This window comes from Juglans microcarpa x Juglans regia, chromosome 6D, assembly GCF_004785595.1.
Source record: "Juglans microcarpa x Juglans regia isolate MS1-56 chromosome 6D, Jm3101_v1.0, whole genome shotgun sequence".
Taxonomy (NCBI): Eukaryota; Viridiplantae; Streptophyta; class Magnoliopsida; order Fagales; family Juglandaceae; genus Juglans; species Juglans microcarpa x Juglans regia.
The window spans coordinates 7,269,725-7,330,672 of NC_054604.1; the positions used below are offsets into that span (position 1 = coordinate 7,269,725).

Below are 60,948 nucleotides of genomic sequence, written 5' to 3' on the forward strand. Positions count from 1 at the left end.
GGGATCTAAGCATTGGTTGGGTATCAATACATAGGGATAGTCAATTTACGAGTGTCAACACTGTATGTAAATGATACAAAGATGATCCATTTGTATTGGCTTATCAAGCAACCAAAGACTATTACTTGATTAATACAATGAAAGGAGCCGATGAAGTTAGTGGAGAGATAACTTGGCGAGTCATACAAAAGTTTGTTCCTCAGAATATTTATGATGTAGATTGCTAATGGATCATGATTATAGTGGAGAGGAAGATGACACTCCGATTATAGAGGCCTACCAGAAAATGGACAGGGTATTAATTTATTTGTTGACCTTGGTAAACTCAAACTAATTCCCTTATATAGAGATGACTTCCCACCTGTAGATCTCGACACATTTATATTAAATGATCATTCAGTTTAAGATCTTGATGAAAAAGAATAAGAAGATGATGATGATGAGGAAGGACATCACGAAGATGTTATTGATGAAAATTATGAAACAAGTATGGAAAATACATCTAAAGATGAAGAATAAAAGTACTAAATGTTTTATTTACATAGATTAGGCTATTAGATTTTTCATAATTATTTCTAAGCTAATTCATTGAAAATAATAATTCTTTTCAAGAATGCCACCAAAACGACAACAAAGGCATGTGCCTCCCCCGCCAAGTCTCCAACCGATTGAGGACTCTCCAACTGAGGACTCCGCTCCTGATCAAATTGATACACAAGAGGCAGACAACTAATCCACACCTACGAGTGATTAAATTGTTGTTGATAATTAATTATATTTGAATACTTGGGGAGAAACTGTTTTTAATAATTTTAAACATATTAGCTGATGCCTTATCATTTCGCGGTCGTGGCTTAACACGTGGCCTAACTTTGGAAAAAAAATAGCAGGAAAAAATCAAGGTCAACATCTCAAATAACTCCACTGGGAGAGTGGATGATTGTGTGGCATCGCTTACCTTCTATGTCGGAACACTAGTCCGACCCTATGCGCCATTTTATGTGCGGTCTTCGTGAGATGTTCTGAATGAGGTTAAGGACCACATTCGAAGTCATGTACTGGTGAATTTATATACCCTAGTTTTTTTAGAGATATTTTAATTTCATGTTTTTGGCGCAATTCACTTCTCAAGATAAATTCAACCTAAATTTTAGCCATAGCAAGGAAGTACGAATTGTGAATGAGTTTATGGCTACATTATCTCGGCGTCATAAGAGACGATATCATGACCACTTCAAAAAATTCGAGATGTTGGAAGAGACTGCTCAATCCCCTTTTCAAAAAATAAAGTTAGACGATTGGAGGAAGTGTTGTGATCTTTTTGCAAGCCTAGATTATCAGGTATTCTAGATTTTTTCCCTACAACTTATTTACATCTATATTAGTTTCATAGATTATATTTAACATTGTTAATTTCTCGTACAGCACTTAAGTTCAGATAATTACTTATTAAAACTCAGTCATTTTTATCATATTCTTTATCTAAGTACTAACATTATTTTTTAAATTTACTATTGTGGCTTTGTTAGAAATGTGATGATCCTGAAATTTATCTCTCATTCATGTCTATACTGCTACTCACACTAATACACATAGCAAGTGAATTGATCATGTCGCCAAAGATAATTATATAAGTAGCATTCATTGTATGTGAATAAATTATGCCAATATGTGAATAGATATTATGTTTTCTTACTATTTCTTTTAGTATGTTACTCATTGTATGGTTTTCTTCCTAATTCTTGTAGAAAAAAATTATTGAGATGCAGTCTGCCTCTGAGGAATCTTCTCCCAATGACATCGACATATTTACGCAGGTCCTCAAGACCAAGGCTGGTTTGGTCAAAGGTTTGGGACGTTCTTTCAAGTGTGTCGATTTATCCTCCATGGCCTTAACTTTAGAAGTTAATAATCTTACCAAGGATTTGGACACACGACAATAAAGTAAGCAAATGAAGTCGAGATAGCAGAAGTTTGAGGCTCTTTTATCGCAGCAGTCCAATTTAGAGACACGTTTGCAAGAGCGACAAAGAGATCAAGAGGAAAAAATGCGTATTGAAGTTCAAGAATAAGTATAGAAGAAGATGTTGGTCCAGAGAACAATTTATGTCATTAAAGCAGGATCATGGTGGGCAAGGAAAGAAGAAGAAATAAATTATATCATTGTTCAAAATTTTTATCGTCTAATTTCACAACTCTCTAAAATATTTTCATGAGATGATATTGTTTGTGGTGTAATATGATACAATTTGAATGATATTTAATTTTATGAAATTAATAGTTCTGGTTAGTACATTTGAATGTAAATAAAAAGCGTTCGAACTTGTCTTTACGTTCGAAACAACATTCGAACATAGCGATACATATGTTCGAACGTATATGCTCCACCAACGTTTGAACTTATTCTGTTATGTTCAAACGTATATTTCTTAATTCACCAATGATTGAAGAAAATGTGTTCGAACGTATTTACTAACCATCCGAACGTTTAGGTTGTGTTTGAGTAATGAGGTGATTTCAGATATTCTGTGAACAATAGTAAAAAAGTAGTAAAAAAGTAATGATAGAATATTAAATAGTAGTAAATAGTAGTGAATAGTAATAAAAAAATATGTAAAAAGTAGTAATATAATAATAAATAGCAGTGGAGTATTCTACCCAAACTAGCCCTTAATCTTTGATGTTCAAACAATTATCCATTGACGTTCAAATGTAAAATTCAAACGTCACATCACAAACGTTTGAACGTGGGTTCGAACGTTAAATTTAACTGTGCAAATGAACATGATCGAACATTAGAGATTTATCATTCAAACGCTAATCGGTCAGGTAAACGTTCAAACGTTATTATCGACATTCGAACATACTTTTAGTGACAGATTTCGACTATCACAAAATCTCTTCACGTTCGAATGTTGCAACTCAAGGCAAACATCCAATTGTCACAAAAAATAAAACTTTTAGTGATGACTCTACAATAAATAGTCACTAAATACTTTCTATTACGCCTTTTTCGTGACAGTGTTTTGACAATTCCAAACCATCACAAAATATTTTCTATGAAAATTTTCTTATTTTTTGTGAGGGTTTCGTCCGTCACAAAAATGAAATTTGATTTAGTGAATAAATCTAACTTCTTTCTTGACAATTATACGAGGAGCTTGGAGTAGTGATCCTCACAACAAGAAGATGTACCAATAGGATTTTTCAATCGGGTTTTGACTCGGGTATAACCGGCCTAGAAACCGAGTTTCAAACCCAAACCAGATTAGCCTGGGATTTGACCCGGGCCAAAAACCAAGTTTTCGAAACCTGAAAATCTGATTTTTGGGCAGTACTTGTTTTTTTTTTAAAGCCTATATGTTATTAAACTTTTTACAAAAAAGGAATAATGTTGAGAAGTATATTTTTATATATATATAAAACCCTATATTATATTTTATTATAGTTTTTCAAGAAGTCATGTTGAAAATCATAATACTAATGCAATAAATATTGTCTATAATAATAAAAATATATTAAAATGGAAAATTAAATTTTATTTCAAAAATAAATAAAGCTAGAAACAACTAATTACCTTTTTAACTAAATGCATGTAAAAGAAAAAAAAATCAATATTTTTTTTACTTAAGGCTAAAGATTCTTTTTATATATAAACCCGGAACCCAGGTTTCATACCCAACCTTTACCGGGTAGGTCCAGTTTTTGAAATGTGGATCTGGCCCGAGTTTGACCCTGGCCGGAAACTATAATCGAAACCCAGTTATTCGGGATCTAGATCGAGCCAAGAAAAAATCGGGTCCGAATGAACTGTCTTACGTATCAACATCAACCGCTATATATAGATTGTGAAGTTACATCAATAATGTACACAATTTTGTGCATTAGTTTGGTAATACCTTGAGAAATCTTGTTGAAGGCTAGATTGTGCTTTGCAGTACATTATTTCATACTTCTATTAAGCCTTAACGGACTCAACTCTGCATTGCATTAGCTAGGTGTACATGTCTTCAATGCAGTGTCAATGTTATAATAATCAAAATATGAGTAATGCCAGTCTTCATCTTAGATCTCATCATCCTCAGTCACACTTGGTAATGCGATAGATTTTAAATGGCTTCATATATCAACCATTTAGATAGAAAGCACTTAAAATATGCCACATAATAAATGCAATTAGAAATGAAAAAATTTAGGATGAAGAAAAGTATGTCTTTCAACATGTACATACAAACAGAAATAATCAATAGATATGTAAATATAATATGTGGGTATAGGACTAGAAGATCATACACAACCTTTTACTAAAATTTCGAATGAGACTTTGTATTCAAAATGCAGAAGAACGACCTACATATATACAAAATCATTCGAAACTTGATTGAAAAACCACCATATGTTGAAAGAAACTATAGAATCAATTACAAAAAGTTTTTTTTTTTCTTTAAATTGGGTGAATCTAAGATAGACAAACATTACTTCTTTTTTTTTCCATTTTTTGTACAAGAGGACTTGATTTTCTAAGAAATCAAGTGGAGAGATTTTTGGTTTCATATGGCCTGAAAAGGCATGAGCATGACATGTAAGCTGCCTTGATGATCTACTCACACGAGGACAGTTCATCTAGCTTTGATGACTATGACCCATAAGCTACCCCCAACTGGGGGCCATTTGAGGGCAGTTCCTGGGCCCACTAAAAGAAACTTTGCAAAGGGGGGAAATTATGATTAAGTGGGGTGGGTGTATGGTCCTCTCACCATGGAGAAAAAAGCTTAGGGCAAAATCTCTAGTGGGGGCCAAAACCCAAAATCTTTAGCCCATCATAAGAACCTCAATTGTCTAACTTATAAAGCTAAAAGACAGACTTCGAGTGATGGAATTGGAATAATTGATGAGCATTTGGGCCTTCCACCACCCAATATAATTAAGGAGAAGATGCTATCTGTCTACAATTTCTTTATAGAAATTGCTTTTCATTACTATAAATGTTGACACTAAGCTTTCCCTTCCTTTTTTTCTTTTTTCTCTATTTTTTTATTTTTTTTTTCCCTCTAGGGTCGGCTAAGCTTTCATTTCACTGAGCTGAAATGTGGACCCTAGTTCCTCCAAGAAACAGAAGAGCTTATTATTGGAATTGACGCAGAAAACAGAATAAATGAGAGACGATAATTTTTTTCACTTTATCATCATTCACATGTTACATCTTTTGTGTAATCATTCAAAAAGCTTGCCCTTCTGTACATGCAATGTCCACGAATTTTTGGTTTGGTAATTATATATGTTTGGATTAGTTTCTAACTGCTACTCTCTTATAATTTGTATCTGTATGCATTATGATCTGAATCTGATACATATATATATATATAAAAGTAATTAATCAACATACAACCGTGAAGTACGTAAATGCCGTGTAATAGCTTTAAAAAAGAGTAAGGTCTATTATTGAAAAATTTATTTTTCATGTGGATTCCATGTTTTATTCACTTTTTTTAAAGCAATTACGCGGCGGTTACACAATTTACGATTGCAAATATTTTTTCTCTATATATATATATATATATGTATATATTCTTTTTGTTGCTGTGTATGTGCTAATTATTGTCCTAACTCACTCTTTCTTCCCACCTAGATCTATGTGGGTTTTGACTCATGCATGAAAAGCTGCATAATAATCTTGGCTTTCTTTCCCTGGATAGAGAGGAATCAGGTAAGGTTTGCTGCTCTAAATGATATTCCCAGAAGTAGTAGTAGACTCTTCCATACTTTAATTTTCGGCAAATGAAAAAGAAAAATACTTTTCTTGAAAACTTTTTAAACTCAGTAGTGCATCATCTACCATTCTACTGATGTTTCATGAAGTACTACTCCTAATTGCCACTGAAAATGAAGGAAATGAATCTCTTGTAAAAGGACAAAGCGAAGCATTACTGTACAAAAGTAGATCCTCCAATATGATGGTAACACACCAACCACACTTTTGCTATATTGCACTTGTACTTGATCTATAATACCCTTTACTTTTTGTGGAAAATATACTCTTCACCTTAGTTCCAACTAATAAGTGCTTTAGTTAGTACTGATCTTTAGATACCAAACTACTAAAACTAAAACATTATATATCAAAGTTTTAAAAATCGTTTCGTACTGGCCGGTACGGCTACTGAGCCGATATAGATACTACCTGTATTTCGTACCGGCTTAAATACCAGCCGTACCGGCCGGTACCGGCCGAAATTTAGGCCTTTACTTTTTGTGAAAAATATACTCTTCACCTTAATTCCAACTAATAAGTGCTTTAGTTAGTACTGATCTTTGGATCCCAAACTACTAAAACTAAAACATTATATATCAAAGTTTTAAAAATCATTTCATACTGGCCGGTACGGCCACTGGGCCGGTACAAATACTACCTGTATTTCGTACCGGCTTAAATACCAGCTGTACCAGCCGGTACCGGGCCGTTTCGGCCTAAATTTCGGCCTATACAGGCCTAAATTTTGACCTTCATTTTTTTTTTCCATTTTTTCAAACTACAAGTTCATTTTTTTACCCATAATTTAGACTAGACTATTTATAATTTAAATATATGTATGTATTTATATATAATTTATTCATATATAAACTATTATTTTAGAATATAATTGTTATATATATTTATATATATAATTTATTCATATATCGACTATCCTGAAACGGTACACGAAACGGTACCGGTACCGAAATATTTCGTTCCAGTGCCTTGACCGGTACGCCATCCGATACGGTATTCAAAACATTATTATATATACCTTTAAATTACTAAATAAAAATATTCATGTTAGATGTAGGTAGTACTTTTTATTAAGATTTAATGGTTAATGTTCAATCACGTTGCTCATTTTCGCCTATTTTTCATTTATCGTAGTTGTGAAAATTGAGCGATGATGTTATTTGTGAGTTTTTCTTTTTCTTTTTTCTTTTTTTTTTTTTTTTTTTTTTGCTATAATATATAAGTTTTAGTAGTTTAGGATACAAAATATAAAATACTTATTGATTGAAAGGTGTGTTTTGCCTTATATTATATGCTCTAAATATATATATACATATATATATAAATCTCTTTTGTAATAACACGCATGACATCACAATATATTTCAAATCAATGTTAAAGAAGTCGTAGCTCATTGGTCGTGTATGATGGCCTAAGCGCAGCCACGTTAATTCTTTGTGTTATTTCTTTCTTTATCTTCATTATTAATTTCCACACACACACACACATATATTATCCACTTGAGTTCTTTGTGTTTTTTCTCTCTTTATCTTCATTATTATTTTCATTTTGTTTGACATTGCGGTATGGTATTGGATGAGTAACTATTTGGAAGTTTTAACTATATCTATATCTCTAGTACTCTTATCCTTCTATTTAAAGTTTGAATTCGAAGTGTTAATGAAGATCTATAGATTAAAAGAGACAATATTTAGGTTCATACATTGGGGGATTTTTTTTTAATTCTCATACGGCATCTGCAATCTCATTTTAAGGATGACAATATGTGACACAATCCATGAACCCATCACGAACACGATTAGTTCAACTCATTTACATGAAACGAGTTGAAATGAGTTGTGTCGACACACCAATTTCTAATTAATTATTAACGAGTGACAGAACACGACTCGCTCGTTATTTAAATGGGTTGTGTTAGGATTTAACAATCTGATATATGACCATTTTAGCTTAACCAAACGAATTTGAGTTGATCCATATAGTAAAATGTCAATGACTTAACACAACACGAACATAACCCGCAATCACAAATTCCCACCCCCTATCTCATTTCAGCATGTATTTTCCACTCTTCCACACACTGTCGTCGTAATTCTCTTTTCACCAAGTATTTTATCTTTTCTATTGAATGTTTCTTTCTTAATTTGCAATAATTCTACTGGAAAAACAAAATTGAAATATGATGATATTCATAATTTGATTTTGGCTAAGAAGGTGCACAGGAAGGATTCAATACTAGATTTTGATTCTCGGGAGAGATCACATGATAGGAACTCAAACAAACGCAGATCAAAATCAAATAATAGGGGCAAGAGCAAGTCAAAGTCTGGGCAGTAGGCAACTTGGTGGAATTGTGGCAAGGCTAGTTACATAAAGAAGAACTGTAAAAATTTGAAGAAGATGGAAAATGGCAGTACTAATGTGGTAACTGAAGAAGTACAATATGCACTACTACTTGCAGTTCACAATTAGTTGACTAGATATTGAATTCAGGGGCTTCCTTTTACATATCTTCCCATCTAGAGATAATGTAGAACTATGTTACTGATAATTTTGGGAAGGTGTACCTGGCAGATGGAGAGGCACTAAACATGGTAGGAATGAGAGACATTGGCATTGCACTCCCTAACAAGAACAAGTGAACCTTGCAAAAGGTCAGACACATTCCTGAGTTAAAGAAAAATCTCATCTCTATAAGACAGCTCGATGATTGTGACCATTTAGTAGTGTTCTCAAATAGTACCTGGAAGGTTACTAAAGGGGCATTGGTACTAGCTCAGAGTAAGAAAACTGGTACTCTATATATGACTACTGATTTTAATAATACTATTACTATTACCGTTGCAAAGAGCACCGCAGATTTATGGCATTGTAGGCTTGGCCATATGAGTCAGAAGGGCATGAAAGAACTACTGTTTAATGGCAAGCTACCAGAACTGAAGTCAGTTGATCTCAGCATGTATGAGAGTTGTATATTGGGGAAGCAGAAAACAGTTGATCTCAGCATGTATGAGAGTTGTATATTGGGAAAGCAGAAAAATGTCAGTTTCTTGAAGAGGGCAGAACACTAAAAATAGGAAAGCTAGAGCTTGTGCACACAGACATGTGGGGACTTTCTCTAGTGTCGTCTCTTGGAGGTTCTCAATACTATGTCACGTTCATTGATGACCACAGCAAGAATGTATGGATTTATTTTTTGAAACATAAATCTGATGTATTTCATGTGTTCAAAAAGTAGAAAGCCAATTGAGACAGAGACAGACTTAGGGCTGAAATGCTTGAGGTCTGACAATGGTGGTGAATATATTGATGGAGGGTTCAAGGAGTACTATTTGGCTCACGATATCAGAATGGAGAAGACCATTCTTGGGACACCACAACAAAATGGTGTTGTTGAACGTATGAACAGAACTATTAATGAGCGTGCTAGAAGCATGAGGCTGGACTACCACTTACATTCTGGGTAGGCATAGTCAGCATTTATGTCTACCTGTTAAATAAAGGGTCATCAGTCCAGTTAGATTGTGGACTGCCTGGGGAGGTTTGGAGCGAAAAAGATGTCAAATTTTCTCATCTTAAACTTTTGGTTGTCTTTCTTATGTTCATCTTGATTCTGTTGCTTGTAGAAAACTTGAGGCAAAGTCAAAAAAATGTTCTTTCATTGGCTATGGAGACGAGGCATTTGGCAATCGTTTGGAATGAGCAGGGTCGAAAGATCATAAGAAGCATGAATGTGATATTCAATGAGAAAGTCATGTACAAGGACAAGTCCAGTACAGTTGTTGATACAGTTCCTCTGGAGTCCAAGTTTGTGAGACTGGAGGACCTACCAGAGGTCACTATGCAGTGTAGGGACGTGAGTGACGGAGAGAGTGGGCCCAATGCACCCATTCCTATTATTACGCAGTCAGATCCAGAACCGTCCACACCTACAATTGTAGTTCGCAGGTCAGTCAGAACCATTTGACCCCCACGGTGTTTCTCACCCACTTTGAATTATATTCTGTTGACAGATGATCAAAAACTGCAGAGCTATGAGAAAACCTTGCAAGATAAAAATTCAAACAAGTGGGAGTTGGCCATGAATGATGAGATGGATTCCTTGTTAGGGAATCAGACATGGGAGTTGACAGAACTTCCATTAAGGAAGAAGGCATTGCACAACAAGTGTGTGTACCGAGTGAAGACTGAGCATGATGGCAATAAGAGTACAAGACCAGACTTGTTGTAAAATGCTGTCAGCAAAAAAGGGGTATTGACTACTCTAAGATCCTTTCTCCTGTGGTGAAGATCACCACCATTAAGTTAGTATTGGCAATGGTTGCTATGGAAGATTTGTATCTTGAGCAGTTAGATGTGAAAACATTTTTTCTTCATAGAGACCTCGAAGAAGACATCTACATGCATCAACCTGAGGGATTTGTAGTGTAGGGAAAAGAGAGTTCAGTTTGTAAACTGAAGAAGAGCTTGTATGGCCTGAAGCAAGCTCCTCGACAGTAGTATAAGAAGTTTGACACTTTTATGTGCAGTTCAAGGTACATTAGATGTCAGGCAGATCGTTGTTGCTATGTCAGGCACTTTGACAAGTCTTACATTATTTTACTACTGTATGTTGATGATATGTTTATTGTAGAGTCTAGCATTGATGAGATCAATAATCTGAAGAAGCAGATGTTAAAGCACTTTGCAATGAAGAATTTGGGAGCTGCAAAGCAAATCCTTAGCATGAGAATTGTTAAAGACAAAGTCAAGGGCATGTTGAGACTCTCACAAGCTGAGTATGTGAAAAAGATACTTAGCAGATTCAACATGGACAAGGCCAAACCAGTTGTCACACCCTTGGATAGTCATTTCAGACTTAGCAAGGATTAGTCACCGAAGTCAGAAGAGGAACACAACTACATGAGTAAGGTTCCTTATGCCTCAACTATTGATTCATTTATGTATGCTATGGTTTGCAGAAGACCAAATATATATTGTCCATGCAGTGGGAGTTGTGAGTAGATATATGAGTAGGAAAACAAAATTGGGAATCTATGAAGTGGATTCTGAGGTACTTAAAAGACTCCTCAGAAGCGTGCTTGTGCTTCTCTAGAGAGAGCTTAGAGGTGCAGAGATATGTTGATACTGATTTGGCTGGAGACACTGATAGTAGAAAGAGTACCACATGCTTTGTTTACACTCTGGGTGGTACTACCGTGTCTTGGGGTTCTAATTTGCACAAAATAGTTTCTTTGTCTATTACAGAAGCTGAGTATATTGTTGTGTCAGAAGCATCAAAGGAGATGATTTGGTTACAAGACTTCTTGGAGGAGTTGGGTAAGAAGAATCAGAAGTGCACTCTTTACAGCAATAGTTAGAGTGCCATATTCCTTGCCAAGAATCCAACATTTCATTTCAGGACCAAGCACATTCAGATCAGATATCATTTCATTAGATCATTAGTAGACGAAGGCCAGTTGATACTTGAGAAGATTTGCAGAAGCAAAAACCCTACTGATATGTTGACAAAGGATGTTACACTTGAGAAACTGAAGTTGTGTGCAACTTCAATTGGTCTTCTAGCTTAAAGACAAGGGCAATGAGTTACAGAGGTGGAGGATATCATGTTTTTGAGGCAGAGAGTGATGCAATGGTTGTACCAGTCTTCAAGTGGGAGAATTGTTGAATATTGTGAAGCCTGGCTCAGTCCACTTGAGCGGAGCACTCAGGCTGCTCGAGCGGAGACGTTACACAGAGAGTTCGCGCGTGATCCGCTCAAGTGGCCACACAGTGAATTCACCCAACAAGTTGCTCGAGCAAAGTCCAGATAGAAAGTTGACTCGTGAGCCACTTGATAGATGGCTCGAGCAAACGGCGGCCAGTAAGCAGGTTTACTCGACACGTCGCTCAAGCGAATAATGCAGATTTTGAGTAATTAGGGTTTTCCGATGTGTACCCTATATATATATGTGTGTGTATTTTTCTAATAATGTGGTCTTACAATTGAGCACAGTAATCACCCCATAAACTGTACACTATGATTCCTCAAGAAATAAAATCTTTTGCAGTTCTGTGAACGTAGGTAAGTTGTCGAACCACATAAATAATTTTGTGTCATACGATTGTTTAATTGTTCTTTTCTTGTTTACTTTCAATTTTTGTCATCGTTTTTCACAACATACATGACATGCAAGATTAGCATCTCTCTAAAGTCCTCAAAAGTAACCCCAAGCTAGCTTCCATGCACGATATTATGATAGCTAGAAAAAGCTTTATTAGTGTCGGTTTTCCCCTCATTTTTATATCCTCCATTCTTCCTTAAGAGGCAACTTTACGGCCACTTATGTCAAAGAACAATTTTCCTAGGCATGCAAGCCTCGCGTGCTATTTCAGACGCACATGAGTCTTAATGCCAAATTATAAGTTTAATTAATGTCTTATCGTCTTTTTTTTAAAAGACAATCATGCATGCTGATCATACGTACTATATGTCATTCATATATAAAGAATCCTAGCTAAATGAAAAAATTAACTACAAGATTACGTGCACTCCTCCCCCATTTTGTTCTGAAATTGCATGCAAAGGGAAGACATAGAAGAAACACATGAGAGAGATGTGAAACAAAATATGAATTGAGATCATGCATAAATTAAAGACATACAAATTAACCAATTATACCTCTAAAATTATCAAATGAAATAAATAAAAAAAAAAACAAACAAATCCTTAAATCAGCTTGCAGGAGATCACAACGAAACAAATTAACATGATAACGGAATTGAACATGATTTGTGCACAGATATCAGACTGTTCAAACATTCACATGATATATGCAACAGAAACGTAACAGTACTACTACAAAACTACCAAATTAAATATTACAGCCGGCCCCCTAGCTCCCAAAAGTAGAATGTGGATGTTTAAGAGATCAGCAGTACTCGATCGATCGGTCCAATTATAACATTATTACGCATCCAAGAGCAGTCAACGCTCCCTCTTTAGCTTTAATAAAATGAGGACAAAAATAGCTCAATTATACAATAAAATATGAATAAATTAGCTTAAAAACAAGTATTAATAATGATCAACTAGGTATATATATAAATGTACGGTATAATAGCCATGCATGCACCTTATAAGGAAAGCAATTCAAGTAGACAAATTTACATGAATAGTCGACAAACAGCTTGCAAGAGATCGATGAATATCACTCGTACATCTATCGGAAAATTTGCATGATACTGATGATCATGAACGGAGTAGTGATCCTATATAGCTTGTTTAATTCCTAGATTAGATAGCTATGAATCATGTCCAAGTGAGCGATTATTAATGTTGACTTCATTGTATATATAAAAGACAAAAAGGTCATGTAAATAGGCCATCCATATATCTCTATCAATCAAACTCGATCGATATAATATAGTTGCTTCCCATAAGTACTATCGATCACATGATCATATATTTTACTAATTCTTTCCATAAAGACACACAGTACTATAAACCAAACTAAACCGACAGACTACAGTATAGCAATCATGCACATTATATACGGTGTCATTTATTAATACTATATATATATATATAGAACGTCATATCCAAAGCTTCAAAGCATGAAAACTACTTCTTTTTCTAGAATATTAAAAATTAAGCAAATATATATCTACAAGAAAAACGGGTATTTGTGATTTTTTTTTTTTTTTTACGATGAAAACAGACTCATTTTAGCTTAAAATAATAATTTCGCTAGAAATAACTGGTCGCAAATAGCAGTTTTTTTGTAATTAATCTTAACTCTTGCATAAAACGATCATTTTATATCAAATCATAGGCTGGCATGCATATATGCAGTTCGAATAAAAAGTCTCAAAAGATAAAATGAACGGGACAAAGATCATCTTCAATTGTTTGATCGAATTGTACGATCCAACGCATGCAAAGACATAGATTCAAGTTATGTCATATATCAAGTCTACACTACGGAAAAATCCTTCACGATCATCTGAATGAAGACGTTGCTCTATAATTGGTTTATAGAATATTGTCATGACCAATATTTGCTAGACCTTGTGGATATATACAGCTCAAGTTAATTAAAACCTTAATTATGAGGTCGTATAGACTTAAACGAGCTGCCATTCTACACAGTAAGTACTAGTAAATATAGACGTACGACTGTTATACGTAGATGGATATATGGTCCCTAGCTAATTGACTGGAATATTGGGCTTATTAACGAGGATGGACTATTAAATGATCTTACAGGTGGGGAGTTAATTAGTATTGTGTTCATCATCTACGTACATATATATAGATGTAGACCTGGTATAACATGCCCAATGTCAACTAGATTTGAAAATCCCTTTTAGATTTTAAAATTATATGAATATCAACCAGATTTGAAATTTGTAAATATGCCATCCAAATATAAGAAAATTATAAAATTGTCATTAAAACAGTTCAGAACATTGGATTAATGTAGTTTGAAATTGACCGGAATTTAGAAAAAAAGAAAATGAAGATATATAGTGTACTAGATAGTACTATACCAAAATGGAAAATTCCAGGCAAAACGGAACGAAATTCAAAACTATGGTACGCAGTTTAATTTAGAGAGATAAACATAACAATTATAAGATTAAATTTCAGTGTGAAGTGCACATTTTCTAAATGTCTCACACCAAAAATATTAAATGATACAAGACTCACATATGGTTTATGTCTCTCTGATTTGGACAAGGTGCCATCAATATCTATAAATCCGGTGGGATTTGACTTACATCCTATTAGGTGTGGCAAATCGTGTTAACAGGTCGAGTTTGTATATCAGGTCGTGTATATTATACAATATGAGTCAACCTGAACACAACTCATTAAGCTTAACGGGTCAAATTTTCAAATCCTAACATGACCCATTAAAATAACGGGTTAACACGACACAACCTGTTTTGACCCGTTATGAATTAATTAAAAATATATAGACATGACTCGTTTCAACCCGTTTATATAAATAGGTTGAACTAACCCAAATAATCTATTTAACCTGATTATTGATTAACATAATTTCATATAAAAGTTAAAATCACGATATCTTTCAAAAATATAAAACTAACTACGTAAGTCCAAAATTACAATCCAAACAATAAAACACCAAAATTACAATTTAGAAGAAGTGTGGGAGGCGGTCATAACTCTTGAGAACTGACTCAACTGAGAACTGAGAAAGAGTTAGGAAATACGAAATAGGGTTAGAGTACTTTTGTTTTTAGGTTAAAAATGATATAATTGTAATTTTGAGTAAAAATTATAACAGGTCTAAATAGGTCACTAACGGGTTAAGCGGATTGACCCGTTACTAAATCATTTCTTAACAAGTCAAACCTATTTTGACCCGAACCCGTTAATATTAAACTCAAACCCGCTAATTGGTGTCATGTTCATGTTAGGTTAACAGATCGTGTCACATATTGTCACCCCTACATCCTACTCAAATGTCACTAGAAACAGGATACAATTAAAAAATAAAATTAATGGAGAAGATTTCTTCGAATGAAAAAATTAAGTAAAATTTTATTTATACTAATATTTTAATCTTGAGCATCAATTTTTTAACTGAATGTATCCATGTAAAATTTTAAGAGGATGCATGTTTAATATTTTTAACATAATTTTTTAACATGCATCCTCTTAAAATTTTACATGGATACATTCTGCCAATTGATCATTAGTTTTGTGCAAAAGAATATATGATGATATGGCTTCCATAGTGTACAGAATTTTCTTAACGTACTCTCTCTCTCTCTCTCTGATAGATTACTGGGAATTAGAATATACATAGACGTTGGCTTGATTATTGATTCCTTATACAAACAGCCATATATATATATATATATATATACACTCATTATAACTTCGATATTTGGCCAACCAAAATCAGCGCGCATTATTCCTCAAGAGATTTGTACATTAATTAATATTGCTCTGTGATCATATTATATTTATATATACATATATGTACATGTATACATATATATATATATAATCCTATATATAGCAACTTCTTGATCACATGAAGGAAAGGGAGATCATTTGCAATCCCCCCCCCCCCCAAAAAAAAAAAAAAAGATCAGTTATTTTTAGACTATTACGGAATATTTAGTTTTGTTTGTTTTTTATATATTATTCATTCTACGTACGTACACATCATGATGATGGATCGATTAATATTAAAGCGATTTAATTATATAGTACTCTTAAATCATGAATACAAATATGACAGAAAAGATTAAATATTTTATATTTGATTAGTGACAAATTAAAATTGCACGTTTTCGATATTTGACAACCATGCACATGTGTCTTTGTCCCTCCTCTCAACTTTTATAAGGTGGGAAATATATGCATGCACATGTTACTGCCCCATCTTGTGTTTGTCCCTTGCTTGTTCCTCACTTTGACATGGTGGAGGCTTCTCATGCCTATATTCATGCTTTTGCATCCATTACTTATGGCTCCCTTGAAGAACTCCAAAACTTTCAACATCAGAGGCAGCTTGTAATTAATTTGCATGCAGGGCTAGCTTGCTTTATTAATATTATTATTATATCTTTTTAATTTATATATATAATTTTTAGTTTTCGATTTATTTCTGTTTAATTAATTCATGATCTATCAGGAGTACCATCCACCTCTCGTTTAGTCAGTTATGAGAACAGTAGTTTCTTCTTCTGATGCTGAAACTTCATGACCGATCGATCGAGCACCGTACCGTATGTACGTATATAGACAAACACAAACGTCATCTCGATCGATCGATCGATGAATTAATATCATTGGTTGATCAGTGATCATTTTCTCATTATCTTTTCCTAATCGGCCCGCAACTCGATCGATTTGAAGAGCATCTGAGCAGCTAGCATTTAGTTGAACTTTCTTGCAAGTCTTGACAGACAATATGCTAGCTGATCTTAATTATTATTAGAATCTTAGGTAATTAATAGACAAGAGTTGTTGTCACAGTGCCAAAGGGCCACAGAAACCTGGCTTTTAAGTATCAGTTGGACCCCACAGCAATTTATAATGAGAATCCAGCGAATTACATATATAAATGGTACTCGATCATGATCACTTTGTGCTCATGATCATCATCTCATTTGTTAATATAAATTGATCTTTAATTAAAGTTAATAATTCCATCTAACTTTGAAGAAAAGATTGCACTTTTTTTTTTTTTTTTTTTTTTGTGCTTTATTATTTGAGGTTGCAAGGTATGTGGCCGGGCAGTTGAAATATCACTTCCAAAGACCATTCTGGGAGGGTGTTTTCCTGGTTTGTGTAAGGACAACATTTTTCTCCTAAACTACTCATATTTAAAGGTCTTGTCCCTATTAATGATTAAGCCTTGCCACGTTGCGGTATGGAGTAGAATGGTTTGTTTAGGCTTGTAAAAGAAATGCGTGATATCCTTTATGACCTACTTTCTACTGCTTTGTTCAGAGAATAATGGAGCACCACTCTATTTTAGTGAGGCAGTACTCTCTCATTGGTCGACATAATAAATTTTTGGTCAATCTTTGCCTCTTAGTGAACCATGGGGCTTGATCATCAGATCAAAAAATAGGTAAGATATCCCATCTTCGATCTTGTGGTATATATACTACTCGTCCATATAAATTACATATATATATATATATATATGTATATGTATACGCGTGCTAGAGCTAGCTAGGGTTAGGGTTAGGCAAGAAAAAGAAATACAAAAGAAGAAAGAAGGAATTAAAGCCTTTTTCTCAATTCTTCTACTTTTATAATTTTCTCTCTCGATGATTGTATAGTGGTCAAAAATTTACAGCATCCTGCAAGATTTTCCAATATTGGAATAAAGATATATATCGAGGCTAATCTTCATCTGAATATTTAGGGTTTTTATAATTAGAAGGATCGATGAAGAAACGGCAAGTGGTGGTGAAGAAGGATTCTTCATCAGGGAGAAGCTCGAGTACTACATCATCTTCGGTGGTTAGAACTGTACGGTACGCAGAGTGTCAGAAGAATCATGCGGCAAATATTGGAGGGTATGCGGTGGATGGGTGTAGGGAGTTCATGGCGAGCGGTGAGGATGGCTCAAATGGTGCCCTTTCATGCGCTGCGTGCGGCTGCCACCGGAATTTCCATCGGAGGGAAGTGGAAACTGAGGTAGTTTGTGAGTATTCTCCACCTAATTCCCGTCGTTAAATAGCCTAAAATTGAGTGAACAGAGAGAGAGAGAGAGCGACAAAGAGTGTGTGTGTGAAGGTGTCTTGTGTGAAATTACAGATTGTTAATGTCATGATCATCGATATATAATATAATGGTTGTAAATTTTCATCAACAGATTTGACTCTTTTGCAAAGGGAAAATCGACCTCTAAGTCTTGTGTTATTGATCTTAAAGATGTTGAGAAATCAAACTTCAGGAGACTAGTAGTAGTACTGCTTTCGTTCTTCAAAGGATCAATATTGATGAAGGCCAGAAATCTTCCTCTTGCTCTATATCTTCTCTCTTTTTAACCTTTATTAATCCTCTTGTTATGATCTCAACGCAGTTCCTAGCTAGCTAGATTAATTGAAGAAAAACAAATTCTTCAGTAGTACTAAAATTAGCCAGTTTTATCAGCAACCGCTATGTATAATATATATATATGAGGGGAATTTTGTAGCTGAGGCTTTATGGATAATACTTTTTCTTTTATTGCATCCAGTGCATGAACTCATGAATAAGTACTACTTGTTCACTTTATATATTTTTTTTCTCTTAAATTACACAATAGCCATACTATTGCCCTTCAAATTGAAGTAGAAATGAGGAAAGGATCGAGCAAGTAATTCAGCTGATATAAACTCACCAAATGTTAATGAAAATCTTCTGTACTTGATCAAAGCAAACTATTCCAAACTTGCTGGCCTGCTTACAATATCAGGCATATATAATAGAATGAGTAGTAATTCAAAACTGAAAAGATCATTTCAGTTTGAGTACTAATTCAAAGCAGAAGTATGCAGTGATGAAAGTAGCTAGCTAGGAGACTGATGGTGAGCTATGCTATGCCTCGGCTCGCAAAAACTCAGTTGTTCATGATGAGGTACCTGATGATGATCGAGTTGTTAAATTTGTTTTGCCATGAGGAAGACAGAAATATTAGGAAGATTCATGATAAGATATAGTTTCTCTTGGCGACAATCATTTGGTATTTGGAATATATTATCCAGAAAGGCCCACAATATTACTCAAAGCTGGCAACTAGCTAGCTATGGCTCACGCAGCAAATATTTAATGCCGTACAGAAGTGACCGGCCTAGCTATCTCCTTTTCTATGATTAGTCAGTGGAATTTATCAGAAAATAACAACTGAATATATATTAAAGGAAGCTAGCTATAATTAATTTATTTACATTTTTTCCTTTGACATATATATATATATATATATATATATTTCTAAATGATCAGTACTACTACTATTTCAAATCTGCATGCAGTAAAATTGCTTTGACAGAAACAGACCTTGTAAATATATCATGAGTAGCACTACTCAACCTGCAGGCCTGTTAAAAACTGGGTTTCATGTTTAGATCATTCATGATGTATCATGTATCCAATGCAAATGTTCATCAGATCAGTAAATATTTAAAGACATTTGAGTAGTACTTTCTATATATATATATATATATATCGATGAGTGCAGTTTGGGCAATGAAAAAGCATTTTGTAGCGTCAAGCTGGAATGAGTTATAGAAGCTTTCTCATCAGTGTCGAGGATAGAATCATTACACATGCAAGTGCTGATTAGATATATTGGTTGACTCAGAGCCAAAATGGATGCAGTACTATATATGTACATATGAAATTTTGAAGATATATATATATATATATATATGGTAGTTCTTTTTACTCTACAGGAAACAATTTTCCTGATCATGAGTCTAGTATTTTGTGGCTCTAATATCTCATCCAACCAAATTAATGAGGAAGTTAATTACAAGACGTTACTCGATCGTATATGCAATACTACTAGCTGTTAAAATATATTGGTGACCCACCTCCTGATCCTTGAGACACATGTAAAGAAGAAAGATGCACATGCCTGTTTTTAGATATTAATAGCAATATACCACCTCCTTGTCTGCTGGTCCTTTTGTCTATCTAGCTATGCATATATATAGCAGCTAGCTACTCATGCTATATATGGATTAATGTTCTCATATTTACATGTTATATAAGAATTAATTTGATAATGCCAATTATTCCTTTTAGTACTCATTTTAGAGCATGGAAATTGAAGGATTAATTAATGTTGATCAGGCCATGAGGTTAAGCTAGCTTCAAATTAGAGTTAAGAGAGATGATTGTTGCAGTTGTGAGTACACAAGTGCCGTGTAATCACTTTGAAAAAAGTAAATAAATACGGGATACATATGAAAAGAAATTAATTTTTGATGAATAGTAGATCATATTCTTTTTCAAAACGACTGCACGGCGCTTACACATTCTACGACTGTACGTAACATTACTCTTATGCACCACAAAATCTATATATATATATATATATATATATATTTATATATCCATATTTCTCTTTGGTTTTTTTCAATATAAATATATATATTTTATTCAGTTTATAAATAAGTAATTAACCAGATCGAGACTCAATACTTATATATATTATATAATCAGCAACCTGGCATCACGTAAGAACCAAACCTCTCAGCCTACAGGTCCCAAAAGGCTCTGTAAGCTGCCTAAAGATTTTTCTTCTTTCCGCAATTTGTTAGGGTGCTATGTGTATATATATTGAGAAGTTCTCATCACTTGAAAAGACATTAATATATAAGTGTAGTACATTGTAAATAATCTTAATTTGCTTAGTTTAGTTTGAATGCAAAGCTCGTGAATGATCATTATTTGCAGATAAAAAAACAATAAAAAATTTTCTCATCCGTCACTATTTATCACCCTACACTTATAAAAAATCTATATATATAATAGATATGGAACGTGAGAGTAAATAGAAATTAACTAATGCATAGAATTTCTCAAATACAATATCCTTCTTGTGCAGATTCATTAACCTTTAATTAAATTATATCAAGAATTAGTTGCTAACGTGCGGTTTAAATAATCTCACCAACTGAGAGAGAGAGAGAGAGAGAGATACATTAATAATTGGACCATTTTGATAAAAAAAAAAAAAAAAAAAAAAAAAAAAAAAAAAAAAAAATCATATGGGCCAGACCAACGTGCCTTTCATCCACCTTATCAAGTGATATTCTCAGGCGTAAAGGTCCCCAGGGGAAAAAAACAAAAAACAAATATATAAAAAATATATATATAAAACAAATGGTTAGAGAAGAAGCCCACAAAAAAAGATAAAGAATAAAGAGGAAAACAGCTGGACCATTTCAACGTGATATTTGAAACCAGGAGTTTAGATCAGTCGGCCCAATATGCCTTTGAAATCCAAGACCATAGACAATATGTAGGGCATGCTAACCTTGTTTTCTTTCTGTTTAGTTGGGGGAGCCCCCCCACCCCCCAGAACTTGGAAACTATGAAAATGAACACAAGAACAGAAGAAAGAACCAAGACAGTGAGTTGGGACCAAAGTAGGCACCAAAAAAGCCGAAGTTTTCAATGGATTGATTGATGCAGAATGAAAGAGATTCGCAGCTGATCCATCCAGAGCATGCAGTGTGGTAAAAGAGAAAGAAGGTTAAAGAGGTTTAATGTGATCATGTAGAGGACAATCCTAGTACCTGATCCACATGCACTTCCCATGTGTTGACATTTAAAATGCAGGCTGTATTTTTTGGTCTTATCTGTTAATGCATGACACTCATGCAAGGACATCATTATATGGAGTATGGACTGCTTTCCTTTTCTTTCCTTTTTCCTCTTCCCATCAAATGTCATTTATACCAAATGAAAATACATGTCATCCTCTATAATCAATCTAAAAAATACATGAAGGGTCGGGGAAATATCAGCAGAAGCTGTGGATGGAACCCACAACAGTACTTTATGAGAATGAGGAGCAAAGACCAGTCTTTTTAAAGGCTTTGCCATCTTCACTTTTAGGGCCATCAAGACTTTGGGGGTCTTTCTTTCTTTAAAAAAAAAACGAACATATAATGCATAACATTGGGCAGGCTGATTGGGCCAAAGTGCAGGGTGGCTTGTGGATATGATTTAAGTTCTTTGAACAAGTGATAGTTATTAGGAAAAAGGGTTTTTAGATGGAATTGACAGTCATGTTAGGGACTCTTTTTTCTCTTTTTTGGTTATAAGGTTTTCATGTTAAGAAATTAAGAACTTCATCACTAATCAGTTTAGCACCAAATTAGATTTTCTTCATTCCTAGTTTATGATCTATTTTCCCTTTTATGTTCAGCTTTGTGTGCATAACTCGAACAAAATACATAGAACTAATTGTAGTTGGACTACGTCTGTAGACTGTATGTATAAAATCATTAAGATTATCACAGCATAAAATTTATGAGTTAAGAGATCAACATGATGTGATTTTTATAAGAACAAAAAACTCCATGGTTCCAAAATGTTTATAATAATAAATTAAAAAATAAAACTCTCTTTTCAACCCAATCTAGGTCTCATATCAACCATTTAATAATGAGAAATTGGTATGCCATGCCACTGTCTGCAATAAAAAAGTTATGGCTGCTAGGAACAATAAGAAGAAAAATAAAGTGAAAAATGAAATTAATCATGCATGAATATAAGATTTATGTAGTTCAGCAACGTGTCTAAATTTACAAAACTGCAAATGATTTTATTCTCTTAAAAGTCGAATACACTGTGCGACAATACAATATGCGGCCGTACAATATTACTATATATATATATGCAGCGAAATCCTAATTAGAGGTCGGGTCGGCTTGGGCCAAGCCTACACTCCATAGCCCAAGCCTAATTAGAGATTGGATCATCAAACCTGACCGCAACAAAACAAGATCAAGCTCCACATAAAAAGCCTAACATTGGCTCCTAGATATTGATTAGGGGTGCTTACCCCCCCCCCCCCCCTCCTCTCACGGTTGTCTCAACCCGCATGGGCAAGAGGGACAATTTGGGCCCCCTACCCTAGCACTGTGTCTAGGGTCCGGTCTAACACTGTATTACAGATTTTACAAATCTTAAAAAAAGTTCCAACGAAATTGCACAAAACATTATAGATCTTAAAAATCCAAACAAAAACTCAAATAAATTTATAGATCAACCCAAACAAATTTACAAATTAGAAAAATCTAACAAATCCAACAAAAAACTAAAACAAACTTAAAAAATTACAAATCAAACCAAAGAAATAAAAAAAAAAACCTAGAAATCAGCGAATCACACAGATCTGAAGATCTGTGCACAAATTTTCACAAATATGACTTCACAGATCTAAAGACGTGCACAAACCATTAATGCAGAGACCCACAAGCCACGACCGCCATCATGGGTCAGACAGAGCTATGCACAAATTTTTAGAGATCTATGGGCATATCTATATGGCTCATGGTCGTGGTCGTGGGTCATTAAAATCGCAGACTCGTCATGATGTCACTCACGGTCGCAGTTGCCAGCCACAAAAGTTAGAACTCCCAGCCCATGGAGTTCTAACACTAGCTGTGACCCACGAAAAAGAAGAGAAATTCTCTGTCAACTTAGAGGAGAAGAAGAAGGGAAGAGGGAGGAGATCAAGAGAGGATGGTGGCCACTAGCAATCTGTTATTAAGGCGTGAACGTCTGAAAGTAAGAAAGATACCCAAAACGATGTCATTTTATTATAAATATATATATATATATATTATAGACGCAAGCCAGACATGGTGTATCTTGGGCAGGCTTATACAGAACCAAGCATGGCATTTGTTTCCCAACTCTGAAAATTAGATCATGTACTAGAACTTAAGTAGTTAATTTCTAATTTTTACCAATGTAAATGGAACTTAATTAGGTCCCGTTTGAATACAGAAACACTCTTAACCTATCCCATCTCGTCTCATATTATTACAACTTTTTCAAATTCTCATACAAAATATAATAAACAATTCAACTTTTTCTAATTTTAAAATATAATAATATTAAAAAAATAATATTTTAACAATATTTTATTCAACTCATCTAAAATAATCTCATCTCATCTCACCATCTAAACAATTATATCATGTTCTTCTGCAAAAATGTTGTACCAAGTACCTAATCTATGTTCCTCCTGTCTACTACTATTACAACAAGGATTTCTAGCCATGCTACAGCAACCGGAAAATCCAGCTTTAACACTCTTTCTCTTTAATCCCACCAAGGATTAATTAATGCTAATTTGATTGTTGTATAATCAAGTCATCAACTTAATCTCCAGTTATTTTTGTGAGAAAACAGTCCACACACTTTGTATGTATCCTGTATTGATTTATGTAGATATTACACAAGTCAACTACGAGCTGTGAGTTATGCTATTCTACCATCTATATATTCAATCTGTTAAATATAGAAACTAATTACGGTTACATTGTATTGGCATAATGGATGCGATCCAACGGTCAATAATAAATATTTCCTTTCCTAATATGGAACTTGGGCCTCTTGATGCATGTTCAGGCCCAGAAAGTTTAGTGAATAGTACTACTGTTAGTTCTACTTCCCCAAGTTTCAGGCCCAAATTTGGGAAAAATCAAACTATCAAAAGGTTACAATGATCGGGCTTGCATTATTAGTTCAATGTATAAAATGTTTTTTTTTTTTTGTTTTTTTTTTATTATAATGAAATTATATATTAAATTTGATATGCCCATTTGACACTCCATAGTAGACTTCTCAGCATAGCTAACAATTCAATGTCTTCTGCTTCAATATTCACTGAAAATGTCTATTAATTAGTGGTTGAAATTAAGGTCCTTTTTTTTTTAGTAATGCTAGAGAGAAGTCATTGTAGTAGTGTACACTTTGCACTCACTATATGGCTGCTTTTAGTTCTTTATTTTTTTATTTTAGACTTGAGAGATGTGTGGTCTAGATGATGCCACATCATGTGTACAAAATGGTTACTCTCAACAGTGACTTCTATCTATATTTATTCTTTTTTTTTCCCTCCAAGTTATAATAATTTCACAACACTTTAGGTTAAAACTAATATATTATATGGTAAATTGAAATTGATCGAATGTGTAGGTGGAGATGGGTTTGCAGTAATTAAAATGGGATAGCAAGGTTGGTTGAGAGTGAAGTTTTAGCTTGGAGAGATAAATGTAATATATTTTCTTTTCTTGCAGTTTTTAAGGAAAAGACCGTAAGAAAATATATTTAGAAAATAATTCTGCTATATTCAGTCATTTTTACATACTCTTTATACCCTTCAATGATGTGATTGGCTAAAAATAGTTATTTATACTAAAAAAATGATGCAGTCAATCACATTAATAGAAGAAAAATTCTTCTTGCAAGTAAGTTTGCGCACCAAACCGCATACTGATGCTAAAATGTAAGACATCTATTTAATAAAACGGTACGAATTGAGACGAAAATGATTTTCGTAAGGCAGAACATTCTTTTTCTCTCAAAATTTTCTTTCTTTTATTTTTCTTTTCAATAAAAAATTTATGTTAGCATCGGTACGTGATTTGTTTTGTCAAACTACTTGTACCTAATAATGCTCTTAATAGAATGCATAAAAAATACATACTCTCAAGGTTTTTGACAATCGGGTTGTGTCGTGTCGAGCAGTATTAGGTCATTAAAATCCATATTAATTTATTTATGAGTAGACAATCCCTGAGTTGATTCTTGATAAGATTTGCCATCCAACCTAAGCTATAAAATGTGAGTTTATGTCGGATTTACGAACTTTATGAAAAGTTGCTAGTCACAACAAATAGTTAGCAATACTAAAATAGGCGAGCTAATCACTAGGTGATTCTTTGATGAGATTTGCTATCCAATTATCTATATTGCACATCATATTTATTTTTATTTTTTATTTTTTATTTTTTATTTTTATTAAATTAATTAAATTCTTCTACTTATCATCTCTACATTATATATTTACTAAGAAAAAAAATAAAAAAGATTAAAAATAAAAACAGGTATACGATGTAAGACTAACGATTACAAATTTCCTTCTTTGATTACCATTAAAGCTATAAAACTCAAACTCCACAAGACCACATCCTATAGAGACAAGGGCCATGTTTGAAAGATTAGAGCATTTCAAGTAGCTTATAAATTAGATCATAACGAGAGCGTACTTACTTGCTAGACAAGCTATGTGAAGAAAATATAGTAATTTTGGCTTCGTTTGGATACAGAAACGATTTCATATCATCTCATCATTATAATTATCCTAAATTTTCACACAAATAATAAACACTTCTATTTTTTTCAAATATCAAAACAATAATAATATTAAAAAATAATATTCTAACAATATTTTATTTAACTTTCATCTAAAATCATCTCACCTTATCTCACTATCCAAACGAGGTATATGTTCATTGATGCTATAATGTAATTTGTAGTGGTATCATTATGAATGAAAAAGTTTATTATAAAAATAAATACACATGCGAAAGGAAAAGGGGAAAAAAAAACTTTTAACATAAGAATACCATGGGGTCCTTTCCTATTTGGGTAAGGCGAATGTCCTTTCATTCTTTGAAGGGTTAGGCGGTGGAGTGGAGTTTTTGAAAAAAAAATTCTATTGAGAACAAGAGACTGTAACAGATAGCCATGGAAGAAGAACTTACTAAACTTTCGGAAGGATTTAGGCTAACATAAATAGATAAAGAAAATGTGAACTTTTCTGTGGAATACACTAAACGTGCTTATGGCAGAGCTCACAAATGTTTATTTCTTTAGGTTTTGATGGACAAGAACTTAATCAATGAAGCTTTTAAAGGTACTATGACCAAAGTGTGGAATCCTAAGGGTTTAGTCTGTTTTAACGAGGTGGGTCATCATAGATTCTTGGTTGAATTTCAAAAAGATGTAGATATTGAAAGAGTGCTTAATGGTAGACCATGGACTTTTGATAAACACCTTATATGCATACAACCGTTTGATAAAAGTACCCCTCCTAATGAGATGATCTTTAATCAAGAACATTTTTGGATTCAACTGCATGGCTTGCCTCTTGTAGCCATGATTGTGGATGGAGGAGAGAAAATTGGTTTATCACTTAGGGAAGTGCTCTCTGTGGATGTGGATGGGGATGGAATTGAGTGGGAAAAATATCTTAGGATAAAAGTCAATATGGATATTACAGTGCCTATTTCTCTTGGGAAATTAATTAGAGTGAAGACAAACAAAGATGGATTGATTTTAAATACGAAAGATTGCCTTTATTCTGCTTTCAATGTGGAGTTATAAAACATGATGGTCGTGTATGTGCTATGGAAAGAACAGGTTTAATTCTACAAATACTTCTCAAATTCAATATGGTAAATGGTTTAGGGTCACAGCCTTTAATTTAATGGCAAGTGGAGAAAAAAGAAAAGAGGGAAGGGGCCTTAAAAGTAAGTACAATGGCTCAGGTAGTGGAGCGGGTCAAAGCAATGGGGCTTCAATTAATGTTTCAGGAAATCAGGCAATACAGAATGTGACTTTTGATGAAGAAGCACATGACCAACATTCTGGAAGTTTCAACAAGATTGCAATAGTTGAAGGAACACAAAAATTCTGTCTTGAGCAACAAAGGCAAGATGAGTTAATACAAGAACAGACAAGAAGTCAACAAGAAGAGGGGCATAAGTGTTTAAAGATACAGGAAGAAGTTCAAGAAAAATTCAGCAATACAGTTTTGTTACCAAAAGAAAACCTGCTAAGTTCTAACATCTCAGAGAGTAATACAGATGTGTCTAAAAATAATCCAGTACAAAATGAATAGGTATTTTCTAAACCTTTGGGTTGAAAGAGAAGAGCAAGAGCATTAAATGTTTCAACAACAGAAGAGATGGAAACTGATAACACTAGCAGAGTTATTACAAGGGGAAGAAAAAGGGAAAAAACATCAAATGATAATGAGAATCTCCAAATGATCAATAGAAACAGAAAGAGGAGTTCAATCGTGGAAGGAGCCAAACTCAGGAGAAATTTGTGGTGGCTGCTGAGCAGCCCCACCAATCCCAATGAAATGCTTAACTTGAAACTATCGAGGGCTTGGAAACCCTCGAACAGTTCGTGAGTTTCACTTTTTAGTGAAGCAAAAGAGCCCAAATATCCTCTTCCTCATTGAAACAAAGAGCTCGAGAGAGAGGATTGAACAAATCAGGAATAGTATTGGCTTTTATAGAAGTTTTACTGTTAATGCAAAAGGGTATAGTGGAGGTTTAGCCATAATGTGGAATTAAGCTATGGACATAGAGGTTCTCACTTAATCCAGTTTTCATATCTCTGTTAAGGTTAATGACTCAAAACTTCGAAAGATATGGACTGTCACATGGTTTTATGGACATTTAGTAACTACAAAAAGAGAGGGAAGTTGGCAATTGCTTAGGTATTTACAACCGAAAGACAATAGCCCATGGTTGTGTATGGGAGATTTCAACGAAATTCTGTATCAACATGAAAAATGGAGAGGATCTCAAAGACCTTTTGCTCAAATGCAAGGATTTAGGCAAGTTTTACAAGATTGTGACTTAAGTGACTTGGGTTATAATGGACTTAAACATACATGGTCTAACAACAGAGAAGGATCAGAATTCACCAAGGAGAGGCTAGATAGAGTTTGTGCAAACACCACTTGTCTTATTATGTATCCATCAATAAAGGTCATAACAATTGCCACAAGTTCTTCAGATCACTATCCTCTTTTGATAGTTTTGAACACTCAAACACAACCTGCAAGAAGGAAAGAAAGGCTGTTCAGATATGAACATAGTTGGGGCACCAATTCTGATTACAAGGACTTAATTTCAACCGCTTGTCATGTTCACAACAGAAATGCAAATTCCTTAGAAGGTTTGAAAATCAAGATGCATAACTGTAAAACACAATTATTGAAATGGAGTAAGAACAAGGAGAAAGAAGTCTTTGAGATAATCAAGGTGCAACAAGAAAAGAATTTACATCTTCAAGCAAGAGACACAGGTGCTGATATTAAAAAAATACAACAGATTCAAAGGCAGATTAATTGGAGAATGGAACAAGAAGAAGTGAAGTGGAAACAAAGGTCTAAACAAAGATGGATTAAATAAGGAGATAGAAATACAAGTTATTTTCACAAGTGTGCTTCTCAAAAGCGCAAAATCAATACTATTAACAACATCTATGACGAAGAGGAGCAATTTCAAACTTCTGCACAAGTCATTAATTAGATTTTTCAAGATTTCTTCACAAATCTATTTTCTACTTCAAATCCAAAGGGTCAACAACAGTGTGTAGAGACAATGCCAAGGATGGTCATAGAAGAGATGAACCAAATGCTCCAGAAAGATTTTGAATTTTCAGAGGTTCAAGATGCAATTCTTCATATGAATCCCATGAGTTCCCTAGGTCCAGATGAATTTTCAGCTGATTTCTTTCAACAACATTAGGGAATAATAGGTAAGGAATTTTGTGAGGCAATTACTACAGCACTTAACACAAACAATTGGGACTGCTCTATTAATGAGACTTTCATAGTGTTAATCCCAAGGGTAAAAAATCTCAAAGCTGTAACAGAATTTAGACCTATAAATGTGTAATGTGATGTATAAGGTTATGGCCAAAGTAATAGCAAACAAATTGAAGAACATTTTGCCAAGCATCATTTCAACAACTCAAACTGCATTTATACCAGAAAGGATGATAGCAGACAATGTTATTGTTGCTTATGAAGCTATTCATCAATGCAGTCCAAAATAAAGGGTTCCAAAGGGTATATGGCTCTTAAGATGGACATGAGTAAAGTCTACGACAGATTGGAGTGGTCTTTTATTGAAACTGTAATGAAGAAGATGGGTTTCAACAGAAAATTAATTGCTCTTATTTCAAGATGTGTTTCAACAGTTTCTTTCTCGTTGTTAATCAATGGCATTCCACAACCTAATTTTCAGCCATCTCGTAGAGTTAGACAGGGTGATCCACTATCATCCTATCTATTTATATTATGCTCAAAGGCACTCACTCAGATGCTCAATAAGGCAGAGATGGCTAGAAAAATCACAGGGATTCCTATTACTAAAGGGAATCTGCATATCAGTCATCTGTTTTTTTACAGATGACTATATGCTATTTTGCCAGGCAGTAGAGTTGGAATGGAGGAAAATGATAATGGAGATTATAAGTCAATATGAGGAAGCATCAGGCCAGAGAATGAACAAAGAAAAGTCCTCTCTCTTTTTCAGTAAAAATGCTAGTACTTCTACCAAGAACTTCTTAACTAGTAGGGCAGGGATTAGAGGAATAAACTCACAGAAGAAGTACCTAAGCCTTCCAGCTTTGGTAGGTAGATCAAGAAGCAAAGAATTCAAGGCTATACTTGACAGAGTCAGTACTAAAATGAGCAATTGGAAGCACAAATTCTTATCACAACCAGGGAGAGAGATTATGCTCAAATCTATCATTCTAGCAATTCCCACTTATTCAATGGGAGTTTTCAAACTTCCTAAATCATTACTGAGGCAACAAAATTGTTTGATGAAAGGGTAATGGTGGGGTCAGGTAAATCAAGAAAAATGATGAATTGAATGAGTTGGTCTCAGATAGGGAAATCTAAAGAGATAGGACATCTTGGTTTTAGAGATTTTGAAAATTTTAACCTTACTTTGTTAGCAAAGCAAGGGTAGAGAATTCTGTCATATCCTAGTTCTTTATCATCAAGAGTGTTAAAGCTTAAATACTTTCCAAATCTGATTTTCTTAATGCAAAATGGGAAGCAACCCATCTTACATTTGGAGAAGTATTCTTTCAACACGAGAGCTTCTTCAACAAGGTCTTCACTGGAGAATAGGTAACGGGAAGTCAGTGAGAATATGGTCTGATCCATGGGTGCCACAACCAACATCTTACAAACCTCAAAGTGGTAATAAATCATTAGGGGAAGATGCTAAAATGGAAGCTCTATTAATGCCAGATGATAAGGAATGGAATCTACCTTTAATTCAGGAAGTTTTTTGCAACAAGGAAGCTGTCCTAAGCAATTACCAATCAGCTAGAGTAATCAACCAGACAAATTTATATGGAGGAGCAGTGCTAATAGTTGCTTTACAGTGAGAAGCGCATATCATTTACAAGGGAAATTGCAAGATAAGGAAAAAGGCCAGAGTTCTTTCATCAATAATCAGAGAGATAAAAAATGAACCAGATTATGGAAAATTCACTTACCTCCAACAGCAAAGAACTTTCTTTGGAGAGCTTGTCGAAATATATTGCCCACAAATAACAATCTGTACAAGAGGAAAGTTTTGGATAATCCAATTTGCCCAATGTGTCGTAGAGAGCCTGAAACTATTGAGCATAAATTGTGGGAGTGTGTCTCAGAAAATGATGTTTTGAGCTAACTATCCAGGAAAATTCAGAAATGTAAGTGGTCTTACAAAAGTTTTAAAGAGTTAATAGAATGCATGTTCAACAAACTAGATAAGCAAGAAATGATTGAGCTGTCTTTATCTTTTTCGAATCTCTGGTGGAGAAGAAATCAGTTAGTATTTAGAAACATTATGATAGATCCCAAGGCTGTGATACGTAGAATGAAATAAGTGCAGCTGGATTTATGTACAGATGAACCAAGACATCCATCAAGTCAGTGCAGAAAATAGAAGGATGGTTTCATGGGAATGTCCACCTCATGGTTTTTGTAAGGTTAACTGGGATGTGGCTGTTGATTAAAAAAATATTGTAAAATAGGAATATGGGTAACAGTAAGAGATGAAGTTGGTAACTTTTTGGCAACCTTGAGAAAAAAAAATAAGACTTAATGCCTTATCCTAATCTAGCAAAGCCCATAGCAGCAGGGATAGCAACAAAGTTTGGGATAGAATTGGGAATGAGGAAGGTCATACTTGAAGGAGATTCTAAAAAGTGGTCACTGAACTCATACTAAATAATCAAAATGGAAGCTACTTCGGGATGATCATAAGTGATACTCAAACTACAATGACAAAGATGGAAACATATATACTCAGTCATGTAAACAGGGAGGGCAATTTTATTGCCCATAATCTAGCTAAAGCTATTTTATATGTTTCAGATTATATAATAGACATGGAGGAAACTCCAAGATTTTATCAGATCATGTAATACAACACGTTATCAATGAAGAAAGTTGTTTCTAAAAAAAAAAAAAAAAAACATAAGAATACCGTAACCAATTATCATAAAGTCACTTTTATTCATATAATAGTTTTAAACAAATATATTACTATTTAAAGAACTTGTCTATTTTCTTTAAACAAAATGCAGGACTTCAAGACTTTATTTAGTATTATTTTTATAAAAATATTTTAGTTAGAAAGATATTTTATAAAAAATAAATTTATAAGTTGGCATGACTTGATATAATACGTTAGATTGTAAAATTATTTTTATATAAAATAGATAGAATTATTGTCTATGTATTATTATTTTTTAATTTAAAAAATAATGAAAAAAAAAGCCTTTTGTTTTTTAAAAAAAAGCCTTTTGTTGGCAAAGAGAAGAGATTTTGTTTGCTACACGTGTATAGTGGTTAGTCTGTTTCGTAGGTGGCCTGCTCACCATCTGCATGAACCAACCATGGAGACAACACATTTTTCAAATTATCTAACCAAACAGATTTCATCCAATCTGCAGCGTTCGGATAATAAGGTAATCTTAGATATTTTATAAATAATAATAAAAAAAATATTAAATATAAATAAATAATAATAAAATATTCTCACTAGCCACACAACCCAATCTATAAAATATTATAAATAAAAAAATAAATCTTTAGAGTAGTCGCTATTTCGCTGCATCTAGGTGCGCACCTAATTGTCTATTAAACGGTGCGTTTTGTTGAATGACTAGCGTGGACGGATGAGAGAGAGCACTAATGAGAGAGAGAGTTGATCGATGAGAGAGACGTGATGAGAGAGAAAAAGAACTTATGAACGAGAGAGATTGCGAGATGTCTGAAACAAAACGTCCTTCTCTCTCGCTCCCCCGGGTCCACCCGCACTGCATGACACCCTGCTTAGAAATTATTACAAAAACTGTATAATATATCAGGAAAGATTTGAACTTTTGGGAAACTGGGGAAAGCGCAGCTGTTTCAAGAAGGAAAAATCGAATTAAATAATAGAAAAATAATTGTCATACTTTTGCGAATCTAGCCTCAATATTCTACTTCTCCAGAGCAGCCAAAAGAAAGCGCATAAATTGATCGTCAAATTTAATTTTATAAAAATTCATCAGAAAGCCGAGGAAAATAGTAAAGAACCTTTCTACCAGCGTGCGTGCGACTGAGCCCATGTACAGTTCGAAGAGATAGTAGCAGGTTATGAAGTCTCAGGATCGAATCTGAGCAGGTTCTCATCTTGCACTTTCTCACCAACCCAGTTTGTCAATTTGTTCATCTTTGAGAACCCAGATGATAAGATCTTGATTTCCATTATATTCTCTCTTTTTTTAGTTTTATTCCATTTTCAGGTGATTTTCTAGAAATTTACTCTCGGCTCTAACAACTAATAGATGACGAAATACATGCCTGTGTCTGCAGATTGATCACTGGCTTTGATCATGAATCTGAAAAGAGGTGACTTTTTTTCTTGGAGAAACTGGAGGTTGTGTGCGGCAAGTTTACCATAGGTGTAGTTCGTGATTTTCTTTTGGAAAAGAAAATTGAAATTTCCTTGTTAGATTGGCGGTTGATTCATTAAAGGTGGTGTTTAGATGGTACTGGCATATAACACATTTTAATCCTCTCCAAAACCCTTAGGGTTTAAAGTGAGAAACTGGGTTTCCTTTCACAATCCAGATGGGGGTTTCTCTTTCTACGTTTGTAAGAATCAAGCTGATCCTGTTATTGGGTAGTCGTAGTTAAGTCTTATTCTTTTATGTGATGACCCTTAAAATTGATGCTTGATGCACAGATAAGCCAGCAATTCATTGGCTTGGGTTTGTAGAACTTTTGATACTGCCCATTTGATCTTTTTGGAAAGAGACTATAATTCAAACCCTTTTTTTTTCAGTCTAATAGCTGTTACTCTTTTGTTTCATCCGAACCCCACACTTTTCTCTGGATTCCAGCAATGGTGGAAAAGGGCATGCTTCCCTCGAGGTTTCTTTTCTACTTAGTAACCATTTCTATGTTCCTTTTGATCCTTTCATCTGTGTTCCTTCTCGAATTTAGAAATACTTCCATCATACCCACATCGGTATTTAAGCTTTTCCTTGTTAATAGCTCATCAGCTGACATCAAACCCTATGTCAGAAGTGAACAAACGACACTTCCTTTGATCCCCTCTGGGAATACACAAATTAATTCTGAAAGGTCCATGAGAAGTGGAAGATTGGGATGTCAGGTGAACAATTCGAGTAGGGAAATCTCTTCTCTAGGAAAGCAAAGAAATATTGTCTGCGATGCTACTCAGGCTCTCTTGAGGGTTTTTATGTACGACTTGCCTCCTGAATTCCACTTTGGACTAGTGGGTTGGAAGGGGAGGGTGAATCAAACATGGCCAAATGTCAATAACCCAAGTCGGATCCCATCATACCCAGGTGGGCTGAATTTACAACACAGTATAGAGTACTGGCTTACCCTTGATCTTTTGTCTTCAAACACCCCAAATGTTGTTAGACCCTGCACCACCATAAGAGTGAAGAATTCAAGTCTAGCAGATGTCATTTTTGTTCCATTCTTCTCATCTTTGAGTTACAACAGGCATTCTAAGCTTCATCGCAAGGAGAAAGTTAGTCTTAACCAGATATTGCAGGAAAAATTGGTTAAGTTTTTGAAGGGTCAGGAAGAATGGAAGCGATTGGGTGGAAAGGATCATCTAATTATTGCCCACCATCCAAATAGCATGTTAGATGCAAGAAGCAAGTTGGGTTCAGCCATGTTTGTGCTCGCAGATTTTGGAAGATACCCAGGTGACATTGCGAATCTTGGGAAGGACATAATTGCTCCTTACAGGCATTTAGTGAGGACCATCCCCAATGGTGAATCAGCCCCATTTGGTAGACGTCCTATATTGGCATATTTCCAAGGGGCAATATACAGGAAAGATGTGAGTTGTCCTTTTCCCTTTTACTATCAATTATTTAGCAATTCGTTCTGTTACTGCTTCCTTTAGATACCTCGCTTCTTTGTATAGACTTATTCTATCCCCAAAGCGTGGAATTAATACTACATGCTTTATGCGTTTTTATTCTTGTTGGAATTGTGTTGAGAAGAATCAGACATATTATGAAATGGTATGATTAGCTTGTATAATCCTGGATTTGATATTCCTATAAAAAAAAAAAGTATCCTGTATTTGGTATTGGAAATTGGGAATGACTTCAAATGTGATTCAGACTCCAGAATAACTGCAGTTTAAAGGAGATCACTCAAATATTTTTGTACTTCGTGATAAAGTGATATTGAGGTGATAAATTCCGATAAAAATTTGAAAAGACGACAGGGTAACATTTTGATCATTGATTTGTGTTAGAGCTGGCATTTATTTATGATTTTTGTCCGAGTTGCTTCTAATTACTGTAAAAATCCAACAAATGTAGGGGAAGGGCAGGGGGAAAGGGGATTTCTGAGTATCAATCTGGTTTGAATCTCATATAATAAACACAATGAAAGAAAATTTTTACTGAACAAAAAAAAAAAAAAACACAATGGAAGTGTTTCTTGGCCAATCTACGAGAATGTTCTGAATTAAATGGTTAGGATTATTTTGTTGATTGAAATGCTGTTTGGGAGACTTTATGGGCAGGACCAGTATGTGTTGGATCTGACATATCACCCTTTGTACCATTATTGTAGCTTATATAAGATGAATGCTTCCTAGGTTCTCATGCAAATTGCACTTTGTAATCGACTTACACTATTTAAAATGGGCAATAGTAAAACATGATTTAAGTACTTTAGTTTCATGAGTGGACAATCTAAAACTTATCAGAAGATATGAAAAGCATTTGAAAAATGATTGTTTGTTTTCAAGGGGATATGATAAACACAATAAACTTCTAATGCTAGCTTTGATAAACACAATAAACTTCTAATGCTAGCTTTCTAAATGTGGCTGTGATGGCCACTTTTGTAATCATTGTCGGCCTTTCAGCCAGCTGTCTATGGTGCTTTGCTTTCTCCTTTTCCCATTTAACCATATAGCTTTGACAACATCAATCTTTTGAATTTAGTAATGATATCTTACTCCCCATAGATCAATCTAATCTTCAGTTTAAGTTTATTTCCAGGGAGGAATCATTCGCCAAGAACTATTTTACCTTCTCAAAGATGAGAAGGATATACACTTCACATTTGGCAGCATTCGAGCAAATGGGATTAACAGTGCAGGCCAAGGGATGTCATCATCCAAGTTCTGCCTAAATATTGCTGGAGACACCCCTTCCTCAAATCGTCTCTTTGATGCCATTGCAAGTCATTGTGTTCCTGTGATCATTAGCGATCAGATTGAGCTACCATTCGAAGATGTCTTAGACTACTCAGAGTTTTGCTTATTTGTCCATGGATCTGATGCTGTAAAAAAGGGTTACTTACTGAAACTTCTTAGAGGAATTAAGCAAGACAAGTGGACCAGAATGTGGGAAAAATTGAGGGAGATTGCGCATCATTTTGAATACCAGTATCCATCCAAGCCTGGGGATGCTGTGGATATGATTTGGGAAGAAGTTTCACGCAAGATATCTTCAATTCGTTTTAAACTCCACAGGAATAACAGATACAGCAGATCTCAGTTTTGACTACAGAATGATTCACCCTCTTAAAAGAGTCCGAGATTTCTTGACCTTGGAGTATATGGAAAATCACCAAAAATCGGATAGATGAAGGGCTTATTAGAGAGGCACAAGCTTAGTCACTTTGAAGATCTGTTAGTGCTTTCGTTCGCTTATAATGATTTACACCACTGGTAATTTTGATTTATTTCAATTCTTTTAGATTTACAATTACCTTTGGTGTTCTGACTATCAATTATTTTAGATTTACAATTGCGGCTTCATCCTCCTTTGAAACACACTACCCAGCATAAAATTGAACAAGGAAAGACCAAGTACTATATACCGAAGCTTACCTGAGTTCACAAACCAAGTTTTGAAAAAGTGCATCAGATATTAATTTGAGCAAGCATGCAATGGGATAAAATAACACGCAGAATTGGCTAAAAAACTCACGAAAAATGCTTTCTTTAGTTAACTGTAACGATGCAAGAAGAGTCACCAATGCAAATGTTTTGAAATTCATGTCTTTTCGCATATAGAAAATTTGCTATATATTGTATTTGTATGAGCCACATACTCCTGTATCCTACTCAGCTGGTTGTTAGGACTTTCAAGATTCTAAGAAACAACGATACTACTGGCTCACAGATTGGTTTAAGCTGCAATTCTTCAGCTTGACAAAAAAACTTGGACTGAAACAAATGGAAATAGAGAAATTCAACCAAACCGCTTCAAGGAATTACTGAGGAAGCAGGATGCCAACCACCCTTGTGTTTCTCTTTGCATCAGGTATAGCCACTAGCGTCTCTTCCTTTGAGATGCCCCCTTACCACCTCCCTCTCCACAGTAGAAGATAAAGCTTCAGCAGGTCAACACCTATTATGAATAGGGTCTGATCCTTTTCGAACTCGCCTTTTGTTCGACTGATTTGGATCGAACATTATTGAAGGTGCAGGTGCCAAACTGAGCTTTGTATGTGTATCCTCCACAGCAACAGCCTCTAGGACTCGCAAATGTTCAAGAAATGGTAATTGTACTTTGTCCCATTTCAGAGCAAGGCCAATGCTTCTCAGGCCTGCAACCTCATCTGGTTGAAGAGCTAAAACCCCCATACAAACAAGAAGAATGACTCCTCTACAAACCAAAGGACCCATATGCTTGTACTCTGCAAAAACAAGAATATGTCGTGTGTCTGAACTTCCTATTGCTTATGCCTTATTCCCTCCTATAAGAATAAGCCTGAGGTTTATCTCTTATGGGATTTGGAAGGCTAAAAGCATAAAGCACAAGGTGGCCCCGCAGAACATGTAGGGAAGTTTTAGATTCACCTCAATCATAAGCCTGCCACAGAAGCAATAAAAGGCTGTTTTGGAAGACTCTGACGGGTTTGAATGAAAAGATAGTTTGGAACACTATTCTTGAGAAGCCAAGTATCTTTGCATCTGGTTTCCCCTAAATCTCTATGTCATTTGCCTTGTCCTTTTTTAACCAAACCAAGACCAACAAGAGACCCTTGAACTCTTTAGCCAACTGACCACGTAATCCGACCACACTGACAGGTCCTTGAATCATGCTAAATGCTTTACATGCAGGCTGAATCCAATAGATCCATCTTAAACATCTCATTTTTTAAAGCTGGTTTTTGTTTTTTGTTTTTGTCGAAGATTGTTTCTACTTACATGAGATATCATCATCTATAATTCCACACTCTCATGCATTACAGGACTGTTTAACGCAATTATACTTCCTCCAATTTAGTTTATGAGAAATATTGAAGTTGGAAGAACATTTAAGGATCAAGATCTTAAGTGTAACAGATTTTAGCATTTCAATGGTTATCACATGTGATATCCAATGAATTATCTAGATTAAGAATATTATAGAGGATATTTCGACTGTGTAAACTATAAGAAGTATATTAAAACTTGGAAAAAGAAGATTCCAAGAATTTTGCTAGAAATTGAGATTGGTACAGGAGCAAGAAAGCCATCAAAGGTAGAGAGACGTTGGGGGGAATGGCCAATGGGTGGGGAAGAATAGAGTCCCTCCAAAAAAAAAAAAAAAAAAAAAAGAAGAAGAAGAAGAAGAAAAGAAAAGAAAAAACAAACAAACACTTGCTTTATGCACCCTAGACTTGCTTTATGCTTAACTAACTTTAGAATTCCAAGCTCTTCTATCAACGCAACGAAAATCACAATCTTTGTTTCTTGTGCTAAATGGGATTCCTTTATGCTTTTCTTTGCTCTCTCTTCGGATTGCTCAGCTCCTAAACCCTCCTATATTCGAAGTCTCAAAGGTTTCACGTTCATTTGGTTTCAATATCTTCTGCCCTAGTCTTCTTTTCTTTCTTTATTTTGTTACTCGCTTATCCATGAAGACCATCTTTCCTTCTCTTCCCTCTTCCTCCCATTTCCTTTTTGTAAGCCGCCCCTTAAACTTCTTTCAACTACGTGAAGTTTTAAAACCCCACAAACAAGGAAGAAAATAACTAAAAAAGAACAGGATTGTTAACTCGGTTTATATATATATTTTATGTCAGAGAACCTCTCCAAGATAGGATTTTTCAGATTCATTCATACAGAGTAAATCCCAGTCTCTTGCACCGCATCTTCGAAAATTTTTCTACACAAAACTGGTTAAATCACTGACTTTTTACCATGGGATGTGATCCCAAAGGATTGTTTACCCCTATGAGGTGTTGAATCTTAGATCTTGAACGAAATAATATCCTAAGACCAAGGCCTTCGCCCACTTGGGCCAACCTCTTGGGATTATCTTGGTTTATATTGAACTCATCGTGTACCCATGAGGTGCACAGGAAAATTGTTAATTTTTTAATTATGTTTATAACTTGATTTTGAAGTTTTCTAAATCCGGCACTCATCAATTACTAACTATAATAAATTACATATAGAGGGAAGAATATGAACCATTATAGGAAATATAATACTAAATGTTTTGGACTTGGATTAGATTCAAAGTCATTTAATGCATGATGGATGCTGTGACTCAATACAAGTAGGACAAAATATATATACAAAATGTTTTGGTCTATTGACACATCATTTATCATAAAAAAAAGTATATATGCTATAGATGTGTATTTGAGAGAGAAAAGTAGCCTAAGAAGGAAGAATAGGGTGGTTGTGGTCCAAACCAAGTATATTAGAGGTAAGATACTCTGTGGGGGCTTCTGCTTTGAGTGCCTGAGTATAGAAAAGCAAAAGAATCAATGAATTGTTGCTTTCCAATATCTTCCTTCACCATCACATGTAACCAGCTTTAAGGGAGGCCCCTCCCTCTCAAACCTTCCTGCCCTATACATCATGTACCTACTTATTTGAAGTTTCGTTTATTTTTATATATGAGATGAGATGAGATGAGATAAAAATTAAAAGTTGAATAAAATATTGTTAGAATATATTTTTTTAATATTATTTTTATTTTGAGATTTGAAAAAATTGAATTATTTATTTTATTTTATATAAGAATTTGAGATAAAAGGAGAGGAATTATAAAAACAAACGAAACCTAAATCATCCGTTGGCAATCCCAAACCCAAAACTGAGTTGCCTCCACCTTTGGCTTTCACTTTGAAAGTTGTGTGCCTCCAACACTTTGGATGTGGGCTATTACCATGTATTTACTGCACCCCTTAGAAAATCCAATGACAAAAGGGTTATTAAAAAAAAAAGAAAAACATTTTACAGTAAATAGTGTGTTTACACACCAACTTATATCGAATTCAGATCCTCCTTCAGCCATATTGCTCAGAAAAAATAATAATAAAACTTAGAAGCAGGGATTAGTATCAGAACCCTGAGCGCCAAGGCCCCACTAACAGAGACAATATTAGACCGTACATTGGTGTATTAGGCTCTAAGCATGCACAATGGGCGTTCGATTTGAAATGACAAAGTTGCAAATCAAAGTAGGGTGTCTTTGTAGATTTTTAAACACTGATCCCCAAGTAATAGGATTCCAGCAGCATTCTTGATAGACACTTCCCTGCATTTTATGCAAGAGTTCATAGTTTACCGATAGCATTTAATGCAGTGAGTTATTTCATTGAACTCTTCAATGAATGATTGACCCATCAATCAGATTTCAATGAAATGATTATTAGATGATGATTTGGTTAAATCTTTTAACTAGAAAATCAAGATCATAACATAACATTTTACGCTTTTGAATCCGAAGTTTATGGTAGTCCACTTTATCAACACTGATCCGATAATCACTTTATCATACGAGAGAGATCATGAGAAGCCACAAGAATACGTTCAACAAAGAAGTGGAACCATGTCATGAAAATCATCATAGCACCAGTATCTTGCTATAGGGCATGGCGTGGCTCAAACAACGCTAAAAGCCAAATAGCACTAGCAAGGGTTTATTCTTAGGTATACTACTTTAAAACGCGACAAACATAATGAATTGTGCTGTTTTTACTTGTCCATGAGTATCGTCCTGTGCAAAGAAAACGTCTTCCACCGCCATCAAGTTCTTATAAACATGCTGATACCAATATCATAATCCGTACAATCTATGGAAATAGCTCTACCAAGATAAGAAGTTCCCCATGCAGCAGTAATACCACTGATATATGTACAAACATCATGAGAAAAAATGGGAGGGCATTTGAAGTTTTTCTTCTTTTGGGGGGGAGAGAGATTAAAGATGCAACTTGACAAAAGAAAAAAAAAAGGGCCTTCCAATTTTCCACTGCTAGTATCAAATTTTAAACGACATGCTCAAATTTCCAATTCCAACTTTTCTGCATCAGCATTTTAGAATCTACAACTGTTATGTACACCATATCATTGAAGTGGTTCTTGATGGGGAATCACCGCAGGTCCAGATGCAAGGGTGAACTGCAAGCCCCGACGTTGTCCAGCCTGCAGCATAAATGCAGCAACTTCAGTTCCTGCAAGTGCTGCTGCTTCTTCCTGATGTAATAGCATTCGTGGACAAATTAGGGGAAAAAATCAATAAAATTATTGAATAACCAATAACACAAGCCAGCAACTCTCAAAGTACGATTTGACACCCAAATGCACTAAAACTGTGTCTGTGTGTGTGGGGAGAGGGAGAGAGAGAGAGAGAGAGATCTTGACTAGGAAAAGGAACAAAGAGAAATTCAAGAAGACCCCATTTGTAACATACAGACCATTTACTGATTCAACAGTTCAATTCCAATCATATCTAGGTGGAAAACTTCTCTTAAATTACTAAAAAGGTAGTTCAAAGCACAGTGCAAAAAATACATTGGCTTTCCTTTTGTAATCAACCTCATCACTACTAAAAGGCCATATCAAGGAACATATTTGGGTTAAAATTTCTTTCCTCCAAAACTGCAGAATCAAAATGCTAACCTGTCTTTGCCTTCGTCGCTGCAATATACTGATGGCCCATGCCATAATGTAACATGGCAGAAGAAAGCCAGCAGCCCGAAGTAAGAAAATCTGTAAAACCTAAACAATTAAGTTAAACAGATCAACAATGTGAATTTTCATAAGACAAAACTCTTTTTTATAATTGATTTTCGTAAAGACAAACTCAAAGACCCATATCCTACATACAGAGAAAAAGGCGGAAGCATCATCTTCTCCATCAGCACTGGCAAGGGATAGAGCATGCCTTAACAGCAGAAGAGCCATTAACTGCCAAGGAAAAAGCGGTATTGTAATGTGTACTGATACTATAATATCATGTAATAGACTAAGAGGATGTTTGGAAACATATCTCATCCCATCTCATCTCATCTTTATACCATCTCATTTCTTTTAAAAATATCATTCAAATACAAACACTTTCAAACTAATCATTACAACTTTCCCAAATTCTCAAACAAAAAAAAATTCAATTTTTTCAAATACCAAAACAAAAATGATATTATAACAATATTTTAACTTTATAATATTTCTTATTCAACTTTTTCTCTCCTTTCCCAAAACCCAATAAATACACTCAAACTATCTTACTACTATTTATAAATCATCTTACTATTATTCACAAAATTCTCATCTCATCTCATTCTCCAAGCATCGCCTAAATTTTATTTTCCAATTGGGAGGGTGTATCCCAGGTGTTGCTTATGAAAAGATCCAGATCACAACTTACAATAAGGTCTGGATGTTGTCAACCAGTATAAACAAGATCCCAAGGACAACATGTAAAATTCCTTAGATGACAGGAGTCATGAAAGAATTTGATTCCTACACACCCAAGCAATGCCAAGCCTAGCAAAAATCTCATCCCATATAGCCTAACCACATCACGATGGAGAAGAAGGTGATGCCCAAGAGGGTGCTGAGTCTTTAGGCTTGTTGGAGAGGTATTAAGGCAATCGACAAATTGCGGCTGTTTGCAAGATGGTGCCTCTATGCCTTATGTGGGTGTATTTGGAATGAGAGGAATGGGCGCTGTTTTGACAATAGAGAACGTTCGGTGGGAGGGATTAGACATTTTTTCTTTCATATGTTGTCACTTTGGGCCTCGGTTATTGTATTGAATGGGACTAGTTAATGACTTTCATGCTGTTTTTTCAGCTCTTAGCTTTTAATTAGGTGACTTTCTCTTGTATACTTCATGTGTACTTGGGCTATGCCTAATTATGTGGTCTAATAAATTTTTCTTACTTGTAAAAAAAAAAAAAAAGGTGGTTCTATGGCGTACAATTATAGCAGCAGAGCGGCAAAATGCAGCACCACCAGCACTAGTATCCGCATAGTCATCATAGTCGGCCTCCAAAAGATGGCGTTCCGCTGCTGCCATTGCCAATAGTCGAGGGTCATGCAAATCCAAAGGTGTACCAGAAATTGTCCAACCCTCACTGTGAGACATAAAAATCAAATTTTCCAGTACATGAGTATGTAAGAACAGATCCATTCGTAGCAATCCCTATAAAAAGAATCTCTATTTGTATGGACAAATGTAAATACTAAAGAGTACAACATAGTGAAATAGGCAATGTGTGTGTGACGGAAAATATTTGTATCTGTATCCGTACGTGCCTGTTTCTGTATATAGTTCAAAAATTTTATCAACTGTATCCATACGCCAAGAAATCAATATAATTCATCAATGAGAATAGTAAATGCATGGGACAGCGTCAAGTTACCTTATATCAATTGAAGTATCTTCAGAGTGAGGTGGAGGTGGTGGGGTAGTATAGCCAGGTTGGTAAGGCTGCAAAGACAGGATTTCTATGTGAAGGAGATAAACTCACATGACCTCTTAAGTCATAATTGGAAGAACATACGAACATAAGCTTTAAGCAAATGCACACTAACATGCTCACATATTGTACTTAAATATGAGACCAAAAGCCCATCCTTACCCATGTCTGTGCCAAATGCAGCTAAAAAATTCAACACTTTTTGAATGTAACTGTAACATTTTAAAAAGCAATTTTCATCAATATTAATCATAAAGATCATAAGGCATCAAGTTCTTTTTTTACCAGTGTAAGTGGAAGTAACCCAGATATCAGTTATGCATGGTAAAAATTGGATTTTGTGAGGCCTATAAGAGCATGCTAAAAAAGATAGCCAGGTATTTAAAATAAGGCATCAAGTTCTTTTGTATACCATAATTTACCACAATATCTCATTTGGTACTTATGCAACAACAGACACAATAGCTCGTCCTTGAACAATTTATTTTGTGACTTACAGTTCACATCACTCAGAAATAGAAAACTATCACCATTGCCAGTTTCTGAAACTAAACAAGTTGCTTATATCTACGTCTCAATGAATATTTCAATGTTCAAATAATATAAACTCAACATACATAAATCATTTATGTAGATTTTCTACCAAACAGAGATTAAGATAGAAACAACTACAGATGGTAAGAATGCATGGGCTTACCTGATGACATATCTCACAAGTAATATCTCCCTTCTCATTGCACCATCGCTGAACACATTTCCTATGAGCAAACTGCATAAAAAAGAGGGGGCCAGGGGAGAAGTTGTAAGTTTTGGAGGCTTTAGCTTTATTACAGCAACTCAATGGAATTTTTAAAAGAGAAATGTGAATGGAATACTAAATGCAAGAATTGATTTTTGGGAATATTTATTTTTTTTATTGGCAGCGGGTGTCCAGGAACAACGTCCCGACTAATCCCGGGGGTGCACAGGCCCTCGGCAAGGAGTTTTCCGCAAGTGCACCTAGGGTAATTCAAGGAGAAAATCCCCCAGTCTGATGGCCCCTAGAGATTATTTGCACCCAAGGGGATTTGAACCTTAGACCTAGGAGGAGCATAACCCCAAGCCCAAGGCCTTTACCACTTGAGTCAACCCCTAGGGGTTTGATTTTTGGGAATATGCTTCAAACATGTCAGCTACAACAAAAGGAGGCCATATCTGTGCGTGTGTGTGTGTGACAGAGAGCCGATACACATGACAAATACCGCTATGAGGCCACTAATGTACAGCCCAAAACTACCAGCTAGCTTGACGAGAGCAATATGTCCTTAACATGAAGTTTCCTATGTAAGACAGGGTGCCATATATATGTGAAAGTTGCCTGTTTTTCAATCAGAAAAACATATGAATAATGACTGCCGACACTTGTAGCCAAGTGGAAGTACCTCTCCTTTTAAAATTCAGGAGAGACCTTGTGTTCCCAGGGAAAAGGCTATCAAATTGTATAGCCAAAATTACCTTTTGTATTGTGTTATATCGAGACCAGCATGACCAGTTAGGTGTATTAAAGGAAAGTTGTCAGCAAATTTATGCCAAAATAAAACCCTTAAGACATCCAAAAACATCAAATTCAGAAAGAAGAGCATTGTTTCTGAGAGAGAGAGAATACCTTCAAACTACCACTGCAAGAACAAGGGACCTCCAAATTTTTAACGCTGTCCTCCTCCTGGCAGATACGACATTCCACTGACTGAATCAGTGGTTCTTCTTCTTCAGACACACCATGTTCCCCAACTCTCTCAACATCAATAGTGCAAGTGGGTGGATGAGCAGGATGTGAGCCAGAACCCTCTCCAGAAGATCCTGGGACTCCCTCAGCCCCTTGCACTGAATGCAAATTCTCAGATTTAACATGGCCATCAACACACAAAACCACATGGTCACCCATTCTTACTCAAACCACAGCTCCTGATTCACCATAAAATCCTTTAAGTTAATTCATCAAAAGAAAAAGCTTCGAATTCATCAAAAGAAAACTGATATTCCAGTTAATTCCATACAATTTACGACTTATACAGCTATAGTTCAAGACTTCAAAATATCTACGTCATGTATTGTGCTTCTCTCTAGGGAAACATAAAACATCACAATGGAATTATTCAGTTCTCTTCTACTTTTCTCGGTTTCATCAGACAGCAAGAAAAAGCAATTGAAAATTTGGAATTAGTGACGGGATGAATTGGTAACCGCAGCTCACAAGCATAAGATTCCGCATTCCCCTTTTCTTTTTGTTTTAATTTTTCCCTTTATTTTCCGGAAATATCTCAATAAACTAAAACAGAAAATGACAACATTTTCGTACGAGGAGATTCAAATTCCTTACAAAGCCAACCCATATCGGCTCTCTGTTTGGCTGCTCAGAAAATGCAGAAAACACCATTCAACCCAGTAAAACCCAATTCCCACAAACAGTAAGTGAAACAATAACAACAGAGAGAATTACTTATAAAAAATAACAAAGAAGAAACTCAAAATTTCAATCTCTCTTTTTGCTTTGTGTTTTCTCAAACAAACAAAAGTGATAACTCCAAAGCCCAATAGCAACCAAAATCCCAACTAAAATGCCAAGAAAAAAAACAAAGAATCAACAAAGTTCTAGAACCATCCGACACAAGACACTAGAATCAACAATCACAACCAAACTTCGACCAATTTGGGATCTTTTCATTAATCCCAAGCAAAATTAACAAAAAAAAAGGGGGGACGCTATGGAAATTAAGAAAAAGCCAAAGGTGAAAGTACCTGAAGATTTCCACGAATTTACTCTCTTTTGGACTGAGGAAAAAAGAAAAAAAAACGGCAAACACGACCTCCTATTTTCCCTTTGAAGTTACAAAGAACACGAGAGAGAGAGAGAGTGATTGTTTTACGTATTTATATACGAGGGAATTGGCTTGTGATTAGGTTCGGAGTAGACGAAGCTGGACCTACTTGTACTTCTAGCTAGGTTCGGTACCGTCCGTTCAAAGTCGAGTACAAAATTACGATTTTACCCTCAATTTAACGCGTCTTCCTCATCCGGGGACCTTCCAATTGGTCCTTGGCATTGGCAATGGATGGGCATATGTCTTTAGATAATAAGATATTATCAAATATCACGTCAATAATAATGAAAAAGTAATAATAAAATATTAAATAATAATAAATATTAATAAATAATAAATAATAATAAAATAATAAATAATAGTGAAGTATTTAGAAAATATTTTAGATATTCTCAATAAAACAACTAAGAAACGTGAGGTTTGGTTAAAATTAAAATTTTTGAAAAGGTTAATTCACATTATAGTCATTTCAAAATTAAAATAATAATATAATGTTATATATTTTAATGATTTTTTTAATTTTTTTCTATTTTATAAATACATTTCATATATTAATTAATAATTTAATTTTTACTATCCAAATAAATTATTTAACATGAAGAAGAAATGAAGAGAAAGGAAATACTTTTTAATGAAATATTATTTTTATTGGTAAATAGTAACTCACCAAATATGACTTTAGTTTTCCATTTATTGTCACTCATAACTTGAGTTGAAGTGATTTGTCTAGTCCAATACAACTAATTTTGGAAAAATTTAGTCAAAATTTGAACTTGATTAGCATTTGGCTAGTCCAATGCCAGGTGCAAGAGCATTAGCATTGGCTTCATCAAAGTCATATTCAAATTTGATGAAAAGTAAATATTTTCCATAAATTCAAAACCTCTCTAGCCATGCCCATAACCCTATATTAGATTAATCAAAATAATAATATAATATAATTTTTTAATAATATTTTTTTAAATTTTTTTTATATATTTTACAATTACACTAACTATGTATTAATTAATAATAATATTTCTTCCTTCACATATTTCAAAACTAACTATATGTTAATTAATAATATATTGTTAATTAATAAAAGTGAAATGGTGTTCGAGGGAAATAAAAACCGTGAGAAATGAAAACTGTAAAGTAAAGCAATTGAGGTAATTTTTACAATTAAATATTACTTTTGAAGATGAACAGTACATCTTCAAATTTGAAGACATATTTAAAATTACTGTAACTCATAGTTCAAACTTTTACTTTTTGAAGAAGCCAATATATGTAGATCATTTTATCTACATTTCTTCAAAATTTGAAGATACATTGGTTTCTTGGCTTTTGAAGAAGCCAATGCCAGTGCTCAGGAGCTGTTTAGATAGTAAAATGAGATGATTTTAAATTAATTGAAAATTGAATAAAATAGTGTTAGAATATTATTTTTTAATATTATTATTGTTTTATAATTTGAAAAAATTGAATTGTTTATTATATTTTATGTGAGAATTTGAAAAAATTATAATGATAAAATAGGATGGGTTAAGAGTGATTCTCAATCCAAGAGACTCCTTAATGAGTAGTTTTACATAGTAGTGTTCCATGCGGGCACAATTTTACATATAATGTTGTATCTATTCAATGATAGTCTTATAAATTTTTCTTTTATAATTCGAGTTTTGAGTTTCAAATTTTAAAATTTTTACCATTTTAATAATTGATATGTCAGTAATTATGTGCGTAAAATTGCAAGTGCATATGATATGGTGTGTGGTGTAAATTATATCATGTGAATGATATGTGATGTAAAAACTTTTAAATAATACTATTCTTTATCAAGATCTAAATACCATTATTATTCTTATAACTTGGTTTTTTCTTTTTCTTTTTTTTTTTCTTTTATTTTTTTGGTATTATAACTTGGAGTTTATCACACAGACATCCCAATATATAAAATGTTTTGGGATTATAGACACTACCAAAATATAATATGATACGAGTGTTAAATAGTCAAATAAGTAACTAAAACAAAAAGTATGGAAAATGCTGTAGCAATAAAGGATTTTATATAAGTAAATTCATAAAAATAACTTTACAAACTGATATATATAACACATAAATCATGTCAGTTTGTAAATTTATTTTTATAAAATCTTTTTATTGTTAAAACATTTCTAAAAAATTTGAGAGAAAATCAAGGCCATCGAAGTAATCTGAATTGCATGTTGATCATCTCTTGATCAATAGGCTACTATTAAGAGAAGGTTATCTTGACTCTTGAGGATGCTTTGGATTGATAGTTCCATAAATGAGCTTTTAAAGAACTCAACAACACCCACCATTAGACGTGAAAGCAGCAATAAATCGAAATTATCGAATTAGTTCGAAATGAACTGTAGTAGTTAAGGAGATGTATTTCTCCACGACATCGGAGTCGGTCAAGGGTCCATCGACGTGAGATGCAACGATTGCATAACTCCTGTACATGCTTATGATAGCGATTGTGTTATTCTCAACAAAAGGGGAATGAAAACATAGCAAAGTTCTAACCATATCATTGCCTTTGATGATCTCTACCACATCATTACAAACCCTAGAAAATATGTTTTCTAATCTCTTAGCCTGGTTTGGATAATAAAGTTTTCTCAATATATCTCATCTCATATCAATATTCAAATATCATAAACACAAACGTTTTTCAATTTTAAATATTTAAAATTTTTCTTTAATAATTACTTAATCATTATAATTTTTTCAAACTTTCAAATAAAATATAAAAAATAATTATTTTTTTCAAATTCTAAAATAAAAATAATATTTTAATTTAATAATATTTTTATTCAATTTTTTCTCTTTTATTTCTCTAAATTACATAAAATATATTAACTCAAATCATTTCATTACGATTATATCATCTCAACTCAAAGCTAATGTGGTTCTGATATCTTATCCCTACTCCCCTCAATTAGAATTCATGATTCTTGGCGCGACGTCACTTAACATATATATGAAGACAGGGCGCTTCATTCAAATAACCATAAAAAAAAACCTATATATCCATGCTGCACAAACTCGGGTGTCTTAAATTATTCAAAATTCCTACATAAAACTTTTCGTACGTGCTGTATTAATGTATTAGTTTGGGTGGCAAACATAACAAGAAAATGGCCCATTTCTTTAGGGTCAAGCTTCCTGTGAAAGCTGTCGGCTAATCCCAGAAAACCAGTTTGGTAGGTACAGATATACAGCACAGACTCTATAGTGACCCTCAAGTTATTTTTGGGTTCTGATGTAATGCTAGTAAAGTGGATCAATTACAGGTTTAATTAATCAGGGTTTGTTTGTTACCTACCAAGATCCAAGCTGTAAATAGACAAAAAAGTGCACAAACCTTTCTTCTCGAGTAGCATTAGCTGGCCAGCATGAAGCCCTTTTGTTATCAGGTATCTTGATAGTGTCTTGAGCTGCACCTGCATGCCTCACTTTTCACCGCGTACTTTTTGGAAAACAAGTGCTCGATTGTTGAAGTGGCAGATCTCTCAATCGTCCAAGGTAGGAGGGGCCGGGAAAAATAATGAAAAGAAATGCAGTCACTGTTTAATTTTTTATTACCACTTTAGTAGGCATTGATGGTGTTTCTAATGATTTTCTTTTTAAAAAATTTCAAGATCATGAGTTAGGTAGGTAGTTCATAATTGTGGGAATAATCCTTTATGTCTCTTTGTTTGATCATCCTGGCATTGTTTCATTGGCACGTTTAGGGTCATTTTTGTTATGATTATTAGGTCACTCCAAGATCGTGAGAGCGAAAATGACTCTAAAGGTCGCTCTATTTAGCATCCCGATTAGTCTACGGTTTGGTATTCATCTTGAGATGCATGCATTATGTGATTGTGAGATATTTAGATTGTAAAGATAACCGTAACCCGCTTATAAAAAACACAAATAGGTGTAGATATCATTAAAAAAATCAAGTTAATAATATGGCAATTTACCCACTTATGAGTAGCCCAAGTGATAAATGCGAACTTGTATGCATGAATCCCATGTCAGAGGTTTGATTTTTCTTGAGATTAAAGTACGATCTAAGTGGAAGGTCATGACGGCGAGTTGTTGTGCTAGTCTCTCCAAAAATTTAGGTTCCATGAGTTAGTCTTAAAGATTCTACCGTGGAATGATTCTGCCGTCATAAAAAAAAAAAAAAATATATATATATATATATATATATATATATTAACCCCACCTTTTATCATAACATCAATACCATAGCTTAGTTGGTAACTCAATATATATATATATATATATATATAATATAATATAATATATTGGAAGGAAAAGTTTGTACTGACATGATACTTTTAGATTCCATGTTCTCATAACCATAAACTACTGATCCAAGAGAGGGTACTCCACGGTGGTGGTTTCGGTTGGCAGTCTCGTGAAAAGCACTCCCAAGTTTTTTCTATGAATCGTACCACACCCATCAACAAATTCTTTGGATAAGGTTATCGGCTCCTTTTTTATCTTTTTGGTTCTTTTCATTATTTTTTTATACTTTTAAATATTTAAAAAATATTCACAATATCATTAAAAAATATTTTTTTTTAATTATTAAATAAAAAAAAATGATGGCCGATCCATTGGATTATGGCAGTAGAAATAGATTGATGCTCATGAGGTCAGGCAGCAGTAGTAGTGGTTTGCATACAGTAATGAATCAGCTTTCAACTTATCTCTAAAGATTGAGTACACATGGTACTTCAATCTTTAGGGATATATAGACAGATACAGATCTAGTCGAACTGATTGCATGGATCTTTGTTAATGTCCAAAGAGCACGTACGGTGGCCGGTTGCACCGGTACATGGGGCTTACGAATCGACCATGGTGTGGCATGAATGAATATATTCAGATCTAGAATGCCTTCAGTACGTAGAAAAAGTTGATGAAACGCGCGACATCATGTGCAGCATTAGGAGTCTTGGAAGTGGTTGGCACACGAAGCACATACACCACTTTGGGCAGCGTGTGATCGAGGCCCGTCCATATATTAAAATGATACACGACTTATTCAATTTTAAAGTTTCAGCGGCCGGCCATGAAATCTAGTTTGGGCATCGCGTTCCTTAAAAGATGTAAGAATACGATATATTAGTCTTTTTTTAACATGTTGAAAGAAAAACTTGATGAAAATGATCTTTAAGCTTAAAGGAGATGAGGGGGGAGGGAGTGTGAATTATGAAATCATCACTTGTCCTAAAGTAGAGGTCTTGAATTCGAATCCTGACTCTATCTTTTATGATATTTAATTAAATATTCTACGCGTTTGGCAACTCATTGAAGGAGAATCTGGCTTACACGTGAGAAAGAGTATTAAGAATATAATACAAATCATTAAAGCTACATATTCCCATCAGTTTAAACTTTTGGAATAAATAGTAATTTTACAAGAAGGAGCAACAGATTGGCACAAGGAATGGATAGTTTTATGGGTTTTTAGAGTGAGAAAGGAGAGAGGGAAAATGTAGATTCGATAATGTGATTTAACTTTCAAGATTAATTGTAACAACTTGGTCCAATATTTTTAAGGTCAATAAAAGAATAATTTTATTAGGCCTAAATTATGTTTAATGGGCTATCTTGGATAAGCCCACGAACAATTAATTTATTGGGTTTGGTTAAAAATTTTAATTAGGCCCAAACGTTTATTTTAAAGCTAAATAAGGTCTAGTTGATGATTTTGGGTGGTATTAATGGACCAACATCTTTGGAAAACTCAATTGAGATTTATTGGATAATTTTGAATAGTTCGTAGATCCAAAATTTAATTTGGTGGATTAATAGATTTTTGGGCTAAATAATTAGTTTAAAACTCATTTAATATTTATTAGACGATTATGTCTTAATTTAGAAGTTGAGATTGCTTATTAGGGTTGCTAAGCAATTTAGCCCATAAAATTATAAGCAAGCCCATTAAAATTAGACTTTGCCCATGTACGTGTGTGATGGGCTAGTCCAAGACCCAAACTTATTGAAAAAGTCCAAATTCACTTTCAAATACCCATCAGACCCCAAAAACTATAAAACCAATCTTATGAGTCCTTCTCTCTCTGAGTGTAAGGTTCTCTCTCTAAGTTTCTTAATAAACTTAGAGTCCTATCCTTCTAGACTTTTGTCTGTGCAGGATTAGCATGGAGAGTGACTTGTCAGTCTTATGTGAGGGCCTGAAACTGACGGAAGAGGAGCAGCAGGAGGTGGAGGTCAGTAATGAAGATGTGATCAGTTCAGAATCAAAGAGTAAACATTGTTTCATGCTGTGTGTGGCTTCTGATAAGGAAGTGAATAGAGGTGCATTTAGAAGTACCATGGCACTAGTGTGGCAAGTAGAAGGTAAGGTAGTCTTCAAGGAAGTAGGAAGAAATAAATTTCTGGTGGAGCTAAAGGAGAGGGATGATAAAAAGAGAATAATGCAGGGTCGTCCCTGGTCTTTCAACAAGAATTTAATCTGCATACAGGACTGTGAAGGATTTGAGTCCTGGAAGGTAATGAAGCTCCAATATGAACCTTTCTGGGTGCAATGCCATGACCTTCCATTTGCAGGGATGAACGCTAACACTAGTTTAAACCTGGGCAAAGCAGTGGGAGAGGTTCTTAAAGTGGATACAGATAGCAGTGGAGTCTGCTGGGAGAGTTTCCTAAGGATCAAAGTAATGATAGATCTCACAAAGCCTTTGGCGAGAGGGAGGTTTCTAAATCTGGGTAATTCAAAATATTGGATTCCTTTCAAGTATGAAAAATTACCAAACTTTTGTTATCACTGTGGGAAGATCAAACACGCTCACGGAATGTGCGACAAACTCGATAGAGGAAATGCTAGTTTGGAAGATTTCAGTCAACAGTACGGTGCTAGTTTAGAGACTTTGTCCAAGTACAATAGAATATCCATAACTCAACGAAGTGAGAGTATGAAAAGGTATTGAATGCCAGTTAACTTGATGAGAAAAAGAAAGATGTGACGACAAAAATTACCGAGCCAATTATGAGAATGTCTTACACAAGAAAATAATTTTTGATCTTCCAAAAAAAGTAATTTAATAGCCAATGATACAAGGCTTCTAAAACTCGCGAGGAAGAAGGAAGAAAAATATATTTGGTGACACTTGATGGAAAAGAAAGTCCAGCATACGAAGTCACACTTGAGATATCAATGCACAATGTTTCTTGTAAATATTGTATATTTGAGTTTATTGGCTTTTTATGCGAGCACAACCTACATATTTGGGGAAAAAAATCTAAAACAAACAACATGTTGCAGTCCTATGTTTTAGGGAGGTGGGCAATCAATGCAAAGAATCACATGACACATGGGATATGCGGCGATGAGGCACTAGTGGCAAGTAGAAATATCATCATGTTTTTGCTGGCATTGAGAATATCCAGCAAGAGCTTCTCTTGATGAATGTTGATTTAGAGCAAGAGAGAATTTATGTTGATGTGAGAAACACTAAGGGACATATGGTGAATAGTCAAGTACTCTCAAACTTTTCATTGCAAGATTCTCCATTACAAGATCCTCCACAAATTCGGTTTAAAGGAAGACCCAAATCATTAAGACAAAAGAATCTAAAAGAAAATGGACTGATGAAAAAGCGACGATGTAGTATTTGTAGGAAAGATGGGCGTGTTAGAAGCAATTGTCCATTACATATATACTTCAAATTTCTTGATTAAGTTTCTAATTATATAAGTTTTTTAAATTTACATTTGGATTTTCTGAAAGAGATTGTTTTAGGAATATTGGAGATACTAACTCAACTATATTTGACATATCTCCAGACGTGATCGCTCTCTTAATTACATTTGACATGTCTAAAGATTATGCCACGATCTTAACTATGATTGAACATGTATTTTTATTTAAACAATTTGATTTAATTCTGTTATTTGAAACCTTTTTTTCTTAATTACATTTGCAGGAATATGTTATGTCTAAACACAACTACATTTGGCATCATATGTCTCAAGGCTTGGGTGCTTTGTGAAACTTTCACATGTATCAAAATCATTAATTACACATTTTGAGTTGGGAAGGCATTGTATAATTTTTTTTTTAATGAAATGATTGGTGTAATTGAACAAAATTATGTCTATCATTACTTTCCACATTGCGAATAAATGAATTAATAAGAACAGATGGTGTATGAAATGATCAAGAAACTTTTGTGAGAATAACATATGAATAGTGTTGTGCAATTGATCTGCTAGCTCATCTCAAATCTACATTCTAAATTGTTGCTTGAACATTATATGACAAAATCATCACAAGTTATAATGACAAAGTTGCTGCTTAAACATGTAGGTCTTGCTTGGATGTTAAGATGAGTTAAGATGAAAAATCTGTGAATAGTAGTAAACTAGTTTGTGAATGGTAGAGAAATAGTTTGAGTTAAGAAATTTTATGAGATTTTAAGAAATGAGAAAGAAAATATAGAATAAAAATATTATAAACTTAAAATATGGTTAAAATATAATTTTTGTTTTAAAATTTGAAAAATTTGATTTTTTTTTTTTTTTTTTTGTTTAGAAATTTGGAAAAGTTATAATGATTAGTTAATAATTAGATCATGAAAATTCCTATATATAAGAAGATTATGAAAACCTACATTTTTTAATTGTTGTTTCTAAACACATCCAAGGATAGACATCCTAAAAGTGACAATGTCCCTCACCACCGCCGCAGACAAAAAATGTAACAAATAAGCAAGCAACTCATACATCAACAAGCATCATTGAATCATTGTAATTAAAAAATTACAAATGACCGGAAATATAAGCTACTAGACTAAGGGAGATTAGCAACCTGAAGGTCTCAAACCAAATAAGAATAAGCTTAAAATATGCAAGACATATGAGGATATGTAGAGTGTAATTGCCTGAGGAAGTTGAGTAGAAAACAGAGAAATACATAGTCAAGGGCTTTAACTAGAAAATAAGTTATTCTGCGGATGCAAGACAAAGTACACCTTGCAAATCATTTCAATTTTGAAAGCCATGTGCGGTAACAAAAAGAATCATTCCCAATCACAAATAAAACACACCACACATGTAATAATCCTAACAGCCAGATCGTGATAACTGCTCATGTATCCAAGCACAATGTTGAGTAATACTACTCATCATTTATTTTCTTATCATCCCATAATGTGATATTAGATGATTATAGATTATTTATTATGTTTTACTTGTGAACCTATCATTTAATATCACATCATGAGATGATGAGAAGATGCTGAGAAAAAAGATGATGAGTAGAATTATGAAGGAGAAACATCCATATAGCCAAATTATTTAGGGTACTTTATTATTGTTAACAGACAAGGAGAGAGAGAGTGAGGGAGAGAGTGTCACGGGCGCCTTGGGTGAGGCCTTGAAGAGGTGCAGGAGGAAGGTTAGTTGTTGAAGAGGGAATTTGTGAGGAAGGAAAGTAACTGAAATAATGAAACGAAGACTTTAATGAAACGTGGAGTTTTGGAGGCAAGGAAAGGTTGTCGTTGTGCATGTAAAATAGCTACGTTTTGGAGAAAGAGTTTAATGAAACAGAGCGTTTTGTTTGTATTGTAATTCTTGAAGTTGCGTTTTAATCATTGTAGTTTGCGTTTTGGTCTTTCCATCACAGCCTGCGAGTATATAAGTAGTGTTGTGGATGCTTAATAGTTTGAACAATTGTGATACGAAGTTTTCAGTTCTTGGAGGTTGAGAATCCCTCCAAGATTCTTTGCAAGTTTCACAAGGGAATCTTGCTCATTCATTCTCATTCTCGAGTGTTATCTTTCTGTGTATTTGTTTAAGTCTGCGTGTGTTTGGGTTGAGTTGTAGGAGGTTCTTGAATGTTAAATGGAGGGCTGCCCACGTGGGGCAGACCCCCTCCTCTCCTGTGTATAATGCATGGCTTTAAGCATAAAGCCGTGCGTAAGTACAAATGGCTTAAATGGCATGTGTTACTGCCATTTAAATGGTAATTGAAGGCTGGCCTTTAAAATCATTATTTTTAAAAAAAAGTGCAAAATTTATACATCTAAATACTTTATAAATCATTTTAGTCTATTTAATATAAATCGAGAATTAGGCTCGGTTTCGATTGAGAGAGAGGCTCTCAATCTATTTCATCTCATTTCATCTCATCATTATAATTTTTATAAATTTTTACACAACATACAATAAATAATTCATTTTTTTTTCAAATTTTAAAATAATAATAATATTAAAAAAATAATATTTTAATAATATTTTATTTAATTTTTAATTTTTATCTCAATATATTTCATCTCAATAGAGTATCCAAACCTAATCTTAAAAGAAAATAAACTGGTAAATAGCATCAATTTCGAAAAATATTGTAAACTTTTTGAAATCTCACATCGGCTGGAGTTTTAACAAGATTGATCGATTTCAAAATCGATTTACACATTCAGTTGTGTAATGGGCAGCTACAAACTTTTTATTTGGTAATGTTTCATTAGAAATTATTTATTTTACTATTTTGTATATCAATAGTGGAAAAGATTCTCCTTAATATTCGTAATACTTTATATTTTACTTTTAATATACAACTTTCTTAGGGGAAAAAGAAAAAAGAAAAAAAAAAAACCGGCGAGCCCATAAAAAAGAAATTGAAAATAAAAAGAAGGAAAGCGTTTTTCCCTATATAAACTGGCGAGCCCAGAAGCCTTGAAGTTAACTTCAGTCTAAAACTAGGGTTTTTGCGTATTTCAGTTCGCTTTATGGTTATGGCCGAAGAGACCGCACCTGAACTCGCCGAAGTAAACTCGGCTGCCCAAGAGATGGACCTCGAACCTGTTGGACCCGATCAGGACCCGAGGGACGACGACAAAAACGGGGTCGAATCCGCGGCGACGAATGGCGACGTCCCGGGTTCGAAGCGTGCGAGAGAAGAAGGGTCCGAAGAAGAAGTAGACAACGTCGCTTTGGAGAAGAAGCAGAGGGTGGAGAAGTCCGTGGAAGAAGAGCGGTTGGAGAAGCAGGGGGAAGAAGGGGAGGAGGAGGAGAAGGCGCCGGTTCGGGTCAGCTTGGGTCCAAAGATTTTCGAGTCGTCGCTGGAGATGTTCGACTACTTCTACAAGTTTCTCCATTACTGGCCACCGAATCTCAATATCAACAAGGTAATACCATTTTTTACACTTTTTTTTTTTAAATATTTTGGTTGTAGAAAGTAATGCTCGGATGCTGATAAAGTGTAGGAAAAGGATAGAGAAGAGAAAATTAAAGTTTTTTTTTCTTTCTATTTTTGCATAATTCCGATGCGTTACTGCAACCATTTTGATTGTTTGAGGTGAGTAAAACGATTTTTTTTTTAATATTGTTTGATTTTTTTAGTTTTTTTTTTCGTGATCTCAAATAATTAGTAAATTCTTTTCGAGATTCGTGTGTAATTATTTCAAGGTTCTTTTTAGCCCCCCTCCCCCCAATCTTCTTGTGGGATTTTACTCTCCTGCTTGATTGTTGGATATATTATATATTTGGTTAGTCTACTAAATCTCGGCAATCTTATGTGTTATTTTTTTCCATAACCAATCATGGATATGTTCTTCTGGTGATAAAGTTGGATGTTATATAGACGAGTGGTCCTGAATTAATTATATTCTGGTTTCACAGGTATAAGTTCGTTAATTAGTTCCTCAGGGGTGATTTCTGTGTATTGAAGTAGTTGTTAGCTTGTGTCTATTGTTTTTTCCACAAAGGAAGTGTTGAAGCTTCTTTTTGATTCTGCACGAGTCTGATGATGTGGAATTTTTGGTGCTGAGCTAGACTGCAGCAAGACGAGTTTTTTTTTTTTTTTTTTCTAAATTAATAAGTGAAAAGAGATTATTGAGGAATAGCACAAGAGATAAGGACCAGACGAGTAAAGAAGATAAGCATAGTCCATAAGGTTGTAGCTGGAATCGTTTAGTTAGGATTGGTCTCATTGTGTTTTACGTATCATATCAATAGTGTTATGGTCACATTTTTGGCTTTATATTGCAAATATTATGTGGAAGTGATATCACAACCTAAATGGCGATATACCAGGTAAAATTCATAGTGTGTCTTTCTACAAATATTGACGCCTGTAGTTCTCTGAACTTGCATTATCTGTATGTTAACTGGGTTGGTAGGATCATGAGATCTTGTTGGAAGTGGAATGCAGAGGTGGGGTCCTTGCTAAGGATGCCTGATACATTTTGTAATATTCTAAATTAAGAATAGGAAGATGGTGAATGGGATCCCACATTGCTGAGGGAGAAGTTCTTGCCCTCTTGATTCCAAGGGGCTCCAATTGTAACCTACTAGCTCTTTTGGAGTATGAGCTTAGTTGTGGCTTTGGGCCTTCCTTGGGTCGTTACACATTTGTTGAGGAACAATGTATGTGTATCTACAGATGCCCTTAAGTTCACTTATACAAAAAAAAAAAAAAAATGTTGAGCAATGATGTCTATCTATGAAATTAATTGATTAATAAATATGGATTTGGTTTCATAATATTGATTAAAAGGTTTGACATTGACCTCTGATTACTTGTGGAGATAATGTAAGGTAAGATGGACATTTTACCTTCTCCCCCTCTGGTGTGGAGGGGGAGGATGATGCACAGATGTAAGTTTTGATTTACATCTGGTCTTTGGAAAAACTTTTCTAGTAGTTTGGCACTCTTTTCAGTAATTTCAGTTCTTTTGACAGATGGGGGTTGGGAGTATTATGACTTTGTCGGAGATCTTTGGCTGTTTAGCTGCTCTCGTTGATCGTAGGCCATTACCCCTGTAATAGTTGCTAGTTTTGCATCAACTGCATTTTCAAACAAGATTCTGTAGATATCACTTATAAAAAAAGATTCTATAGATATCTTGCATGGGGTCTGTAGAATTATATACGTTTGGGAGCTCAATTGATGGAGCATCTTTTAGGTTTTTACCAAGTAGTCATACCTGATTCTGATAGTTTGTTGACTTCACTTATTGCTTTTATTTAACATAGAGAAGCTAACATATGCAGTTTATGTTTGCCCTCAACTTCTCAGAAAAGAAATTTTGTGTTTGGCATCAAATATAATAATCTTACTGTTCTGAAATTTTTGTTTACGAAAAAAGATGAAAGTAAATTGTCTGCAACCTTACATTGCACATTGAATTTTCTGTACAGTAAGATCACTGTGCGTTTAAATAGGACATTTGGTTCTGATTCGTTGATTACTAGTCCTATGCCAAACACTGAATTCCTGTTTTGGAACCACTGCATTGCATATATATATGACCATTAACATGATAGGCCTTTTAATTATTCCCCCTTCTCCCTTCTCTTCTCTCTCCCTCTCTCTTCTCCTTCTATCTGCATTAACAAATTGCCACCTCATGCCTGTGCTTTGTATTCACGAATTAAATGTAAAGCAGGATTTTAGTGGCCTTACTTGAATTGTATAACGCATTTGATTAGAACTAACTACTGTAAAATTCATATCCTTTCTAATTGTGTTGCAGTATGAGCACATGGTGTTGATTGACCTACTTAATAAGGGTCATCCAGAGCCAGGCACAAAAATTGGGGGAGGCATCAATGCTTTTCAAGTGCGATACCATCCATTATGGAAAAGTAGGTGCTTCTTCTTCATCAGAGAGGATGAATCTGTTGATGATTTTAGCTTCAGGAAGTGCGTGGATAATATACTTCCCCTACCAGAAGAGATGAAGATAAAACCCAGTGTTGACAAGGCATTAAGTGGTCGTGGTGGTAAGGGTCGTGGTGGCCATGGTGGAAGAGGTGGAGGCCGTGGACGTGGCCGTGGAAGAGGGGGTAAGCCGAGGAACTGAGGTATCATGTTTAATTTACTGGATGTGGGTTTTGTTTGTGGCATGAAGAGTTCTGAATTTTTTTGAGAAGAAACACCTACTTTACTTCAATTTTAGCCTTCTGGCATGATTATACTTTTCTTTATAGTAGTTAATATTGATCTTAAAGTGGGTTTTGTTATATGTGGCTTTCACCCTAGGATGCTGAAAGGGCGCCTATAGAGAGTTGTGAGATTGCAAGATAAATTGCTGTGACACACTTGGGAACATAACCAACTGTTGTTAGGAGGTCACAAGTTGTCCCATGAAATGAGCCATTTTCTCTTCTACTGTTTGGCTAAGTTGAGCTTAATAATAAAAGAAACATATTCCTACCTTTCATCCACAACAGGTGCATATTAAGATTTCCACTTTTGTTGGGAGGAATGCTAGGGTAGAAAAGAGTTATGAGATTGCATTGGGGGGCC

General features: G+C 34.5%; 5 protein-coding genes across 12 annotated transcripts; 4 read left to right on the forward strand and 1 right to left on the reverse strand.

Annotated features, from left to right (window-relative positions):
• The first annotated feature begins 16,165 nt into the window (after nucleotides 1–16,165).
• LOC121236134 (mini zinc finger protein 3-like) lies at nucleotides 16,166–18,283 on the forward strand. 3 transcript variants are annotated; one of them, XR_005934659.1, is made up of 3 exons: nucleotides 17,058–17,087; nucleotides 17,250–17,373; nucleotides 17,674–18,283. XR_005934659.1 is itself a non-coding variant. In XM_041132648.1 (2 exons), the coding sequence occupies exon 2, from the start codon at nucleotides 17,697–17,699 to the stop codon at nucleotides 17,985–17,987; it is 291 nt and encodes a 96-aa protein (XP_040988582.1). In that variant the 5' UTR covers nucleotides 16,166–16,331; nucleotides 17,674–17,696; the 3' UTR covers nucleotides 17,988–18,214. The 3 variants fall into 3 exon arrangements, 2 of the variants coding, with proteins under 2 accessions (XP_040988582.1, XP_040988581.1); XM_041132648.1 differs by lacking the exons at nucleotides 17,058–17,087; nucleotides 17,250–17,373 and adding an exon at nucleotides 16,166–16,331 and having other exon boundaries at nucleotides 17,674–18,214; XM_041132647.1 differs by lacking the exon at nucleotides 17,058–17,087 and having other exon boundaries at nucleotides 17,146–17,373; nucleotides 17,674–18,214.
• Nucleotides 18,284–32,968: 14,685 nt separating this feature from the next.
• LOC121234945 (probable arabinosyltransferase ARAD1) lies at nucleotides 32,969–38,033 on the forward strand. 3 transcript variants are annotated; one of them, XR_005934474.1, is made up of 4 exons: nucleotides 32,969–33,253; nucleotides 33,445–34,954; nucleotides 36,138–36,811; nucleotides 37,269–38,033. XR_005934474.1 is itself a non-coding variant. In XM_041131102.1 (3 exons), the coding sequence occupies exons 2-3, from the start codon at nucleotides 33,977–33,979 to the stop codon at nucleotides 36,642–36,644; spliced, it is 1,485 nt and encodes a 494-aa protein (XP_040987036.1). In that variant the 5' UTR covers nucleotides 32,969–33,253; nucleotides 33,358–33,976; the 3' UTR covers nucleotides 36,645–36,851. The 3 variants fall into 3 exon arrangements, 2 of the variants coding, with proteins under 2 accessions (XP_040987036.1, XP_040987034.1); XM_041131102.1 differs by lacking the exon at nucleotides 37,269–38,033 and having other exon boundaries at nucleotides 33,358–34,954; nucleotides 36,138–36,851; XM_041131100.1 differs by lacking the exon at nucleotides 37,269–38,033 and having other exon boundaries at nucleotides 36,138–36,851.
• Nucleotides 38,034–41,093: 3,060 nt separating this feature from the next.
• Nucleotides 41,094–46,729, reverse strand: LOC121235673. Of its 4 annotated transcripts, none has more exons than XM_041132035.1 (8): nucleotides 46,579–46,729; nucleotides 45,446–45,744; nucleotides 44,498–44,569; nucleotides 43,744–43,811; nucleotides 43,299–43,455; nucleotides 42,203–42,283; nucleotides 41,996–42,085; nucleotides 41,094–41,518 (listed from the first exon to the last, which is right to left on the reverse strand). In XM_041132035.1, the coding sequence occupies exons 2-8, from the start codon at nucleotides 45,722–45,724 to the stop codon at nucleotides 41,441–41,443; spliced, it is 825 nt and encodes a 274-aa protein (XP_040987969.1). In that variant the 5' UTR covers nucleotides 45,725–45,744; nucleotides 46,579–46,729; the 3' UTR covers nucleotides 41,094–41,440. The 4 variants fall into 4 exon arrangements, with proteins under 4 accessions (XP_040987969.1, XP_040987967.1, XP_040987968.1 ...); XM_041132033.1 differs by having other exon boundaries at nucleotides 41,094–41,565; nucleotides 41,995–42,085; XM_041132034.1 differs by having other exon boundaries at nucleotides 41,996–42,094.
• A 6,105-nt stretch (nucleotides 46,730–52,834) lies between these two features.
• On the forward strand, nucleotides 52,835–53,623 carry LOC121235350. Its single transcript, XM_041131698.1, has one exon. The coding sequence runs from the start codon at nucleotides 52,835–52,837 to the stop codon at nucleotides 53,621–53,623; it is 789 nt and encodes a 262-aa protein (XP_040987632.1).
• A 3,708-nt stretch (nucleotides 53,624–57,331) lies between these two features.
• On the forward strand, nucleotides 57,332–60,662 carry LOC121235274 (protein EMBRYO DEFECTIVE 514). Its single transcript, XM_041131600.1, has 2 exons — nucleotides 57,332–57,823; nucleotides 60,173–60,662. Exons 1-2 carry the CDS (start codon nucleotides 57,425–57,427, stop codon nucleotides 60,500–60,502), a joined length of 729 nt encoding a protein of 242 aa, XP_040987534.1. The 5' UTR covers nucleotides 57,332–57,424; the 3' UTR covers nucleotides 60,503–60,662.
• The last annotated feature ends 286 nt before the right edge of the window (nucleotides 60,663–60,948 follow it).

Excerpts from the sequence above, each read along its gene's own strand:
- LOC121236134 (XM_041132648.1), top strand. The coding sequence starts at position 17,697 with ATGAAGAAACGGCAAGTGGTGGTGAAGAAGGATTCTTCATCAGGGAGA.
- LOC121234945 (XM_041131102.1), top strand. The coding sequence starts at position 33,977 with ATGGTGGAAAAGGGCATGCTTCCCTCGAGGTTTCTTTTCTACTTAGTA. Across the intron at positions 34,955-36,137 it reads GGGCAATATACAGGAAAGAT|GGAGGAATCATTCGCCAAGA; the intron begins GTGAGTTGTCCT and ends GTTTATTTCCAG.
- LOC121235673 (XM_041132032.1), bottom strand. The coding sequence starts at position 45,724 with ATGGGTGACCATGTGGTTTTGTGTGTTGATGGCCATGTTAAATCTGAG. Across the intron at positions 43,812-44,497 it reads CTTGTGAGATATGTCATCAG|CCTTACCAACCTGGCTATAC; the intron begins GTAAGCCCATGC and ends CTGTCTTTGCAG. Across the intron at positions 42,284-43,298 it reads GCCGCTCTGCTGCTATAATT|TTAATGGCTCTTCTGCTGTT; the intron begins GTACGCCATAGA and ends TTTCCTTGGCAG.
- LOC121235350 (XM_041131698.1), top strand. The coding sequence starts at position 52,835 with ATGGAGAGTGACTTGTCAGTCTTATGTGAGGGCCTGAAACTGACGGAA.
- LOC121235274 (XM_041131600.1), top strand. The coding sequence starts at position 57,425 with ATGGTTATGGCCGAAGAGACCGCACCTGAACTCGCCGAAGTAAACTCG. Across the intron at positions 57,824-60,172 it reads CGAATCTCAATATCAACAAG|TATGAGCACATGGTGTTGAT; the intron begins GTAATACCATTT and ends ATTGTGTTGCAG.